The sequence below is a fragment of the Setaria italica genome, chromosome IX, assembly GCF_000263155.2.
Source record: "Setaria italica strain Yugu1 chromosome IX, Setaria_italica_v2.0, whole genome shotgun sequence".
In the NCBI taxonomy this organism is placed as follows: domain Eukaryota; kingdom Viridiplantae; phylum Streptophyta; class Magnoliopsida; order Poales; family Poaceae; genus Setaria; species Setaria italica.
In genome coordinates this window covers 43,692,009-43,753,436 of record NC_028458.1, presented here as the reverse complement: position 1 = coordinate 43,753,436, position 61,428 = coordinate 43,692,009, and the positions used below count along the sequence as shown (strand labels likewise).

The following is a 61,428-nucleotide window of genomic DNA, read 5'->3' as shown; positions in this document are numbered from 1 at the left end:
AAGCTCCCAGATCAGCTTCTAGGCTGAATCTATGAGGAGCTATGCCAAACAGTTTTCTAGGTAGAAGTGATTCTGTGAAATGATTCTATGAAATGCACAAGGGAGTTGGGAGCTGAAAAAACTAGCTTCTCCTGCTTCATTTCATGCACAGAAAACCTTTATTCATAAGTTTATCTTAGAGAATCACAGAGAGTCACTTTCAGCTACAGATTCACTTCTCTCAGAGAATCAGCTCCCGGAGAATTAGAATTAGGTGACAATGTATATGATCATTGTCTAGAATTATTCAAAATTACATTCTGGAATAATATTATCCTTCATGTAGTACGTGTGCTGTATCTTTTTGAGAAGTTATTACATCGCTAAAGCCAATGGACCGAGAATCTAGGACTTCATCACTTACCTTTTTTGTATGGGTGAAAAAGCTAGCTTATCCCCATCAGTTTGCAGTTCAACTCGTCTGTTCTAATGTTAGTAAAACATCAAGATGTTAGTAACTTCATGAAGTTTCATCCTACTAATGCAATAGTTGCAAGAATAATGCATACGATTAGATTTACAAGTCCTTGACAAAAACCTATATATGAGAACTATACTGTTGTTTGCAACAACAAAGTAATGGAATTGAAAGTTTTGATTTTTTGGCTCCCAAATTTTCTTAACATATACGTTGAATGTTAAAATAATATTTGGATTGAAAATAGGCCTGATCATGGTCGCCTGACCCACAAAAAAAATTCGGTCTGACCCAACCATTGCATCATGCAGGACCACGATTTTCAACTCGCAACAGCCTGACTCGAGCTCGGGCTCCAACATTCGACCTGAAACCTGATCCAACCGATGAACCTGACCCAACTTGAAAAAAAAACCTGACCCGATGCCCACCGGTTGGGCTCGGGTCAAAAGTTCGAACTAAATGTCTGGCTCAGATTGGGCTCAGGCCTGCAAAAAAAAAAACCTGAGGTTTTTCAGCATGATCCAAACCTTGCCAACCAGACTGATCCAAGTCTAGTTTAAAGTTTCCTAGTTCAATTTGTGTATCTAAATTTTTAATACATGACTTGTAAATTTTTCTTATAATTCTAGGTTTGATTTGAGTTTTAAATTTTTGATTTGCTACTTTTTAATTCATCCATCTTATAAAAAGTATATAGATAAGACAAAGATACCAAAGAATACTAGCTAGTAGCTACTCATGCAAGTTCCCTACATTTTATCCTCATCATGAATTATAAGACAAATTGCATTAATACATTTTTGTAATAACAATTTATCACCTTTTGCCATGAAATTAAGTAGTTGTAATATATAAATATGCCATGTGGATTAGTGTAAGATTCGAATCTCCAATCGCAAGTCAAGATGACACATACTAGCTGCTAGTAACCATGCTTGTTGGTTGCGTCATGTCAACTACGTCACCCAGTAATGAATTAACGCTGACCGGTTTGATGCATTATTTTACATCGCGATCAGCAATGTCAGGAGTTCCATATGCGTCAACGTGCCCCACGCACGCCATGAACAATGCAAGTGACCTGTTGGACGCTTCATATGTTCTGAAGCCACTGTTTTGACAGCTATATCGTTTGTCTATATTTCTATAACATTTTTCTCGATTATTGATTGGGGGGGGGGGGGGGGGGGGACATTGAAACGGAACAGTGTGATTGTGATGCACGTAGTCATGCAAACTGAGGTAGATCATTCCTGACATTGAAAGCCTCATATCAGCCCTTGCACAGAGATATACCCTACGTCGATGAGATCTAAAAATTAACGAGCTGCAAAATAAGATTACATAAACCTGTACTGGATGTTCACATCGCATTTCCGACCACTTCAGAAACAAAATATGCTCACAGAAAGCCAGGCCGGCACAGCTACACTTGAAAGAAATCAAGAGAATCGCATGTATGGATGCAGACTCCTAGCTATCGCACGTACGCCCACAGGTATAAACTCAAGTACAAATCACTAGTCACATATATAGGAGTATCTTTGTACAAGTGCACAGAACAGCACTATTTAACTTGTCCCAAGAATCGGATGCATGCATGATTATCAGTCATATCAGTAGCTAGCTAGATTGACGATGCCTGAGATCTACTTTGGTCATATCGCTAATTGCATCGTCCAAGATCTGGCAGCGCGTAAAGATTCATGGCCACATGTACTTTAAGTAATTAGCAATGCCGGCTGCAACAGAATTGTTAACGACTTGCTGTCTTACTTCCTGCACCACTGTATACACAGCATTGTTACCACTGCAAACTACTGAATGATAGCTAGCAAACGACACCTCGGTAGACAGTTACACAATTTTTTTTTAACGTATTCTCTCGGTCAATAAAAATTGCATCTGGGCAGTGGAACTAAAAGCGGCCGGGTAGTTCAAAGGGAAATCCATCGATCTGCTCCCTTTTTACCTGCTGTGGTAAGAAACAGTCTGATCACCAGATGTCACAGATCGAGTCCAGTGAGCCAATCGCGTTGGATAGTCAAGTTTGGTCTAGCACTGTGAGTAACGTAGTATCAGGATGCTGTGGCTTTAGAGTTGGAAGTTGCTCACTGTTGCTTGATGACACACAGAAGCATAGCAAGGACCAAACTACAGATCAAAGAAATTAATACAATCTTTCCAGTCTTCGTTCATGCTATGCCTTCATATCACCGATCTCATATACACATAACCAGAAGGAAAAAAAAACAAAAAAAACGAAAAACATGGAATAAATGACGAAATAATTAAGCTTTCTCTTAATATAGTTCGATATTTCCCCCCTTTTACCATGTTTACTGTTCTTTTCTGAACTCATTTATATATATGAATGTCTATGATCTTATGCCATTTGTGCTGGGTCTAGGCGTCTAGCCTTGTCCTCTTGTTAGCTGGAGTGTAAGCCTGGTTTTTGTTGTTGTTGTCCGCTTGTGATGACCCTGGTGTCTGGTTGTCGTCAGTCTTGAAGCTGAAGCATGGGCCATCCAGCACACCAGATGGGCTCTTGGGAACTGAAGGACTCGCATTGCATCCTTCGACGTTCTTCACTAACCCGACCTCTTGCATTGCTTCACAGCTTCTCCTCACATTTTCCTACAATTGTGAATTCGTATGTTTTAGAGGCAATGTAATTGTAATACATGATTAAACACTCAAAAGTAGCTAAACCTTCAAAGAGAGATGACGTATACCTTGTCAACGAGTATGTTAGAAGCTATAAGAGCGCTGCTGAAGTCAAGAACGTGACTTTCAACAGCTGCCGATAGAACCACGGCTGCAGCAATCTCAGAAGGTCTGAATTGCAGGAACTTAGTTGCTGCGAATTCTCAAATGCACACAGAGATGTTCTGATCATGTACTATTCATCTATGGAATTGACAAAGCGGCTAGATCCAATTTATTCATGAAGCAATATAATCTACCTTGCAGAGTGCCAAGGATGAGCTCAGTGCACCGAGAAGCAAACCCGCAACTCAGCGGCTTACCCTGGGTGAACTTGTCCACGAAATAGTTGATGTAAGAGAATGGGGTCACAGCTTGCATCCTCCATTTCAGAGACCTCAGAACAAAAAACTCCACATTCTTAATAGCTTCTGCACCAAACTTATACTTCTCACTGCAAACCTGTGACATAATGATAAAATTTTAGAAACACCATTCCTCAAATATTAAAGCAATTTTATGCAATGCTACTCGTGTATTTTCTCCACCTGGAAGTCTGCGCACCGAGGAACCACAGCCTCCTCCATCTTGGCTGCAATGGATAGGCAAGCAACTGAGAGTAGCTGCTGCATCCAGGGCTGGCCAACCTACACCAGCAAGAAAATCACATGCTGATTGACTATTAACTTAATAAATAAAGGAATGACCTGCATAGATTTGTAGAACCTACCGGGGGTTCATTTGTGGAGAGGAACCTATCAAGATAATTAACAGAGAGATAAAAGCACAGTGGTCCAAAATTATGATGAGCCTGAGCCTGCAGTACACATGGAAGAGACAAAGACAAGTAGTACAATTCAGTTGCTGTGCAAGACAAAAAATTAGTCAAGGGCAAACTTGGAGCTAACAGAATAAAGGCGAATTCTGCAAAACAAAAACATAAGTACTGAGATGGAACGGGTAAATGAATCATGAAGGCATCTTAGAATGGCAAACTAGTAACCCCTCAACGAATTAAACAATCCAAAAGAACACCTCAAAAAAAATTAAACAATCCAAAAGAGAAATTCTGCAGCCGATTGTTTGATAGCATTTTCTCACCTTGGTGATCCAATCAATGGCAGCAATCCTCCAAGAGGACAGCAGTCCTCCACCGTTCAACCTCTGGAGATAAGCCCCCGTTGCAACATCAACAAGTTGCTCCTTCTCCTTCTCCATGAGGGATGCTACAACCTCGTCGCTCTCCAACGGAAAGCCCTGGAAATCAAGGTCGGCCCCCAACTCCGGCATCTCCCCCTCGCCGTCATTGCACCCAAAAATGTCGTCCATGTTCTCTTCACACAGCAGGGACGACGGGGAGGCACCACCGGCGGAGACTAACTCCATGGCGAGGTTGCTCCAAGGAAATGGTGGATTTTTTTTTTGGCAATTGTTTGTCTGGGAACTGGTAGATAGGGGCTGAAGATTTCAACTTGTTGGCTATGGCATTGTTTTGGGGAGATGGAGTGATCACCAAATCGACTGCGAGAAGATGGGTGATGACGACGCTAATCTATCTCTCCATCTATCTTCCCTTCTCCCTTCTCCCTTCTCCCTCCCTCTCTATGATTTGAGGAAGATGGCTTTTGATGCTTGTTGGAGCCTTGGAGGAGGTGTGAAGATGAGAGAGGAGGCTCTGGCCATTTTATAGGGTGTGAGCATTTATGATAATTAATGTTTCTGGTTGTAAGATATTTTTTGGGAATTTTTTTATGTACTGCTTCACCCGCTTGTTAGTTGTGAGCCGGAAAATTAATACTCAAGGCAGTCCTATAATCCTGTATGTATATTCTGGAATTAAATTGCATTCTTGATGTACTGCCATTGCTTTGGGATGTGCCTGCCAGTTTTGGATGTCTATGCTTTGTAGATACTTCGACATTAGAGATGGTAGCATTTGATCAAAGTTGTACTACTAGTATAATGTGTTCTTGTTTAATAATCTTTAATCTCCACCGAGTAGAGCATCCAAAGATGATTTTGTGGTGTTCATGCTCCCCTGGATTATTTCTGTCTCGTTAGCTCATAGTTTATTGTGTTTTGGATCATCCCAATATCTGTATTTACAAAATACTATATATGCATGTGCCCACTGGATGTGCTTGTATTTGACCATCGCATTTGCCTGCAAACCATATTCCTAATGATTTTTTTATTTTTTTAACATGTTGAAAAATTACCAGACTAGGCACTCATGAATTTCCTTCCAAACAACAAGGCTCGCATCCATCTTCACGGTGGTCCCAACTCATTGCCATAAGCTTACAGAAATGAGTTAGAGCGAGCACTGATGTCAAAAGATATCTTTTTTAGATTAAGTCAAGAGATATCTCTTTGAAACAAAGAAACATGCGAGTTAAACCTTGAAGAAATGCCTATGGAGAAAGAAGAATCTTGAATGGAAGGAAGGGTGTATTTACAGAACAGCCTCCAGAGATTCTGCAATTAAAAATGACTCGGATTAACAGACTACTTCAGCACTTATTTCTATTTTTGTTTCTTGACCTGTAACAGGAGTTCTATTCGAGATGGCTGGCTAGCCTTTTCCTCGCTGGAGATTACAACCCTTGCAGCTTGCATTCACCAAAAATGTCATGCTAGATCTTGTGATCTTCCAAGGCATTTAACCTCACAGTAGTTTCGCACCATCTTTGGCTCCTGTTTTTTAAAAAACGGTATATTACTTGATCTTCTCCCATTTGCGTTTCGCTCTCTTCTACTACTGGATTATGCCATACTTACCGCAATTACTAACTTCTTGACATGAAAGAATATCAGATTCACAATCCAAATTAAATCAAAGCAACCTCGATCCATCACCTCCAAGGAAATTTCTAGGATTTTAGGGTAGTTCTGCATAAATCCAACCCAAATGAAATCCCTCCTCCTCTTTGAAATTATTGTGTTCCGTCCAACGATTTTCCCTGGCATCTTTCGCAGTCTGCTGCTTCTGCATCTACACTCCTAACAAACTCTCGTGCTGTTTGTATTGTTATATGAGCTTTGTTACAGTGCTTTTCTTTTTCATTCTTGCATCCGCAAAGGCACTAAGTTAGCCTGTCTTATACTATACCTACTTTCAAAAGTTGGCTCCAGTGACGATGGCTGTTTCCTTGCCCAAGTTGACTATGGCTCCTTCACTCCCTTGGCGCCAAAATGCCATGCCCAAAAGCTTGTCCGATCTGTGGCCTCTTCCACGTCAACCTCACTTCAGTCCACTTCCGTTAGTGGCAGGCTGTTAAACCGCGTAGAGCTTGCGCGTATTCCGTCATGCTTAGGGAAAAAGCTTTTCTTTTTTTCTTTTTGCTCAACAGGGAAAAAACTTTGAGAAACGATGAATGAGACTCGCCACGGCCTTTTTTAAGACCTTGTTTGGATACGAGTCCTCATTGTCTCGCATTTCGGCCTTCGGCACTCGGCAGGATTATTCCAGCCTCTCGAGTTTAACAGGTAACACGGAAACAAACGGGTGCGCTAAGTTTAAACTTTCTTACATGACAGTGGAAGGTAACATAATTCCATGCGTTAGTTGAGTAGCACATCACTAAGACACTATTGAGCATCCGGCAAAATGGCTATTATTCCAGAATCACTTCGGAAATGTCATGGAACTATGTTACCCTCAACTACTTGTACATTATGGCAGTCACAACGGTACAAGCAGCATGACTCGCAGTACAACCAGCCCACATCATCATATAACCAGATTTCTTCCAACTTCGGATCAGCTCATCAGCATAGCCTGTCTGATGTGTTCTCTGCCTATTTGGCTCCAGTTATGGCATGCATTATTCGCCTCAGGCGCACTAGTTCCCTTCAAACTTTGGATCAGCCATCACGAAATGATATGCTGTGACCAAAACAAATATGAAGACGCCCACAAAGTTGGTGAAGAAACCCAAGTCTTGATCGTCAAACATCTGCAGCAAAGACAACAGGCAGATTTCGTTTCAGATCTCAAGAGACAGGTGAATAAATCATTTGTGTCACCTCAAATTAACTGATGGTTGGCAGTTGGCCAGAAACAGTGTAAAGCAAAAACAATTTACAGTAAGAACTGAGGTTATAAAATTGCTTCAAGTATAGCCTGAAGGAGAAAGAGTGGAACCAAGAAGAAAATAACCTCCCAAACATGAAATTTCAAGGATTAAGCACACTGGGAACAATAGGTGGTTAATTACAGCAAAATGCTGCAAACAAAATCTCTATGAGATTATACGTAAATCTAGTTAATCCAAGCTAAACATCAGCAATTGATATTTTCACGACAGATTTCAGAGTTACCAAAAGGCTCCAAAAATTCCATTCTACCAAATGTGAGAGACAAGTTAGGATAAGCTCATTTCCTCTTCTCTTTAAGACTGCATAACAAAATATGTGTGAAATATATACACCATACACCTAAAACTGCCAAACAAAAAATGGGGAGTGTCTAAGTAATCACTTGTAATTAATTTCGCAGGAGAATTTTTTCAGTTCAGGCTCATGTCTTAATTCTTGCCATTTGCAGCTTAACAGCAAAAGGCATGTAACGTGTTTGTTACATTGATTTTGGATTGTACCAGCAAAAGCCAAAGCTGAACAAATAGCCTGATTTTAGAATTGATTAGAATCACAATCTATTCTAGGTTCTTAGCGCCAAGTAGTGACCACCCTTGCTCTTTTCCCTTTTTCCATTCAGCCCATTTCTGGGAAATAACATTTTGGAGTTGCCACTTGAAGAATCACAAACAGAACACTTTCTCTATACAAAATCAATCCAAAAACTAGGAAGCCAAATAGCTACAACTCCAGTGAATTAGCTTTTGAAAAAGCAGCTTCTCCAAAGTTAGAATCCAGAATCAGCTTTGCAAAAGCCACACCCAAATCAAATAGGCCCTAAGTAGCCTTGGAGAATACAAAGTTGCTTAAATGAGGAAGAGGAACACAGACAAAGAACTGAGAACCAGAAGTATTTGAACAAGCAGATGGGCAGAGAATTAGATCAAGGTATCTAAACACGCTATGTTAAAAGCATAAAATCGACATCGCACTTCCTATTTAGAAATACAACTTATTTTCAAAATCATAGAGATTTGTTTCTGTTGGAACTTGAGAGTTCTTCAATAAGGCTAACTACTATAATCTTAAGTTACAACAAAAGTAAAGAAATTAATGGCTGAAGGCTTATTCGATAGCAATAGTCGCACGCACCTAAGCAAGAAGTCCAAAACACCACTCAAATTTCTTTCATGAAGCAAACCCAAAATAAATACTAATTCCAGGCAAACAATCATTTAGGGTTCTGAAATTTATCATGTTGCTTATTTGATGCATCTTGAAATCACAGGAAACTTGGAGAGCGATGATAAAAATAAAGAAATGAAATAAATTTTTATCCATCATGAACGTTTCTCCGCAATACAAACAGTCACACATGGAAATATAACATATTTGTTACATCAGCAGGTCATGAATGAAGGTCAAATATCTGCCCACAGTCTTCTACCATAAATGTCAAATTATACCTATAAGAAGGAAAGCATGAAAAAAGAAGACAAAGTATCAATACAAAATTCCCATGATTTGCTTTATTCATATATCGTTGGTGACAGTGTAAATGGATGTTCACATGATGTGTTTTCCTTAAAATTTTCTTTGAAATTCCATTGTCAATTGTCGCCAGATTAATGCTCCACAGCTACTGTGCAATAATGCATAATTGCAAGATAGCAAGGTTACTGGCCCCTACACCAAAGAAGGTGCAGGGCGAACATGATGCATCTGCATATCAGAGTTTCAAATATATCATTTTTGTCCATACAATTTCCAGTTTATGTCTTATTCTGATTGGTTGAACACCATATCTGACCGCTTCAAACTATCACATTTCCTTCCTGTACAAACCTTTTCTAGTTTATGCCCTATTCTAATTGATGAAAAGACACCTGATAAGATGCAGCTAAGCCAGACTAGCAACACCATCACGCTCCATGGTTTTCTAAAAGAAAGGAGTTAACTGAAGGAGATGAGAGGTCCTTATTTATCTTAAAGCAAGAAGTAACTGCCCAGGAACAGTGACAAGAATTAACTATGGAGCAAGATACGAGGGTGATAATATGCTAATACTGGTCAGTAATGAGAATGGAAAACCTCAGCAGCTGCATAGTGGTTTTCTTAGCTATTAGAGACTTCTGATGGCTCAAAGCCTCACAACTCTGATGTTGACACAAAACATATCTGAGCTGTATCAGGAATAAGATATACATTGATTATCTGAAATAAGATATATCATGATGCTGCCACTCTATAGTATTTTTTAAGCTGCAATAGCTTCCAGCATGCATCGGATATAGACTCTTGAAGACATGACCAACATAAGCTATAGGCCTGAAACTGTATAGCCAAGCCAGCTAACAATGCTATGCTGATTCTATAAACTTGTAGTTTACAGCTATCAGAGGAAAGTAACAAAGATTGTATCCAGGGAAAGAATTGATGGAATTGAATTTTGCAAAAAAGAAAAAAGAAAGAAATTATGAACCAAAAAATTGCTTTGCATACAGGAACCACAAAACAAGACATAACTTTTGCAAGCAACAATATGCACAAATATATATAGCAAGCATTATTATTTTCTACGATGCAAATATCCCTAATGGTTTCCCTTTGCACTTATCAAAGTTTTCTGGTGTCAAATTCAACCACCTCAGTGTAATTTGCAAAAGCTAGTACAGGTGGGCATGATATTAAAAGTAAATAGGTAATTAGTGAACATTTCTCTCCCAAATTGATTATACATTTATACTCAAAATCGGCATACGAATGGATCTCACCGTCACCTATTGCATGTTGTATCCACCTAATAAACTCTGAAACATAACCAAACCCTTTATATTCTACAAAAAGCACTTTAAGGAACCACACGCACACAACACTACTAAATTGTACAATGCATTCTACAAAGAAGACACACATGTGATCTGACTCAAGAGTTGTGATTTGGAACACAGACGGACTCAAACGAAGAAATGTGAAGGAATCTACCAGAATAGGTGAAATCAAACTGCAACAAGGCATTTTGTGTGAAGAAAGAAAGAAAGACAAGAATAAAGGAAGCACAAATGGTTTCTGATAGCAAATGCTCAAGATCTATGATTGGCAAAGGGAATGAATGTGCAGATGTCTCCCTTGTACACCATCAATGTCTCCAGTTTGAGTGAGGAAGAGGAAAAAAGACAGACAACTGAAAATCAAACATAATTAAAAAAAACTAGGTGGATAGGCAATTATAAAACACTTAAACACATACAAGAATAAAATTAACAAAGAGTTTTCATTAAAAATGCAACGAAATATAGACATATTTTTACTGACCTTTAACATTTCTCTGCACTCCTCAAAAAAATCACTTGTTGATAAGGGATTTCATTAGCCATGAATGAAGGTGTATAGAAAAATAAATCAACTAACAAAGGTCTTTAATACATAGGGTAGCAATGATGAAAACAGAAACCCTTGGAGAGAAGTAATATGCTTGCATGCATCTCAAAAGTACAGTACATTGGACAAGGCAACAAGAATAATACAAATTTGAAACCATTTTAAATTTGCTTTGCTGATAACTGTTATAGTGTTATCAAGTAGAATAAATGGAAAATCAGTCTGGCATTGATGTTTTCCTTGAAACATCCATAATACACACAAAATAAACTTGTGAATATTGCATCTGCTAGTAAAAAAACTTTGGAAGACAAAGTTATGTCCATACTTTTCTACCATAAATGGCTAATAATACCAAAGAAACACAATAGATGAAAATTACGTAACAGAAGTTGTATACAATTAATCCTATTTCAGAACAAGTAATTTTATTGTTTGCTTTATTGATTCAAGTGGCGCACTGCCATGAATCTTGCTTCAATGCTTCATTCCTTGTCACTAGATTAATGTGCCATAACCACTGTGCCACCAGTAAGACTCAATTTGAAGGAAGCAAGGTACAGGGTGATTATGATTCATCATGTCAGTTGCATTAAAAAAACAAGAGAAAAAAAATCATTTATGCCCCTTTGCAGTTGACAATACAGCTAATAGCATGTAGCCAAGCCATACTAGTAAAAGCAGTCTCTCCATTATTGTGTAAAAGAGCAGAGTCAATTGAGAGGGAGATGACAGGTGCATACCTGTCGGAAAGCGTGAAGTCAACTGATAGAGAAGGTGAGTCACTAATGAGCAAGATAAGAGCAAGAGGGCAAGATTAGTGGGACGGTACGGGAGATTCAAGAGGAAGAGGCACTCTAGCTTGAGAGCAAGAGAGGCATTGGAGGAGGGGGGAAAAACCTCAGCAGCCACACGCTAGAGTTTCATGAGCTATTCATGACTTCAGTGGCTTGAATCCTCACAGCACAAATGTGTCATATAGACATACGGAGGTGTGCAAATAATGTTTTGCTTGTTTAAAACAGTCATGTCCTGACATTTCTATAAACGGTCTAGGGCATTTTGAAAGCTGTGCCGGTACCCATCATGCATCGAACATCAATTATGAGTAAGCGATTTAACTTGAGATCTTGGCGCACCTGTATAATCAAGTTTGATTAACAATGCAATGTTAATTGCAGCAAATTACACTAGCTTCATGAAGCAGGACTATCAGCAGAATAAAGCAAAGTTGTTTGAAGGGAAAGAGTCAATTGCATGGAGATTGAGTGAACAACAATTTGTGAAAGAAAAATTCGGTCATTTCACATACTAGAACTACAAAATGAGACATATAGCAAGAGATGACAAGTGCAATTTCATGGGGCAAGCGTTAGTAGTTTGCTACTATGGTTTCCACTTATTGTCGTAATCATTTGCAAGTTCTCCACTAGAGAGGCAGATGGACATTGGATTTGCATGTTCTCCACTAGTCTGGTGTCAAGCATTATTCGGTAGTGTTTAGTTCAGGTGCAGATGGACATTGGATTTGCAAGTTAAACCGAAATGTAGCACGCATATAAAACCCCCCAAATGGACTGTACTCGTAAAATGGGCAAACGAACAGATCTCATTCCTCATCAATTGCATGCAGTATCAAGAGAGGCAGAGACATTTATTTCGTCCTACCCTGTAAAATTCTACCAACAAAGGACGCGTTACCGATCGGAGCATCGCATCCTGCAAGTAGCGCACTCCAAGTAACACCACACGCACAGTCACAGTGCCAGCCGAATCGCATGCTTAACTGAACCAACAAATCACAAATGTGATCCCGTGAACATAAGCTAATACCACCAATTTGGAGCGCAGGCGCAATCGACCAGGAGGATGTGAAGAAACCTACCGGATTGGACTAGATCATACCGCAGCAACGCAGGGCCCCCAGATGAAGAAAGCAAAACAAGAAGGGAATGAATGAAGGAACCCAGAGTACTAAACGGCTTCTGCAACGGAATGCCAGAAATTCGATTGGCGGAGGGGAATGGATCAGGCGAGAACTTTGCCGACCTTTGATACGCAGATTCTCCCTTGTACGCCCCCGATCTCGCCTGGTTTCGACGCGTCGCACCTGCCTCCGGGGACGGAGAGTCGGAGACGAAGGGGGGGGTTGGTTGATCTGATGGGGCGAAAAAAACGTGACAGCGGTGGGGCTCGAGTTGCGGCCGAGAGGGTATTCCCTGGGCTTTTCAGTTGGGCTACTACTGGGCGCGTGAGGTAGCCTGGGCTGCTTCAGCCGGGCCGTGAGCCAGGTTCCAGCCAGACAGGCCAGGTCGATAGGGTGTAGAGATGTTGATCGGCAAATCTATATCCCATGATGCTGATTGGACTAGGAGGGTGTTTGGTAGGGTGGGTCGGCATTGGGCCCTCTTAACTAACCCAAACTGCTAGGCGTTTTGTAGCCTGTATAGCGGAGAGTTGCCCTCACCGCACGCAGGCGCCGGTGAAAGTTACCCCTACCCTGGCGCCTAGAAATGCACAGATCAAGAGATTTTGAATGAAATTGTCTTAATAAACAAGCAATTAGGAAGGTCAATAGTACACTTGTGAGCAAAATTTACAGAGGAACAGAATTACATCGAGTTAGCAACCTAGTTAACGTAATTAGGGGCTTCCTTGCATAATAGTTGAAGTAAAACTAAGCAGGAATATGGCACGGAGGGCAATAATCACTTGCAAATGCCGATATTGATGAAGAGAGCAAGCATAACTACAATGACAACAATTTTGAGATCAAAAAATATCCACCAAGCCATTAATCTACAATGTTAACAAGTAATGGGTCAGGATTCAGAAAAAAAATAGCAACCAAGTTATCAGAAGTGCATGAAAACCAAGTCATCATCACCTCAAAATGGTGCAGCCTATGAACAAGCACAAGAACCAGAGAAGGTTTCTATGTGCCTTAGCAGCAGGCAACGTCTCCTTGCTAACAAGTAAAAGCATCAACATGGGCAACAGAAACAAACTCAAGTTAGGAAAGTCAGATAAAACTGAACAAAAACCTCAGACATAACCTATTTAGTCAGTCATCATTGGCTAAAAATGATGCATAGCTCAGATCAAGTGTAGTACTTGCCTAACAAATAGGACAGAGGCAGGAGTTGCCTACTAGTGAAGCAGTCAGATGAACCCCTGACCGCATCACTAGGAGCTAACACCTACTAGGATCCTAAGGGGTGCGTTTGGTTGCCGGTGTGAGCATCATCAACATCATCATCACCATCCACAGAAACAACACATCTGTAAAGCAAATCAACAAAGCAGCATCATAAAAGACAAGTGGGTTCTTATTTAGGCTCAGCTTAGGTGCATATGCATGCGCCAAAGAGCTGTCTAATAGTGAGGCAATCAAGGCAAGGTATGCCTTGTTTGCCTCAGTATGTAGACAGTATCTTGCGGCATGCATGCTATCACCTTTACATCATCGCCACTTGAAATCACATAAGGCGTTAGAGAGGGTTGCTTATGTTCTACTTATAGGTCATACTTGCCAAGCTCAAGTGGATGTTAATCAAGTCACCATACAACAACTTAACCAAGGTCCACTTTGAGCTTGGGGAATACAACCCAAGCTCAGAACTTGCAACCCTTTTATCATCCGCATACATAAGTGATACATGGAAATCATAATAAAACCAACATAGAGGCCTCACCACATGGAAGTCAGATGCATCACCTTTGTCTCATCATACTTCAAACACTTGTTTTGTATCAATTGCAATCGAATTAGAAAAAATAAAAGGTCAGAAGAGGGATGTGATGGGTCTGAGCATCCCCTAAGCTCATCATCCCTAAAAATGCAAATATGATTTCACAACACCCAACATGAATGCCTAAGTACAAGTGCATCACAGGAATGAACTACTGAAATCTCCAACTATCCATACAAACATGTGAACTCAAAAGTAGCATCAGAAGAGCAGAAAGAAAAAATAGAATAGAGGCAATTAAGCTAAAAAGACACGAAACCAAGAACATCATGTATAAGAACTAGAAGACAGGTGCCACTTCATCATTGTCCTACCCTTGGGTAATCATCACATGCTAAAAGATAGGAAATCAACAGAAGCAACAAGGTAACAAGTTAAATAGCAAAACCTTTAGCAATAGGAACAAGGTAACAAGTTAAATAGCAAAACCATTAGCAACAAGAACATGATCACAAGTTAAATAGCAAAATCATTAACAACAGGAACATGATCAGAAGTTAAATACCAAAATAAAGAACATGAGGAACTTGTCAACATGGCAAATAAGGATGTAAAGAACAGCAGCAGAATAGCAACATGTCCACATGGCAAAATACTTATGTAAAGAAACTTGGCATGTAATGTAAACAGGCATACATGGCATCACATCACAAGCATCACAGGCATATAACAGTACTAGATCCACCATATTATAATACTTACTTACCATGCAGTTCCTTAGCAAATAGTTAGTACCAATGTCTTAACCTTGACATGTTGTCATAAAACTTAATTAGTAATTAGCCACCCCCATGTGAAACAAAAAACCACCACAAAAGGTCAAGTGCAAGTGAGGCTACACCCTAATAGGTCAGAACTACGTATATAGAGATCTATGCAAAAGAAGGTAGTGGTCAGGGATGGACACATGCTCAACTATTTTCCCTGAGTTAGAAGGCACCAGCACCTACCACATGGTCAGTAGTAGTGCTTGCCCAGCCAGGTCCTGAACCAGAGGGTGCAGTGGCTCGCCCGTCTTGACAAATGCATTGGCCTGGGACTTGTTGTCCAGGAGATGGCTAAAAGCAACAATGAGGGTCTCCTCAGAGAAGCTAGGGGTCAACATCACAGCATTGTAGAGGTCAGGGTGCACCTTCTTAGACCCAGTCTCCCTCAGTGCAGCTGCCACATTGTTCACAGCATCGGTCATGTTGGTAAGGACAAGTACCTCCTCCTCGAACATGGCAGCCCTCTTCCTCTTGCTCCCAACGCAGCATACAGGGGCCTTAGAACCCCCACTAGAGGCACCCAGCTTGATGACCGTCTTCTGGTTCACCTGCTGCTCAGTCGAAGTAAGGTCCACTAGCTACTGCTTGTCCACCTTCTTCTCTGCTATCTCCACAAAACCAGAGAACACCCCTAGTGTCCTGTTGCCATGCCCCCCTCCAAAGATGACCCCCATCTGCGCGTAGTGCTCAATGGGCTTGTTTAGCAGCTCAACGTCCTTAGGATGATCCTGCAAAATAGAAAGAAAAAAGAACTTGGGTCAGTACTTAGCAAAATGAAAAAATTAGACAAGTACTGAAAAAACATGCAGAATGGCCAAAGCACTCACCTTACAATGGCCCAGGTAGCTCCTGCTCAAGAGTAATGCTGCAGGTGTAAGCATCCCAAAGAGCACCATTGAGGTCCCAGAGTTTGCACACCCTGCCCCACCTCTGCCGCCACTTACGCAGGTGGTTGTACACCTGAGTGGCAGTGACATGCTCCCCAGTCCACTCCCGCAGAGCCTTGTCCACCTTATTCACATGCACCTCCTTGAAGCCCTTCTCAGGCCTCACACCAGTGGCGATCAGTCACACATGCGACGCAACACAAACCCAGACGTGGCAGTGGTCCACCTTATAGGTGGCCAAGGTGGACCACCACCAGCAGCACCCTCGTATCCCAGATCAGCACCAGCACCACCCCCAGGGCCTGAGCAACAGCACCAAGAGCAGCAAACACCACCCACACCACCAACAACACCACCCTGACCCAGTCCAGAGGCAGCACCAGTAGCACCTGGCCAGCAAGTAACTGACCAGCACTACCAAACCTAGCAGTAATAGAACCAAAGAACACGTCCTCCTCAACCATTGGCCTAGGTATCCAATAGCACAGATGGCATTTGCGACCATTAATTATATGACACATGATAAGTTAGGTCATTGCAGCCCTTTGTGACCCCAAAGAAATAAGTAGATAGGATATAAGAAAGCAGGGAAACAACACCATTTGTTGAGTAAAACAGCAGTGAAAGCAAATATTCAGGAAAAATCATGATATAAGAAACAACAAAAGCAGGAACAAAGCAAATATTATTGAGTACATTACTGGTCTTAGCAACATGCCGCATTCATCACATCACTGCCACACCATGGTTCCTTACAGTTCCACTACAGCACACACCACAATAGACCCTAGAGGACCCCTTGTTTTGCCACATGGTCAAAACCCACTCATCCCTCTTAACACCCCAGGCACGAGCTTCCTATGACATTGCAGCATGTGTGGGTGCAGGCTGTTAAACCTGAGGAGATGGTGAGAAATCCTCCCCTGGCACGACTTCATTTACCCCAAAATCCAAAATCCAGTTATGCAAAATGCAACAAGCAATTACAACTTTATCTTGGGAGGGATACGGATGGTAATGCTTAGTATCTAGCATGCGAAACCTTCCCTTAAGTGTCCCAAAAGCCCTCTCAACTGTGTTGAGGAGGGATGAGTGCCTAAGGTTAAATAGTTCCTTAGCATTGCTTGGATTTCTCCTACCCTCAAATTCAGACATGTGGTACCTAACAGCTCTATATGGTGGTAGGAAGCCGGGCCGCAGTGCGTAGCTAGCATCGGCGAGGTAAAATTTTTCTACACATGAATGCAATTAGGAGTGATCAGCAACCGCAGTATACAAGATAAAATAACAAGGTGGGCTTGCATTGTACCTTGTGGGACCCTCAACCCATCATCCCTCTTTAACCCATCAGCTAGGATCAGCGCATCATGAGCTGACCCTTCCCACCCAGCAAGGATGTAGGTGAACTGCATGTCGAAATCGACAGCAGCTAGCACATTCTGTGTTGGGCTCTGCTTACGGACTCTAAATGCAGCCTGCATCTTAAATGGAACCCTAGCTAGAATGTGGGTTCCATCAATAGCTCCAATGCAATCCTAGGATAGTTATGATGTATGCATCAGGGTACCATGAAGGTAGCAAACAAACAGAATTTAAGGACACTACAAACAATCCCAAGTACCTTAAAGTATGTGTTCCATCTCTAGCTCTCAAGAATTGTAGGGTTTGTGCCACCTTCTAGGGCCCTGATCATCTCACCCCTCAGCTCCCCAATAGCATAAAGAACCTGCACGAAGTATCTCCTGACAGACTCTATGGAACTTCTAAAGGTGTGATGAACCACCCGAAACCTTTGGTTATGTCCCACAATGTGAAGAAATATGGCTACCTGCTCCTCAACACTAGTGTGTATGTTGTCCTCTAGAAGGTGCCTTTCCCTAAATAGGTTTACCAAGGGGCTTTATGCATCCTTAGCATGCTTACAGACTCAACCTCTGTGCAGTTATAAATTTTATTTAGGTTTGCCTACCTCTCAGCATCCACCACAACCCTAGGGATCCAAACAGTGCACTCGTCCTCATATGAATCACACGTTGTCGGTGTTTAAACCCGGCAACCTACCGAGAGGGGTGCCCGAGGTAGTGTTTTGGTTAATGGGGCTTGTCGAGATCAAAAACTCGAAGGTAAACGTAGAAACACAATTTAGATAGATTTGGGTTGCTAGATTGCGTAATACCCTACATCTTGCGTGTTGGTTGGATTGAATTGCGTTGGAGGGGGTCCACGCCTCGCCTTATATTGCCGGAGGCAAGGTTACAGGTCAGTCGATTTATAAGAATACTAGTCGGATTCGACTAGATGAGTTCTACCCCTATTGCTAAGAGTACTTTTCCTAATTCTCGACTAGTTCCTGTCTTTCCATGTAGACTACGCCGTCCTGCGTCATGGTCTCCATGTCAGATGCATCTTGGTGTCCAACCCCATATTCAGGACTATCCAAACCTTCTGGTGGGTCCATAGATGTATGTACGACACACGTGGACCTCCTAAACCTAGAGTACAGGAATGCAAGGCATACAACAACAAGAGCAGCAGCTTGAGAAGCCATCCTGGCACGGTACTCGTGCAAATGCATCTACAATGTTGCATTAAAAGGAACAAATTTCAGAACTATCAGTACAGTAATGGAACGTAAGGCTTCCTATGGTGTGGTAGCTTACAATAGGATGTGCAGTACAGGGATCATAGCCACGGCTGCTACAAAATTAGCCTCCCAGTGGTCCTCCTCAACATCATCGACCAAAATAGAAACCCTTCATCTAATTGAACATACAGCACAAGGATCATAGCCAGGATGGCTAGTGAAACTTGAGCCATCCAGAGGCTCGTCCACAACATCAACGCCATGCACACAAACTCCAAATCCAGTTCAACAGATCAATCAGGGACCATAGCCTCGGCTGCTACTCCAGGTAGCCTTCCACAGGTTCATCTTGAACAACATCCAACAGTTCAAATTGAACTTAGCCAAAATCATCGCCACGGCTGCTACCAAAAGGTAGCCTCCCAGAGGCTCATAGCACATAACATAACTAGAAATATGCACAGTTTCATGCCAACAACTTCACATCCACGCATTGTCTACACAGGACATGTTAACAGTGAATTAAACTCTGACATGTCAAACAACAGGTGCAACAGATCATGAATAAGTTAATGTAGCCACTGCAAATATCAAGAAACTGACAGATCTACGAGTACACATGCTTATCCAGTGCGGATACCCAACTAAGCGCGAAAGGAAACCCCAACATGAGGTTACCCCAAGAACCCAAGGCAAGAAGCGTGTGGATTTCACACAAATTAACCAGAACAGATAGAATGACAGTACCAATAGATCATAAAAAAAGTGAAAATAACAACAAAGCATGATAGTTGTACACGAAGGCATGGATATCCAGCGAGGATACCCTATTAATCGCGCAAGAAAACCCTAGGATAAAGTACAACTTCCATGGAACCCTACCCACAGCAGATCTATTGCATTTCCATGAAATAAAACTCAACAGATCGAAGCAAAGTACCAAAGATCTATCGTAGGAGCCCACATCCCATCGCATAAAAGAGGAAATTACAACCTAAGGACATGAGGGGAGGAGGTCCAGGACATACCTGCGCAAAGACAAAGACGACTGTCATGGAGAAGAGGAGGAAGTAGCGTGTGCTGGTGGAGGACCCGAGGGAGGACTCGAACAGTAAGAACACGAGGCATATCTGCTCGGTGGAGAGGAAGAAGCAGGTTACGCCGGGGACGAAGAGGTTGCTCAGGTGCCCGGGGATGAAGAGGTAGCAGATCTGCTCGGTGACGAAGACAAAGGACGGATCCAGTGTTTGCTGCTAACGAAGACCCAGCGCTCGCTGGTGAAGATGTACCCGCACTCGCCGAGGATGAAGACCCCACACCCGTCAGTGACGGCAACCACAAACACCTCCAAATCGGGCGCCCCGCCACCAGCCGCGCCGTCGCCGTCGCCTTCGCCTTCACCCTAACTCGTCGGGTAGAGAGGAGAGGAGAGGAGGGGTCGAGTGGGAACGAGAGAGAGGAGAGCGGAGGAGTCGCGAGTGGAGGCGGCGCGTCTGGGGGAGGAGAGGGAGGCAGCCGGGAACCCCCGCTATTATACCGACGGGAGGTAACCCTAGCTGGCTCAAAAAGTAATGCAAAGGCCTGCTCGGTCTCCCGCCTTCCCTCTGCGTACATGAAAAGGCGCCCGTGCGAGCCTGCACCGTGTGAAACGGCCGAAATTGGCGTTCCACGCAGTGCAGCCTGGTGGACCTGGCCCATGACCCCCTCCAACCTACCAAACAAGGCCGGTTGCACCCTCTGAGCCTGGCAGAAGGCCCGTGCAACCTACCAAACGCCTCCTGAGGGCTTGCGAGTATATCATCCATAAGGTCAGGCTAATATTCCTTAAAAAAAGGTCAAAGCTAATGTACTCTCTACATTAAAAAAAAGAGCACTCAGGATCTCTCTTGTCTGTTAAAAACAAGGAATAGGAAATAAACAACCCTAAAAGACCCCTGTGAAAGCAGAAATCAGCACTCTTGAGTCTTCTTGGCAAGTGTCGGGGCATGTTCGGGCCTCATATAAGCCACTTGCTATTTGAGGATGATAGCACCTTTCTTTTCTTAATGTGATTGCAAGGGTGTTGATAAATCTTTAGTTTTCTTCGGTTCTTATTATCCTAATGATGCTGCAATAAGCAGAGTTACACGGCTACTCCCTCTGAAGCCTTCAAGTTTCTGCCAGAAACAGTGTGGAAACGAAAGGAAAGAGGTTCCCCTACAAGGTTACGGTTCAATAGATTCCGACATTTATTTATGAATTGCTTCGAGATTCTGACTACAACCTAAAGAGCGAGTAAATTTATTACAGATGCCTAGTCGGGGTTGGCCAAGAAAATTAAAAAAAAGCACCAGCATTCTTTGGATTGCCTTTCCTCACCGAAATTCGTTGGCGGGACTTCAAAATTCTCCCACTCTTTAACCAAGTTATGCTAGCAAGATATAGATGGCGCCTTCTAACAAAACCGAATTCTTTGTATGCTAAAGTCATAATTCATAAAGGGTTGATATTTCCTAACTTTTGAATTTTAACATGCAAGCTGTGCGAGATCAGCTTCATGTACATGTCTTCTTTAATTGTGGTGTTGTTACTTCCCTACCCCCACAAGCTACATAAGGGAGGAGATGGTAGAGAGAGGACCTGGTGCTCCCGCATCGTCCAATGCTCCTATGCTCCCAACCGATGTGCATTGTTGGATGCACATCGGACGGTGCAGCTCGGGAGCAGTGGAAGATGCGCTTTTTGCGTTTTGATCCTCATATTTTTTTGGAAATCATACCCGCTGTCCAATAGCACCCTTGAAATGCACCTTCCGATGTGCATCCAACGATGCACATCGTCTGGGAGCACGGGAACACTAGACGGTGCAGGAGCATCAAATCTTTTCTCGAAGATGGTAAGCTCATACGGTGGACTATTCTTTTTAAAAAAATTGACATATGGTGGCTCTAGCTAGAAGGGGGAAGGGCACATGCCCCCTCACCCCTCACTTTTATGTGATAACCATTTTTCCTAGCTTAAACTGCCTTCTAGGTAAGCCAAGTCTTGAAGCCATATGGATGCTCAAACCAATAGATGTGTAAGTAATGCATCATCACAACTAGAGAATCGATCTTTAGTTGCGGTTTCGACACTGGTACTGCTATGTCGGTACTAAGCGGGCCAGTACTAAACTATTTTCATCCAAAAAATAAAGAAAAAATTTGTTGAACAGCTGGGAGGCTCACACACGTGCGCAACGTCGCAAGCCACAAGTCATGCATTATGCGCGGTGCGTAGGATTCAAACCCATGACCTCAAGCCTCGCGCGGGCCTTCCTTACATCTCACCCACATAGCATATGTGATAGAGTTAGATATGCTTTTCTTTTTTGAAGTAACCCGTGGAGAGACACCACCCGGTACTAAAGGGACCCGTTACTAAAAGGTTTCTGGGAGCTACTAAAAATTTAGACCCGGTACTAATATTATCATTGGTACCGGGTCAAAATGTGACCGGTAGGATGAAAGGTCGTTTTGCAGGTTGTGGTTTAAGATTTAAGGAAAAATTAGCAAGAACTACCTGGAGGCAATGAGCTTGCGTAAAATCATTTACAGGCAGAGGTACCCGCACATGTTGACATGCACTACAACATCTTTGTTTTATCTCAATCAAACTGACTTTTACACGGCGTCTCGTCCACTCCACTCATGATCAGCACGCTTAATTCGTTTGCCATCGAAATTGTCAAGCATGGTTATCATCATGTGAAACTCAAGATCAACTTTGATACTTGATAGGATACACCAACTAGATGGCTAGGAGAGCTCAGACTTTGACTAGCGCATGTAGCTAGATTCCATACACGAAATCGTATCTCGGTGCGCGTGCGCGTCTGCAAAGTCTTTGCCTTCCCGGCGCTAGCGGCCAGAGTAGCGGGTCAACCACACTGTCGCTACGAGCAGAGTACTCTCCCGTCTTCTTCCCCGTTCCGTAGCGCGGGAAGCCGCCACCACCAACCGACACGATCGCTTCACTGACCGACGGGACCTCTCCGCCGCACCGTTCATTCGGGCCCACCGGTCATGTTCCCACTGGTCCCCCGAGTGGGTGCCACTCGTCCGCCGCGACGCCTCCAAAGTCCGAGCAGCACCTCTCGGTAGCCGGTACGTGGGGGACCACGCCCGCCGGGGCCCCACCGCCACTGGCAGTACAGGCGAAGAAACACTTCCCCCATCGGGGCCCCACTTGTCTGTGGCGCGGAGCGAGCGTGCTCCAGTCAACAGGCCCCAGCCGGCCCAGCGGTGGGGTGGGGAGGGAGTGCCGCGACTCCTAACTCCGGTGGGCGCGCTCCCACCGCCGGGCGGCTCAAAACCAGGCGGAGCGCCTCACGCGCTCAGTCGAGACGGCGGGGTGACTTCGCCGGAACCAGCCCGGTCGCGTAGCCAGGCCGTCTTCCGGCTCTCCGGTGAGCGATCCAGATCTCCACCGCTCTCTCCTCTCTGGTCCCGCCAATGGTTCAGTTATCTCGAGTGTTTTTTTGTTTTGGTTCTGTTTATCGATCGGTGGGTTGAGCCGTTGAGGATTGGGCTCCCATGGTTCCGCTATTCTGATTGGATTCCGAAGCCACCATGCTCCATAGCCGGAATGGTGCTCGTGTGTTGCAGTTTGTGGCTTCTCACCCCTTCCGGCAATTCGAGGGTTCGTTGGGTTTTGTGACTTAAGAATCGGGGAAGGAAGTGTGTCCACGATACATTATTCCGTGCATAGTGCAAATGTCGATGACGCCGTGGCCCTGTACTGTGAGGATGGCTTAGTTTTGTGTCTGGTAATTTGGGCTGATTGAAGAAAATGTCTGTAACGGTGTGATTGTTTTTCAGGACGTGCCTTGCTGGTCGGATATCGCCGGATAAGCCGGCAGTTCATTGTGAGAGGACCACCGGGCTAGAGCAATGTTCTCCTTGTTCTATGGCCTATGGAAGTATGTGTTTACCAAGGACGAGTTCCGTGTTCTTATTCTTGGTGTCGATAAGGCTGGCAAGACGGTAATTGCTCTCAGTCTTTAATTTCTCATAACAAGCATTTAATACTTCCCTGTGCAATCATGGTTCACAATGTTGATTTTACTCAAACTTATCAACTATATATCAGTTCCTATTCTGCTTATCGTGATGTTCTATGTAAGCTACATTGCATTGCAAACACTTTACCTTTGATTGAAAATGCAATGTCTAGATTCCTTTACCTATGTATTGACATGTTTCTGGAACTGGTGATGTAGACTTTGCTGGAGAAGTTGAAATCCATATATCTGAAGGGGGAAGGACTTCCACCAGATCGTGTCGTTCCCACTGTTGGACTTAACATTGGCCGCATTGAAGATGTGAATGCAAAACTTGTTTTCTGGGATCTGGGTGGTCAGGTAAGATTACTGGTGCATCATATGGAATCAATTTTCTTATTAAGCTCTCTGTTGCCGCAATGCCCTCTATTGTGGTTCATAATTGAATGTTGCCAAGCTAATCAAGTTAGCATCATGAATATACATTTTGCATGTTATTATCTCAAGTTTTTAATATCTGGGGAATGCATTTTATATTAAAGAACTAGGATGTGGTAGCTTTGATTAGTAATCTAGCATGTTTGCTGTTCTCAGCAAAAATAGAAATTAGTTATATTGAATCGCACTGAAAATTTCATTATCAAATTATTTTACATTGAAAGTGGATCTTTGTCGTGAACTGAAAATAAAGAGATGCTCTGTTGGCTCACTTACATTCAGAATGTATGGATGGTTTTCACGTCTTATATCATGTGCTATATTTGTATTTTGCTAATTTGCCTGATAAAGGAGGAAATTATGGGAGAAACATGAGATACATCCTATATTGGAGTTATATGTTATGTCGACATATATTCGATGCAGTTGTTAGGAATGGAATGGGGTGACTGTTAGAAAAGAATCACCTTTTCTTTGTTATAGGAAATGAAATTAATCTAAATTAAGCTAACTTCACCCTATACGTCACCACATGCCAGTACTATAAGATTCCATGCTCAAGTTCAGTTTCTGACACACTACCTGCTTGGCAGGTTGGCCTACGCACAATCTGGGAGAAATATTATGAAGAGGCTCATGCCATAATGTTTGTTATCGATGCTGCTACTGCATCGTCATTTGAAGATGCCAAATCTGCTCTGGGTAAGTTAATTCTTTTATCCTTTTATTTGTGAACTACCGGTTTATTGCTGAATGCTGATGCATTGCCTATTCTGGTAAGCGAAAAAAGAACTCATTCTAGAGAATCTAACCTACATTTCTTACTTCAGAGAAGGTTATTCGCCATGAGCATCTGAGAGGGGCACCGCTCTTGATAGTTGCAAACAAACAGGTGACATGTTTACTTCCACTTTCCTGCAATGTCTTGAAGCATAACCTTTCTTTATGCTATAGTTTGTGCCACAAGGCATGTATAGTTAAGGTTAAAATATTCAATGCTTACAAATTACAACAAAGTTGGCACTGTTGTCAATATGACATTCTTGTCAAGTGTACATGCTCTGAGGCACATGAACCTAAATTCTTATATATATTGCAAAGAGATTACACATCGTTGTGAGATTGAATACCAAATGCTTTGGCCTACTAATATACAGACGTGCCACATTATGCAGTCAAATACATTTTCATATTCAATTAAAACGAGAAAAAAGAGAGTTATACTGCCTCTTTTTTTTTATGGTCCAATGTATAATTTGACCACTTATTTCAGAAATATGTTCTGAAAAAAAAACGTGTGAGATCTTTGGAGTTTGAACAAAAAAATTGTGACATCTTTTTAGCAACCATGTTAAATGCATATCGGTATCCCTCTACTTTGGAATCGAGGGAATGGTAAGGATTCTCAAAGCATGTTGAAGTGTTAAGAACCAAACAACATGTAACAATGAACACTATTCAATTAAAAAATGCCTGAAAACATCACACGGCAATCTGTAATTAGATGGTCAGTGTTTCGTAAAACTGGATCCTCATCCTTCTAGCAAATTGTTTACTTATTATTTGCCTCTGTTCTCATGTTTTGATGTGCTTCTGAATTTCTTTGATCAGGATTTACCTGGGGTCATCAATGATGAAGAATTGACTAAATTTCTGAATTTTAAAGAGCTGGATGATAGGCCATATATGTTTCAGGCTGTATCCGCCTATGATGGGTGAGCACACAAACTACATTGATTCCTGTGAAAGTTCAACTCAACAAATGAAATTTTAAAGAATTGTTACATTTAGTCATGGATGCAAAAAATTTACACATTTCTCATGGAATAGCTACTTTGAGGGCCATGCTCAAGCTTACTCGTACTTAGGGTTGAAAATTATTGCTAATTACAATTTACAACTCAAATTGATAAGCTTTTGTCATGACACATTGATTACTGGGTGCAGTCTTTTACAGGTCTGTTATATCGTTGTAATGTGGCAGTGATGCTTTTCTTGCAGGAGGGGGATCAAATCTGGCATAGAGTGGCTAGTGGAACAAATGGAAAAAAGTAAACGCACAGAGACACTGCGGGCTCGTGCTGGTGTAGCTGGATCAATTTAGAATGTTTGTATGCGTCATCAAATGATTTTGTTAAAGAACAAAGCATTTGATGCGAAGGCTTCTGTTGCATCACAGCAGCAGTCATTTCCGGCATTTCGTGATTACAAGGACCATTGTTCCGGACGACCCAGAGTGCTGCAAGAAATATTTCGGTAGTTAACTCCTTATGATGTGGTATGGTGAAGGCGATTCGTTTGGTCTTTAATGAGTTGGCATTCTTCTGTACCTAAAGATGGTGAGCATACATGTCTGTATGATGCTTTTCGTATTAGGTTAGCATCAGTCTAGAGGATCAAATGAGCCATGTTCTTATGTCATGTTCGTTGTACATGATAAACACTGGAAAGGAAGAGCAAAGAAAGAATTACATGTCACTTGTGTGGAAGTAATTTCCGTGCATAGCTTTTCGACTTATAGTGAATTCAGTTTCATTTGTGTTAGACTTCGAATTACTGCATCAAGAACTTTGGAGGTGCGAATTGGAATATCATGCCCAGAGATTGTAATAGGTAATCTCGTAAACTTTGAACAATAAATGACATAAAAATGGGCTATTACTTACAAATGCTTATGCTTAACAACAACGATAAACGTGATGATTTATTCTTAACGTCAACAATTTACAAATGCTCATATAGAAAAAATGGGCTATTACTTCCAGTCAAGAAGCTTTTCAGGAAACCACACCTGCACTCTGAAGCTTATCACATTCTGTAACGAGGGGACCTCACATTCTCAGATCATGAAAAAGCCAATGGCTCCCATTCAGCGAGTAAGAGTGAGCTAATAAAGAGTCACTGGTATGGGTCCCCAATGCTGCCCTGCAAGTTTCTTTTGACCTTAAACATGTAACATAAGCATTGAGCAGTTGAAATCATAACTGGGGCCTGAAATTGCTGACACCATAACAACTACAGTTAACATTTCTTGGCAAACTTATGGCAGAGTTTTGCATAGGTTTCTCTCCCATACATGGGGACAACAAGCCTAACAAATAGATAAAAATAGAGCAAGGAATTTGTCTTCAGGTTAGGGCTGCTGATATTCCCCCTAAGCTGGGCCAAAGATGCTTTGCTTCCTTCAAAGCATGGCATGGACAACTTGCTCCTGGTTGCAAAAGAAAACAGTTTCTCTACCTGAAAAAACCACAAAGACTTAGTCCAGTTTCACAGAGGTTTTGGGGGGGGGGGGGGGGGGGGGGGGGGGGGGGGAATAATTAAAATACAGGCAATATATTATAGAACAAGCCAAGGAAAAACAACCTCTAGTTCAATTCTGGAACACACTTTTCAAGAACAGGTTCAGGGCAAATTAAACTGCATAACAGAATGCATACACTGGTAAATAAGTCTACTCCCGGATGAAGTCATTGTTTTGTTCCTTCTTATCAGTGGAAAATAGTGACAAGGAAATGAACTATGGCCTTCTGCATTCATATGGATACACTGCCATGATGACATGGGTACAGCAGAAATATTTCAAGCTCTTCTATGCTAAGCACCCAAGTCCATTTCTCTTCCATGCTATCACTAAGATTCTCTAGAACAAGTTCTGCATTTGTGTTTCAAAGTTTAGATGTCCAGGAAAGCTGAGTACTTGCATTTAGCACACAGTCTGCTATAATATTAACCCATTTCTCATGGTTGAGTACTGTCAAAATGGTACTAACATAAAGGGCAGCAGGTTGCATTATTCTCAAGGCCCTTTTTGCTTCAATACAATTTTTCATCTAGCTAATAGACTCAACCAGAAATTGTCTTCGTCCCCTGTCACCTACGCTCTTAAATATATGACGTCTAGGACAAGATGATTAGTGTAAAATGAACTAATCAACTTGTCCTAGACGTCATATATTTCAGAACGGAGGGTGTATCAAGCAATAATTTGAGAACTCATATTTAACAGATAATAGACCATTTACCTTACATGTAGACATAAATGAACTCTAAATAGAAATTAAACAATGTATCCTAACAACAGCACTATGAATGTTGTTGACAGAAACCAACGGAAAATGGAATAGATCTCATTAGTTAACACACGGACTCCTAAGAAGACTATAACTAAATGATAACAGTATCAATTATCAACTTCACACGATAGAATCATGCAATGATCAGTACCAAATCAATAATACTTATCATAATTACTAAGACTTGTGCATTTGTAACCAAGAAAGTTTTCTGTACTCAGAAAGCAGAACATAATTCACTTACTTGCTCTCAGCAACTTTTCGTATCACTGTGCCAGGATGAAACCAAAAGTGGCATAAGAAGAATAACCAGTCCAACCACACCTCCATGAAGCATTATTTCCATCAGGTATCAGCAGAAACTCCGCAATTTTGTCTGCCAAGGCAAAGAGCATGTATCTCCAACTAATGGAGATACCACAAAGTTGCCTGGTCCAACACAACCTCCAGCTAAGTAACTACAGGTACAATGGAGACTACAAGTCTACAACTACTACATAACATAATAGGGGATGTAATGATTACAGCAAAATGAACACTTGAACAGCAAGGATCAGCCCCAGAGACATCTGCTTCGACCTGGTTAATTATACAATACTTCTCTAGCTCCAACAAACCATGGCGGTTAAAGCATCCTCCCAAGATTGTCCACCCTCAAGAAGGGCAAGTTGTGCAAATTGCCCAATATATCCTCTGTTGCATCAACATCAATATGGAAGTTGCTCATATCTTCAACCCCGCCAGCACCACTAGCATTCACCCTGCCACTGCCATCTGTGGCCTGCGCCGCCTCATTTATGTTAATCCCCCTCCCCTCCTCGGCCCGTCCATCTCCACCGTCTTCATCCCCAGCCCACCCTTCCTGTCCAAGCATGGTCGAATCAATGCCACTCTCCACACCACCACCAAAAGAGCGTCTCCTGAGCCCCGCTCCGACCTTCTTGCGAGCGGTGGTCTTCTTGATCCTACCTCTAGAGGAGCCACCACGAGCACTGCCAGTCTGTGGCTGCCTACCACCACGGTTCCCTTGGCTCCTACCACCACTACCTTCGCCACTGGGAGCTGTGTTCCATGGGAACATCTTGTAGAATGGCTTCCAGTTGCCACCCATGTCAGCCGCATTGGGAAATCCAAGGGGGAAGAACCCCCAGGCGCATTGGTACATTTCAGTGCCCGGCACAATAGTCGGCGCGGTCGGGATCTCGGCGGCCACGAACCCGCGGCGGCACCCCTCGTTGGGGCACTTGAGGGCGCGCCCGACCAGGTCGCGCGGGTACTGGTGCACGTAGCAGCAGAATGGGCAAGCCGTCCAGAACTCAGGGGTGGGAGGGGCGGCAGCGGCCGCGGCGGCAGGCTGGGAGGAGAAGGTACCAGTTGCTTGATTGGCGGAAGGCGGGGGGCGGCGGGACGGATCAGAGAGGATGGCGTAGGCGTCGTTGACGAGGCGGAGCGCCACCTCGGCTCCCGGGTGCGGGTTGCGCGGGGCGAGGAGGAGCGCGAGGCGGCGGAAGGCGCGGGAGACGGCGGCCTGGTCGGGGCAGGCCCCGGGCGGGAGCTGCAGGACGGCGAGCGGGTCGGGCTGGCCCGAGGGGAGGGCCGACTGGGAGGCGAGGAGGACGTCGGCGACGGCGAGGAGCTCGTCGGCGCCCGGGAGGAGCGGGTCGGACTCGACGGCCCGCTCCGCGAAGCGCTTGCAGCCGACGAGGTCGCGCGCGGCGAGGAGCTTCTCCGCGATCTCCAGCCAGCGCTCCGCCTGCGCGCGGCCCTCGCCGGGGCCTCCCGCGCCGCCGCCGCCGCCGCCGCCGCCGCTCCCGCCGACGGAGAAGTCCATGGCGTTTGGTGGGGGTACTGGGTGGGGGCGGACCGGCGGAGGCTGCTGGTTTTGGTCTGGGGAGGGAGAGAGAACCTGGCCTTTATGGTGTGGGAGGATTACCGAGCGTTACTCGAATTAATTACTCGTCAATTTTAGGGAATCGCGTTTCATTAGTTTCCTCTGTATCCAGATAGATGCCAGATCGTTGCTAGTAGTGTGATACTACTACAGTGACAAGTCAACATCCAGGTCAGCTAGGTCAGTCACTCTGGGTACGAATGCTTCTGGGGAGGGAGAAGCTGAAATCCATCACCTGGGGTAAATAAGGTTTGATTTTGATTTCCGAATGTTTCTAGCTAGCGCCCGTTTAGATCCACCAGCTCCACCAGCTAAGTGGAGCTAAATTTTAGCTTGACGTGGATCCAAACAGGACTCAGCTAAATTTTAGCTAACTAAAAGTTCCTTTAGCTAGTTGAATCCAACTAAAGTGATAAAAGACCAAATTGCTCCTCTACCTTCCTCGGGAAAAGTATTTAAAGTGGGGGTGAGGGATAGTATAAACAAATATCTTTTCAACTACCATTTAGCTAGAGGATTCAAACACCCCCAGCTAAAGTTTAGCTAGCTAAAAGAAAACTCCTAAACTTTAGTTAGCTAAACTTTGGTGATCCAAACAAGGTCTAAATTTATGGCTACAAAATTGTCCTCGGATGCTCAATCTATGTGTTGGGGGGAATATTAACGACTTCCTTATACTCCGTAAACGACGATCATAAGGGCCCGGGCCCACCTCCAGCAACAGTAACCTCCGCCAACTTGGCCCGACCTCCGGGTCAAGGGGTCGGACGCGCCTGACCCCCCGAGGCCGCTCCTCATCCCAGCCGAGAGAGTTCCGCCTCACCCGACCCCCAGGCGAGAGGGGTCGAACGCGCCTAACCCCTCGCGGCAGGTCTCCGTCTCGCCCAACCCCGGGTGCAAGGGGTCGGACGCGCCCGACCCCTCGTCGCAAGGCTCCGCATCGCCCGACCCCGGGCGCAAAGGTTCGGACGGATCCGGACCCACAAGACAGAGCTGCGCCTCGCCCTAAGACGTGCGCGGGCCCACAGACGAGGGCGCAAATCTTGTGGGCCCCCACCGATCTCGCCATAAATGCAACCGACAGGGGCGCCCCCGCTCGGAATCCGGCTCTGACACGCAGAAAGGCATCCGCGCTCCTCGACGTGACCCGCACAAGTTTTCGGACTGTACACTGTAGCCACGACCGCACGGGGCTACAGCTGCACCGTCCTAACTCTCCCCTGTGACATTCGTCATAGGGCACTCATTGCCTATGCCGCCTAGCAAAAGAGGGAGCGCCACCCGGTTTCCCGCTCTACCGTCGGCCGCGCCTCCCGATCAGCACACGAGGCTACAGAGGTCGCCCGTCATCCACGACGTGCGCAACTACGGCGGCCAGTCATCATCATCATGCATGGCTACAGCGGTCGGTTGCCACGCACATCTCGCATACTCGGCTACAGCGGCCGACCGGTGGGTCATCGACGGGGCCCAACGACAACCATCCCTCTTCGGTGGTCATGCTAACAGGAGACAGAAACCGGAAGAGAAGGCGGTGACCCCGGGGGCTCGGTCCTTCTCCCTGCGCTGTTACTTCCCTGCTTATCTTTTTGATTCCCCTTTTGCTCCTGGCTCAATTGTAACTCCTGTGCCCTCCTTGCGCTATAAAAGGAGGACCAGGGGGTCTGAGACAAGGATGGCTCTCAAACAAACCGAACGCCCCCCAACTCACAATCCTTCCACACGAGCATCAGTACACACCCACAGAGACTTGGGACCAGCTTCCCTCTCTCGCCCGTTTGTAACCCCTACTGCAAACTCTGCACGAGTAACACGAGCAGTCTCCCACACTAGACGTAGGGCTATTCCTGCCCGAACCAGTATAACCCCGTGTCCTCTCGTGCAACCATCCGAGCCTTACGCGCATAGAAAATAAATTCACTTGCCGTAGTCTTGACCCGTGATTTTTGACAACGACACTATGTGAGTCTACTCATGAAAAATCTATGTGAGTTTGTGACACTAAGGTGTTTCCAAGCTAGCATCCAATTTTTTCACGACCGATTCACCTACTAAGGGGGTGTTTGGATTCTTAAGTTAAAGTTTAGTCCGTGTCACATCGAATCTTCGGAGGCTAATTAGGAGGACTAAATATGAGTTAATTATAAAACTAATTACACAGATGGAGACTAATTCGCGAGATGAATCTATTAAGCCTAATTAATCCATCATTAGCAATGGTTACTGTAGCAGCACATTGTCAAATCATGGACTAATTAGGCTTAATAGATTCGTCTCGCGAATTAGCCTTCATTTGTGCAATGGGTTTTATAATTAATCTATGTTTAATACTCCCTAATTAGGCCATGTTTGGCATGACTCCAACTCTAGGTGGAGCTGCTTCACTCCAGAACTCCAGCTGGAGCCAGCTCTGGGTGGAGTTGGAGCTGTCTGGTGAGGGTGTTTGGCTGGGAGGGTGTCCCTAGCTCCAGAAAAGAGGAGTTTGAGGGTAGATTGCCTTTCTTACCCTTGGTTCGACTTGAACTACTTATCACAAATATAAAATAAAAGTACATGCATTGAAGTCCAAAATAATAATAAATTACATGTTCCAAAAATTTAAAATTTTGAAATAAATTCATAGTTCTAAAATAAGGTCGTTACAATAATCATTGCACTAATTTCATGTTAGGGCAATTGATGTAGCCATACTATCACGAAAGGTGTCCATAGTCACAAAGCTTGATTCCGAAGTTGATCCATCGGAGGTATGTTGAGACACGGCATACTTGTTGTATCTTTCCGGAATAGTAGGCATGTAGGTAGGATCTTTATGAAAATTAGCAAAGTCCACATCAACGCTAGCATGTTCACGTATGAAATTGTGTAGAACCATAGTAGCAGCAACAATCTTCTTTTGTGTGACCATTGAATAACCGGGCATCTTGTAAAGGATTTGCCATTTCATTTTTAAAACTCCAAATGACCGCTCAATAACATTACGAACAGATGAGTGTATACGGTTGAACTTCTCTTTTGGAGTATTTGGTTCCATACCTCGATGCCACTCAGGTAAGTGGTACCTTTCACCCTTGTATAGAGCCAGATACCCTGAATGATTAGGATAGCCCGCATCTACAACATAGTACTTGCCTACACATATGTAAAATAAGATAAGTTTGTGCATACAAATATGAAAAGGAACATAAGGAAAAATCTTTACCTTGAGGAGGATGTGGGAAGATATTTACATCTGCTTCCAATGCATGGTACAATACACTAGTGTCATGCAAAGAACCCGGTTGACCCGCAGCCACATAGGTGAAGCGCATATCAAAATCACAAACGGCAAGCACCTTTTGAGTTGCAATTCCAGTCTTACCAATATATCTCACTTATTCTTCAGGTGATAAATACACACGAATATGGGTTCCACCAAGTGCACCAATGCAATCCTTAAAGTGTGGGTATGCTCTCTTGTCATTCCTAATCCTTTTGTGCACATTGCGAAAATTAGGATCTGTTGGTCTCAAGAAATCTTGTGCCATGGCAACCACACAATTTAGAACTTCATGAAATTTTCTACTAATGGTTTCACCTAAGTGTTTGAACTTATTTTGTCCTCTTCTATTTGACTCACACCCACCACATGTGAATAGGAAAATAGCCAACATTTCATAAGTATTCACGTGCTTCGATGGTTTTAATCCGTACCTCTCAACCAACACATCATGAAGATCCTAAAAAATAACCTCATTCATCCGAATCATTCGATGGCACTCTCCTGGAGTGTTTACCGTCTCCATCAGCCATCCCATTCCACTTTGTTGTGAAAACATAAATCTCGGCGGTGCTTTATCCATATATGAGTCATGATAACTTTGTGCTAGCTTACCACAGCTCTCAACCATTTTAAAAAAATATTCACCATCAGACTCACTAGATTCATCAGACTCACTTGAAGACATCTGTGAACATTGACATAAATGAAATGTAAGATACAATTGTCATACATAAATAAAATGCAATAAAATAAAATGTACCACACATGCGACAAAAATAAAATAGTAGCATACACAAATGACATCACTCTCACTAAGCCAATTTTTACTTTTCATATTTATCATTGTACTTCCTCCTAAGCCAATTGAACCTAATCTCATTAGTATGCAAGGTCATGAACATCTCCCTTTGCTCCTTCTTCACAAATAGCTCAGACACCATGTAATGTTCATTGCTATCATAGCCGGCCCCACAAGCAATCACAACCTCCATCACTTCATCAATAGAATATTTTCCATGTCTCTTAGAAACATATTCATTGGTTGAACTTTCCATACTTGTTACTGCTTCTTGAATTAGGAGTGCATTTCCAGACTTCGCCTTCTTGCCACTTCTATCAACAGACCTTGCCAATCTCTTGCCACTCGCAGGTGGAGGAGTAATACCAATATCCTCCTCTTGTGTATCCTGAATGAATTCATCATCTTGTGGCTCACAATTGATTTCCTCATCTTGTGTCTCATCCACATTTTCTGGTGCTTTAACATTCACAACATGAGGAGACCAATGATCAATACCAATAGTAGTGATGTCAGAAAAACACTTGGCTAATTCATCTTCATTCTCAAGACCCTTATTTTTAAACTTTCCACAACCCGGAATGTCCTGAAATAATCAAAACAACACATATTATTATAAGTATTACTAACAAAATTGACGTATGCAAAACATATATATCAAAAAAATTTAACCAACTCACAGCTCTAGCTTTTTTCCACCATTCGTCATCCATAGCAATAGTTTTCTTTATAGGATCCCAACCAGTTCATGTTTGCCTCAGCATTAGTTTCTTCCATACCTTGAAATCTTACTTTAACTTGTCCCATTTATTCTTGATCTGAGCCTTCGTAACCACTATTCCAGTCCTTTCTTTGAACCCTTTCTCAACCTCAGCATACCCAAGTGCATTCAAGTGTGTGTTTGGCCGATTTCCTTTTCCAACTTGTTCGGCAAATAACATACACAACACCCGAGTGTTCTCTGAGTTCCAATCAATTTCAAGCATCTATCCAACTCAGAAATGTCATATTAGAATGCATTAACCTACAAGTTAGTTACGGTACAAATAAAGCTCATCTGCATTGTACAAAAATGAAGCCAAGGAAGTACTGCTAAACGTGTAGCCCAGCAGTAAATAAATCGCAAAGAGCTAGATTGGATATCAGCTCGTATCAAGATAGTTGGCATTAGACAAGACTGACAGAACCTCATCCACTAATCCTTGGATTTTAACCAGCTAATGACAGTGTTCAATCAAAGGTATACATTTGTTCCAATCAAAGGAAAAAAAACAAATGGTTTACTCTGCAAGATAAGTTTGGACAGAAACACACCTAATTACATGCTCAACGATCAAATACAAGCAAGATAAGTTTGGACAGAAACACACCTAATTACACAAAGAATTGAGAAAAATACAGGTGGCACCATCTGCCGAGTACCTTGTTCAAGCAAATGGTTTACTCTTCTCCGCTTCAATCTCTTTTATTCTAGCCTCAGCTTCTCGCTTCTGCACCAATCCTTTACCCCATTGTATATGTATTTCCTGCCAATAAGTACAACGATGGTCATTGAAAGCTAAAAGCAGGAACTTGCTTTTGATTAAACATAGTTACAACTAGTATGGGAGAGGACAAATTTGTCATAACACCAACAAGAAGCTTCAAGTCTATTCTAACTATAACACTTATATGTACTAGTATATTTTCAGTTCAGTAGCCTCACTTCTGACTTTACCATAGAACCTCAACTAAAAGAGCAATAACAACGTCTGCATATTGTGTTTTCCCATTGATTTTAGTCCATGGCATGTGCATTGAACTGCCTAGAAGGAGTGACTTGCTGCAAAGATGAAGGAGCACTGTTTTTGGACAAGTGAGTAAAATGCGTTCATGTTTATGTACTTATTTTAATAAACAGATCAGAATATCTGTGATAGATAAAGAAACAAAGGCACAAACATATTTTGTTTCAGAATAAAACAGAATGTATACAAATTTCATATATGAGGTTCTCATTATGCTAAGCAATTTCTACTGGAATATAACTGAACCGCTAACAGGCTACTGCATCGAGTCATCTAATGAATTGATCTATCTAACATGATATTTTCAGCAAACTAGAACTGCTACAGGTTCAGGCTAATGCATCGATCTATCTAATGAATCGATCTATCCAACAGGGCTAATTTCAGCAATCTCGAACTACAACAGGTTGTCATTATGCATCGATATATCCAGCAGGCTAATTTCAGCTAACAAGACTCTAATGTTACAGAAGCTAGTACACAAATCAGTTGCTACAATAATGTATGGATCTATAATAGAGCATGCAACCCAATTGCACCAGCATTGAACGGCGGCCGATGGGCACAGCAGAGCATGTAACGGCGGCCGGTAGTAAAAACAAAACAAAGGAGGCACCGTACCTTGTGAACGGCGGCCGGCGGGGGGATCTCTAGACGGCTGTTGGCGGGCCCTGCGGCCGGCGGCGGGGGGCTGCGGCCGGCGGGGGATCTCCGGCGACGGGGGGTGCGGCCGGCGTCGAGGCTTCTGCGGCAGGCGGCGGATCCTGGCGACGGGGAGCTACGACCGTTGGTGGAGGGCTGCGGCTGGCGGGGGATCTTCGGCGACGGGGAGCTACGACCGTTGGTGGAGGGCTGCGGCTGGCGGGGGATCTTCGGCGACAGGGGCCTGCGGCCGGCGTCGGGGCTTCTACGCCAGGCGGCAGCCGGCGTTGGGGCTTCTGCGGCAGGTAGCGGCCGGCGGCGGGCCTCGTGCAGATCTGGCGGGAGGCGGAGCAAGGCGGCCGGGCAGGGGTAGAAGACCAGCGGCGGGGCTGGACGGTGGCCGCCGGTCTGCCTGGCGGCGGCAGAAACCCTATCGGCGGCGGTCTCGCGAGAAAAGTCGGGACGGAGGGAGGCGCAGGACGAGGAAAATGAGATGCGCGGGAAGACTCGGAGAATAGAATCGAAACGTTTTTTTCCGTAACCAGTGGCATTGGTGGGTAATTACTCACCAACTCCACGAGGAGGTTCAAAAGAGAGGGTTCTGGAGCAGCAAAAGAGGTGCTCCAAAACTCCACCTTCATTTGCACTACAACTCCATGGAGTTGGCAGCTCCATGGAGTTTTGGAGCTAGGGTGTTTGGCTGAATTTTTTAGTGGAGTTGCTAGAGTTCAGGAGTGGAGCCATGCCAAACAAGGCCTTAGTATCTAAGCATTCGATGTGATAGGGATTAAAAATAAGTAAAGGGAACCAAACACCCCCTAATTGAACTCTGAACCATCCATTTCGAACAGCCAAAATCATCTTCCGCAACTCTGGCAAGGTTATAGAGCTCGGGTTTGGAACTGGGAATTTGCGAGGGGATGTGGCAACTTTGGAGGGGATCGTGGATGACAGGCCGGCCCGATTGAGGTGACGGGATGGTGTCGCCGGCTACAGTAGGTGGAGGAGGTTGGTTGGGTGGAATCAGATCCTCTGCGGTAAGCTTATTAATGTGTGTCTACAGTCACGCATATCCATCATCCGCTCAGATCAGACGGCGACTGGCTTCCGTACTATCTACACCTTCACGCACTGGGCCTCGGCCAATAAGCACACGACCTATTTCCCTAGAAACAGTCGCAGCTGCTCATTTTTAGCGCATAGGATTACGTTTTTAGCGTGAGGGGAGAGCTGCGAGGGCGGCGATCGCCTGGTGCTTTTGGCCGTTCGCCATCGACCGAGGAACAGGTAATCTAATCTTCACTCCTCATCCGTTTCTGTACATACTCAGATTGTGTTGCCTTGCATTTTGATCAAGCCATGAATTTGGTTACCTTCCACCTCCTTCGTTAGATTAAAGGAAACATCTTCTTGCCTGCATATCTGAGATGGAGAACATAGGTGTGTAACACCATGGTTGTAACACCATTCAATTTTTGCAGAATACAATTGCCATTCAGTTTCTACATAGTGCAAAGGGCTATTCGGTTTCGTCAGTTCAACACAAAACAAACTAAGGGGGTGTTTGGGAACACACTCCTAAACTTAGTTTAGTACCTATCACATTGGATGTTTAGATACTAATTAGGAGTATTAAATATAGTCTAATTACAAAACTAATTGCACAGATGGAGTCTAATTCGCGAGACGAATCTATTAAGCCTAATTAGTCCACGATTTGATAATGTGGTGCTACATTAAACATTTGCTAATGATGGATTAATTAGGCTTAATAGATTCATCTCGTGAATTAGTACAAGGGTTCTGCAGTTAGTTTTATAATTAGCTCATGTTTAGTCCTCCTAATTAGCATTCGAACATCCGATGTGACCCTCATAAAGTTTAGTAGTGTTTGTTTCTTTAGCACCTCCTAAAATTCCTGTCACATCGAATGTTTAGATACTAATTAGGAGTATTAAACATAGACTAACTACAAAACTAATTGTACAGATGGAGACTAATTGGCGAGACGAATCTATTAAGTCTAATTAGTCCATGATTTGACAATGTGATGCTACAGTAAATATGTGCTAATGATGGATTAATTAGGCTTATAGATTCGTCTCGTGAATTAGCCTCCATCTGTGTAATTAGTTTTATAATTAGCTCCTATTTAGTCCTCCTAATTAGCCTCTGAATATTCGATGTGACATAAATTTTAGTCAGGACCAAAGATCCAAATGCCCCCTAAGTCTTCAGTAGCAGATTAGCCTTTAATGGCGCCAAGCCCCCGCCACGTCGGTATCCGCGTCAACAGCTGCGCATGGACCTTGGCGCCAGGATGGTTGGCACCGAGACGTGTAAGCTTGGCGCCAAGCTAAGGGTCCACTTTTGAAATTGGTTTCGCCATGAGCGTATTTGTGGGAATCTTTCGTAAAAAGGGTTTAAAAAAAAAGACGGTTTAAAAACAAGCTCTGCAGTCGAAGGTCATGCGCTTGGGGACTCTCCACCTCGTCCGTACTTGAGCGGCGCACGCATCAGCAAGGGAATCAAATCCTCACCGACCGGCGCTCGAGGATGGCACGGTAGCAGACAAACGGCCGGAGCAGCTGGGCGGCAACGCTGATTCAGTTGCATGGTGGTGTGGGGCTGTGGGCTGAGATGGGCCGGCCTGCGTAGATGAGTTTGTCGGGCCGCCGTCTGATCCGAAGCGGACGATCGAGATGCTTAACTGCAGACACACGTTCGTGAGCTTGACTGCAGAGGATCTCATTCCTGGTTGGGTAGGGTGAGTTACTTTGGCAGTTTAGGGATGAATTTGAGCCACAATAGTTTGAAGGTGAAAATGACTATTCGACCTTTTGAATCGAATGAAAGAATCGTGCAAGCGCAGCGGCAGCCCATAGAGGCACGCCACAAACTAGACGGGATGTGTATGTATTTTTTTTGGCACCCATCATAAGTCATAACATTTACTTTGTTCTTGCGGAGCATTTCTTTCTTCGCGTTGAACATATTTTTCTTCTGCTAGAGCACACAGTAGTTTCCGGTCATGATCTTTCTGTTCCGTGCATGATGATCGAGTGAGAAATGTTATGCTCGCACCCAAAGAAAAAAGTCCGCCAGCAAAAGAAATTGTTCGGAGACCATTATGGTGGCGGGTGGCCTTGGTCCTGTCTGGGCGTGGGCCTTGTTGCTTTGTACCGCTGGCTGGGCTGGGCCATATTCGGCCAGGGCCCGGTTCCACCTTGGACCAAAAGGCAGCAGGCAGCAACACTGCTGCAGCCAGCATTGAGCATTTGAGCCGAGTAGCCGCAGCAGACGTCTGGCGACTCCTCGAATGAACCTTCGATTTGATTTGCTGGCTCTAGGAGACTACAGGACAGTTCCTTTGGTCAATGGTCATGCAAGACCGGCTTCAAGCACAAACGGAGCCCAAGGGAATCACAAGAAGATACGGTGGAGCTAGCTGCCTAGCTGGACTACTGGAGCTTGGAGCGTGGAGCATGTGGGCACATCTCGCACACGTATCACGATCAAGGGGGTGTTTAGTTACCTTTGTTTATTTTTAGCACGTACACATCGAATGTTTAGGTACTAAACGTAGACTATTTATAAAACCCATTACATAAGTGGAGGCTAAACGGCGAGATGAATCTATTAAGCCTAATTAATCCATCATTAGCAAATGTTTACTGTAGCAACACACTGTCAAATCATGGACTAATTAGGTTTAATAGATTCATCTCGCCGTTTAACCTCCACTTATGTAATGGATTTTGTGAATAGTCTATGTTTAATACTTCTAATTAGTATCTAAACATTCGATGTGACGGGTTCTAAAAAATAAGCAGGACAAACCAAACCAGACAAGAATTCAAGAGGGGACTCTCTAACTACGAAATCAGACAAATTGAATAATGGCGCAGTCATGGAACGCGCAAGTAAACAAGTGGCGCAAATATCATCCCCAATTTCGATGAGACTGACAGCCGTACGCATGTGTGTGAGTTTATGTATTTGTAGTGTGTCTTAAAATATTGAGACGCTGATTTGATCAAGACACCCAGAAAATTAGATTTTTTTTTCTTTTTATTAGCTAAGTCTTTGCTGTCATTCATGGATCTGCTACTTATTGACAGCATGAGTCACGCTAAGTAATAATATATCTTCCTCTTCTGTTGCTGCTTACTACGGTACGGAACAGTATGGATATGTATAAATAAAGGTCCTGTTTGGATCCTGAAACTGAATTTCATTCTAATGATTATAATTTAGACATAAATTAATTAAGCTAATATAGTTGTATGTGGAATATATTTTTATATTATTGTTAACCATATGGGAGAGATACTTATGTATTGCACTTTTGCTACAGGAAAGCGAGTCGAAGAGCGTGTTATAAGTTGCATATTAGAAACATAGCATGAGGATTTACAGAATCAATTTCCATCTTCCACCCCTATGAATTTAAGATAGGCTTATACCTAAATTTTGGAAAGCTGTGAAATGACACATTTAAAAACAAATAGTCTACTCTATTGAGTAGATTACAGTTCCTTCCTGATGAACGGATCCAAACGGGCCCGACTATCCCAAGTTATTAAGCATCAACTGGACTTCTGTTTACATGTCAAACGAGTGACACGCTGCCAGGAGTACGTGGTTGACCTAGAAGCAGAGACGGATAGAGATCTCGTGCAGTGAATCTAGATCGTTCGCTAGGAAAACGGACGGCATCGGGATCTCTCCGTCCAGCAGGAACAACTACTGTACCGTGAAACCAACATGCATGAACACGCGAGATTACACGATGTAGCTGTGGCTATCGGTGGTACCGGCGGTCGCGCCGGTGCAAGACGCGACAACGGCCTCGTTGCGCTCCTCATCCTCCTCCATGGTGTCCGACATGCTTTTCCCCATCGTCTCCGGCAGGCAGGCGACGAACAGCGCGGAGCACCCGATGGCGATCCCGAACACGCCGAACGACCAGAATAAGCTCCTCTCGCGGCCCAGCGCGATGAGCACGGGCGCCGCCACGCCGCCCAGCACCATCGCCTGCCGCACCAGCCCCACCGCCGAGTTGCGCACGGACGTCGGGAACAGCTCGGTGGAGTAGACCAGCATGACGTCGATCGCCGTGCACGCCGCGAAGAAGGACAGCACCTCGGCGGACATCCTCGCCGCCGCGGCGCCCCGCGGGATGGCGGCGCACGCGAGGCTGCACGCCCCCGACGCCGCGGCCAGTGCGATCACCGAGCCCCGCCTGCCGGTCCTGCTGATGAGGACGCACGCGAGGGCGGCCGACGGCAGCTCGGCCAGCGCGTTGTACGCGACGCTCAGGTAGAGGTTGGATCCCAGGCTGCCGACGTTGAGCGGCATGCCGAAGTAGACCATCCCCACGCCGAAGCTGGCCGCCATCATCGCCGCCAGCCTCCGGAGCGCCCACCGCCGCTCCCACACGGCCCGCAGCGTGGCGAAAACGCCCCCGCCGGCGCTGTCCGCGTCCGCGGCGCACGCGTCCAGCATGCAGAAGCTGGCGGCCGTCGTGTCGCTCCTCCCGTTGAGCGAGATGATCTGCCGCAGCGCCTCGACGGCCTCCTGCTTCCGGCCGCGTACCAGCAGCCACCGCGGCGACTCCTGGACAAGGAAGTAGACCAGAATGGAGTAGCAGAGGCAAGGCACGGAGGTCCAGAGGTACATGTTCCGCCAGGACGCGTCACGGAACGCGTAGGCGAGCGCCGGGAGGGACAAGAACCCGACGGCGAAGCAGAAGAAGGACGCCACGTTCACCCTGTCGCGGCACCTCTTCCCGACGAGCTCCGTCGACAGGACCAGCGCGCACGTGCCCACCGTCGACCTGAAGAAGCCGGACACGAACCGTAGGGCGGCGTACGCCCAGACGTTGGTCGCGGAGGCGGTGAGCACGCCGGATACAGACATAGACACCAGAGACACGAGGAGCATCTTCTTGCGGCCGAGGAGGGAGTCCGCGAGCGTCGTGAGGAGGAACCCGCCGGCGAGGCAGCCGACGAAGAACGACGACGCCGGGAGGGAGACGAGCGCCGGGCCAGCGCAGTTGAGGGCCCACTCGGAGACCAACGAGGCCACGGCAGGCCGGTCCCATGCCCATGAGCCCGGCGGGAGATCGCACGGCGAGGCCGCGGCTGGGGAGCACGAGGAGTTGTTGCCGGTGGAGGCGGCGAGGCAATGCCAGTGGGGCTCGGCGTCCGTGAACGCGGAGATGAACACCTGCTGCGCGTCGAAGGCCCAGGCGAAGGCGACGAAGACGGCCTTGAGCAGCTGCAGGAAACGGGTGGCGCCGATGTACGTCTCGATCACGTCATCGATGGATGGCTGCTTCGCCGGCTCGGCCTCCTGGCTGCCTGTTAGGAGTGGGGCAGCAGCCGCGTTGGTCATCATGGACATGGCTGTGTGTGCTCGTGCGATTGTCTCTATTAAACCCTTCAAAAGGCGGAGACGGACTAGGGGTGTTTGGTGGTAGGTGGTAGAGTGTCACATCGGATGTTCGGATGTCAATTAGAAGGATTAAATATGAGCTAATTATAACTAATTGCAGAATCCCTATGCTAATTCGTGAGACGAATCTATTAAACCTAATTAATCCATCATTAGCAAATGGTTACTGTTGCACCACATTGTTAAATTATGAACTAATTAGGTTTAATAGATTTGTCTCGCGAATTAGACTCCATATGTGCAATTAGTTTTGTAATTAGTCTATATTGAGGGGGGTGTTTGGGAGACACGGGCTAAACTATAGCCCCTGTCACATTGAATGTTTGCATACTAATTAGGAGTATTAAACATAGGCTAATTACAAAACTAATTGCACAACCCCTAGGCTAAATCGCGAGACGAATCTATTAAGCTTAATTAGTCCATGATTTGACAACGTGGTGCTACAGTAATCATTCGCTAATGATGGATTAATTAGGCTTCGTCTCGCGATTTAGCCTAGGGGTTCTGCAATTAGTTTTATAATCAGCTCATGTTTAGTCCTTCTAATTAGAATCCGAATATCGATGTGACAGGGTTAAAGTTTAGCTCCTGGTATCCAAACATCCCCTTAATACTCTAATTAGCATCCAAATATCCAATGTGATAGGTACTAAACTTTAGCAGAGGTATGCAAATAGGACCTTAGTCCCAACCCATGGTATCGAGGGAGCAGTGTCCATACATACAGTCAAGTCACCGAGACATCACTCGTAGAAACTACCCTTCCAACCCATCGTTTCTTCACGTGGACCATAATAAGTACAATCACATTTCTCTCCTCCGTCTGTTGCGCTTCTATCCGCATCCTTTCCTCTCTCCGTTCACTGTCCCGGCAAGCTTTCGAGCAGAGCTCCAAGTCACGGCCGGTGGAGCCAAGAACTGACCAGCGACGGCGGCAACGGCGTGGTGCGTGGGCGACCCGTCCTCTTCCTGCCTTCCTACGCCTGATCCAGCGACCATGAGAGCATGTGTGGCCACGGGCACCACACGAAGACGGTGGAGCCGAACGCAGGCCTTCACGGCTAGCCAGTGGACTCCCGGGTGGAGCCAGGGTCCAGCGGTGGGCGTCGGGCGACGGCCTCGAGGACGATGGCGGCAACAGCGGGGCGCGCGACTGGCGGGCGCGGCGATGCGCACGCGGGCAAGGAGTCGGCGGCGACGGCGTGGACGCGCGGTCGCGCGCGGCGAGCTTCCAAGGTGCGCAGCGGCGGATGCGCGCACAGGTGACAGGTGAGGCGCGGACGGCTACCGTTGAGCGGTGGATTCCATCGAACAAGCAACGTGCATGTTCCTAATGGCCGTTGAGTTTCGATTTGCTTGCAATCTGTTCATCTTTTCACTGGAGTTGGCAAGCCGTGCGGGGAAGGTGCTCCTCCAGGGCCGGGCTCGTGCAGGCGGCGGAGCGGCGGCCCTACCGCGGTCGGGCGCAGGAGGGCCTGGCCTCCATGGCCGGCCTCGCGCGGGGCGGCGGCGCCGGGGCCTTGGCTCGGTGGCATCATGACGGGCGGCGGCGTCAGGGAGGACGGAGGGCGGGGGCTCCCCAGGCCGAGCCGCGACCCCTTCTCTTTCTGACCTCAGGCTGTAGATCTGGCGGTGTGGAACTCCGGTGGCGAGGTCCGGGCCTCCGCCGGCGACCACGCGGGGAAGAAAAGTTCCGGCGGCGCTGCGAAGTCCCGGCCGTGGGTCCCAGAAACCGCGTGAGGGGGAAACCACGCACGCCCCTACCCGGTTCTGTTCCGGCGATGTCTTCGCTCGTTGGAGATTGCGCTGACATCGTTTCGTGCATTAGAAACGATATCGTCCTTTTTTCTCTCTCTCTCAACTGTCTTGCCATGTCACCGTTTTGCTGGCATTCTAATAGCATTCTAAGAGCAACTCTCAGAGTATCTAAAAAATTCTTCCCCAAAACTATGTATTGGAATTCTCCAAAAAAAGTTTCTCCTAAAAACATATCAGTCCACAGCAGATCACTAATAAATAACCTCTAATATTTCAAAACAGGCCACGTCATCGTATTGGGCCCATCAGAAGGGACGTGCGGGCGTGTAGAAATCAGGATTGGGGCGGAACGCCAACGCTAAAATATACGCGGTGGCAGGTTGTTTTTTAACGTCGCTAAAACTCCAAGAGGCTGCTAATCTTACCCCTAATATTTTTTTTGGGAAAAAGGAGAAAAAATGAACTCCAACAGTCCACCCAAACCTTCCCCAATTTTTTAGCGACGCTAAAAAATAGTCTGCCACTGCGTATATTTTAGCGTTGGCGTTCCTCCCCCAATCCTGATTTCTGCACGCCCACGCGTCCCTTCCGATGGGCCCAATACGATGACGTGGCCTGTTTTGAAATATTGGGAGCAATTTATTAGCGATCTGTTGTGGATTGATATATTTTTGGGGGAAATTTTTTTTAGGAGAACTCCCAATACATAGTTTTGGGGAAGAATTTTTTAGGGTACTCTTGGAGTTGCTCTAATGCTATGGACACTAGATGATATGGAGGGTTGAGACTGTCCTTAGGCCAGTCTCAGTGCAAGGTTCCATTGTACTATTACCAATGCTATCATGATATCTTTTCAATGAAATGAAACTGTCACTCTTAGTGCATGAGTTATGATCAAATGTGTCTTGCGATAAACCTATAACATTCTCAGTGCAAGTTTCATTGAATTTTATGAACTTGGTAACTGTGCTAGCTGGATTTTATGAGGATGAAACTCCCCTCTCCTCTCTCCTCATAATTAGGTTGCCAAGTTTGCCAAGTCAGCAAAACCGCTGATGTGGTATAGGATTTAATGTCATGAAACCTCCCACGAAACTTCGGTGAGACTCGGCCTTAGAGGTACTGTGTTGTGTGGACAGGATCTGATTTGACGTTCAATAATCCAATCTGTGATGTTGTTCTTGTTTTGTTTTCTACGACCTTGTGTTGTATGGACAAAATCTTGTGTTGTGTGGACAAGATCTGATTTGACCTTCAATAACCCAATATGTGATGTTGTTGTTGTTTTGTTTTCTACGGCCTTAGAGGTCCTGTGTTGTATGGACAAGATCTGTTGTATGGATAAGATCTGATTTGATGTTCGATAACCCACTATGTGATATTACGTGATATTGTTCTTATTTGTTCGGCAAATTGATATCCTCCTTTCCCCTTTATTTTTTAATAGGAAATTCCCTTTTACAATTTTAGCTTATTAGAGAGAAATGTTGTAGCATATCTTATTTCATCTTTCATTTTTTCTCTCCTCACATATGGGACACATCTGTCAATGGGTAAAAAACTCTTCTTCCTTCTCCCTTTCTTCTCTCTCTGTTCTCCTCTTTGCGCTGGCACTGATTGGTGGCCTAGGGCCGGAACGGGGTGTGATGAGGTGGGCATTGGCCGGCAACTTTCTATTTTTTAGATATTATAACTTATGTATATAACTTTAACATATAACTTCGTAGTATAACTTCGTACTAACTATTTTTTATGAGATATTTTTTAGCACAACTTTGATGTGTGCAGAATTTATGTGTACAATTTCTACGTATAATTTCAAGAAAGACAACTTACAATTTTATTTTAAAAAATTTATAACTTATACACACGATTTATATGTATAACTTTTTCCTAACAACAACAACGTACGTGTTAAATTTTGTACTGCAACTTTCATCGTATATACAACTTGTACGCATAACATCTGTACAACTTTATGAGAATATTGTTAAATAATTTATGCACATAATTTATAGGAAAATAATATTTATTTGATACAAATGATATGGAAAAAATGGAAAAGAAAAAAGTACTCGCGCGCACTGCGCGGTCCGGCAGCAGCACCACCAACCAGAGCACGTGGGCAGTGGGCCCATGTGGTTCGTGATATGATGATCTATTGCTGGGTCTTTCCATCAAAACTTCTCTAATTCTAGCTCTTATTTTCCTCTTGTGTTTGCAGTTCGAGCTTTCAGAGTCATTAGATAGCAAAATGGACTTTTTTCAGGTAAATTCACACTCTGCTAATGTATAAGGACAGGGATAGTGATTGAGAATTCACCAAATCCTTAAGAGCCCCATATGTACAGAAGCATTCTTGCAGCTGGACGTGTAGATCAGATACTAATATTTTTGTTTCTGTATGGTATATTCTACTGAAAGGGCAGCAACGTAGAAAAGGCCAATCCAAAGAGTATGACTGAAGATATAAATATGAGGGTAGACCTCCATGCATACCTAGAAAGTGGTCCTATGCCTAAAACTAAAAATTAGATGTGTGGGTACATTACTTTAGGGTATCAAAATGTTACTATTTCTACTTCCTTGACTTAATTTACCAGTTTCTCAATCTGATCTGGTACTGCTTGCTATGTTCTACAGGTTTTATAAATTCATTTTTTGGTTCCTATGTTATATACGTAGCTCGAACTGAGAAAGTGAGATTTATAGGGATACAAGTTGTTACTATTGAGTTCATGTTCCTTTGTTGAATGCTAACTGACATTTATAGTGCATCAAGGTTAAATACATTTGTATAGTCTCATGTACTGTCAAACACTTAGCTATTACCATTCTATCTTATCTAATCAAACTTGCTGCAAACATAGAGGCGCATGTTATATTTATCATTTCTCATTTGCAGAGAAAAGTCCACACATTGCTGTAATTGCCACCCACATTTGTCATCATCTTTGTGCATTTGATTACATCAAAAAAAATCTTTGTGCATTTGCAGGTTTCCACCCCGGCTATGTGCACACACCAACAAAATTATGGACTTGGTGCTTTTCCCCAAAAGCATTTCTTAATGTGCACATTTATATCTTCCGATTCCTCGAAAAATAGCTGCTTGCAAACTGATAGTCATGAAGCCACTTTATGGCACTCAGGTTTTACAGCATCGCACCTTAGGGAAGGACGATAATTTTGTTTTAAAAAACTTCTTTTTGATCCCCTTATCAATCCATCTTTAGCAGTGTGTCGGTTGTGCGAAAACCATTGTCTTCTGTGATTTGGTTCGTAGTTGTAAAGCTAATGGCACTATCCATATTCCATAATTAGCAATGCTTTACAATTAGTTTCCTTGAGTATTGCTATATCTTAAGGTTTGATGAATCTGTTACTTCACATAATCGCATAGCTGATTGTTGCCTACCAATCCATACAAAACTTAAGGCTTGTATGCTTAAATGCAAATTTTGTCAATTTCCATATCCACATGATGCCATCCATCCGTGTCTTTCAACTTTAAAAAAGTATACATTCTCAAGTTGTTTTTTTGCAGATTCACTTTAAAGTTGCACATTGTTGCTGGTATATTTTCAACCTTTAAAACTATGGTTGCTATATCTGGTTTTTTCTGCTTAGTTTTTGACTAAAAAATTGTTTCTTTTGACCCAATTTTCCCTTTTAGACTATCTGGCATGTCCTAACCTATGTGCAGACAGTGCAGACAGCAGCAACGTTAGTCAAGCATTTTTTATTCTAAACAATTTCCCAATTTGGACTATTTTCACCTAGGACATACACGGTGCACTTCCTATTTCTACAACCAGACCTATGGCATTTCTGATCATAGTCTTTTTTGGGGCTACCCTGCATTTATGTGCATCATGAGATCATGTTGTCAACTATCACAATCTTACAACAATGCAACATGGATAATTGTATCTATGTATACGTTTTTCTTCTTTTTGAAAAAGTATGCAGCATGTCACATGAATCAGGCCGATTTCATTTATGTATTGGTATGCCTAAAGCTTTTCCTGCATGTTATTTCATTTCTTCAGTATATCACAATAGTTCTTTTTACTACAAGACAATTGGCATTTCTCCTTTTCCTAAACCTGAGTTGTATGTATGTGAACGTAAAACAAAATATGGAGAAGATTTGGCAGCCATTCAGAGATGTTTTTTTTTTCACATTGTTCACTGAAGGAGGAGGATGTTTTGGGAGCATTGGAGCTTTGATGAGATAGCAAGGCTTACAAGAACTCGAGAAGAGCCACTTGGGGAATGAGTCAAACAAGCCATATGCAGGGTCATCATCACATACCAAAGGCATCGCTCTGGAGAAGATGTAAGCAGATGCTGAAACTACATTCCTTTCCTTGTGTTTTGAAAATTTGCTTTCAACCCAATTGATTGAGTTGACACTAAATCCGTTTCAGTGGCATACTGGTATTGAGGGCCAAACAACAAAACTTTGCTATCCATAAGTGTGCAGCTGCTGAGCCTGTGAAGAACACAAGAAGATTGCTGCCTTGGTATGAAATGATGGCTCGACAATCAGAAAAAAAAAAGGAAAAGCATGTCCCCTGCTTTTCAGCCCTTCCTCTTCCGCTTACATCTTCCGCTTACAATGTTGTCCAAATTGTTGGTCTCACATCATAATGGATGAACAACGATATTATTAGTTTCGGCCATACGATGCGAGTATGTATAGGTTGAACAAGAAGAAATGGAAAACAAAGGAGCAGTACTATATCTAAGAGGTTTCTTGTGAACTTGGTTTACACTTGGGGCCGTGAATCTCGATTTCTATGAAACATGAATTTTCTATGGTACTACTATCTCCACACGTAATGCTATATTGCTATATTTCAAAGAACCATCTTGATGTATTTGGCTAAACTGATTATATTAGCTAAAGTACAAGAATTCAAATCAAAATGACAAGAATATACTATCATCAGCCTTCTATTCTTTTCAGTTTGTATACAATGAAGCATAAAACCGTGCAACACTACGCGCGCCCGCCAATCACTAGTTTGCTAACGTGACAGCTTGCTTCGTCTGGTAGAGACGTAGAGTCACGTTGGAATAAAAAAGAAAAAACATGACATGTGACATGGTGACATACGCGACTTTTTTATTCCAACGTGATTTGCTATGTACTCCCTCCCTTTCAAATTGTAGGTCGTTTTGATTCTTCTATGAAATGTTTGTATGCATCTAGGCATACACTATATTTAGATGTATATAAACATCTATGCATCTAAAAAAGTTAAAACGACCTCCGATTTGGGACAGAGAAAGTACTTATTTTGGCAATAGATCATGGCGCAACTAGTCTATAGCGAGTTTTGCTCCAAGGTCAAGATTATAGCTAGATTAGATTTAATTCGAATATAGGAAATATGTTGTTTTGTTCTCAAAGGTCACATGTGGAGTGAATCGATCTTGGGGCCTGCGAGGAGCAGGTGGGGCCAAAAGTGCGGGCTCGATGGCTTCGATGCGGATTGCGGAGCAAGTTGTGAAAGCGGCTAATTGGCAACTGATGCAGCTTAGTGGCAGCGGCGGATCGAAGGAAGGGGAGTTTTTCATTCTTCCTCTTTCCTCCTCCTCCTTTTCTTCCTCCTCCTTTTCATCCATGGCTGAAATTTTTAGTAGTTTTGGTGGCTCCGTAGACTATGCAGTGTAGGGGCTCCAGCCCCCAACCCCCAACCTACCCCTACTCAGCGGCTTTGGTCTGGATCTGGACGTGGCCGAAGTAGGGGTGGAACCAACATGATTCCTAGGTTACCAGGAATGCCTATAAGAATTTTGGCCGAACATAGATATAAAGCTGGAACATAGATATAAAGCTGTAAACATGTATATATCTGCTAGGTGAGCTTATTTCTTTGATTCTTGTCTCAGTCAAGCAAACTAGGAGCTCAATCCCCAAGCTGCATAGCCTCCAAGGGTCCAGCTACCCATCCGGCTTCCCTCATAATCGGCCAAGTTGGCTTAGAGCCGTTGGCAGTTTTCTGTGAGGCCAATTTCTACATTCCAATAATCCAATTGGTTCTTTCCTCATGCAATTAATGAATGAAACAATTGCAAAGTGGTGTATGTTTCAAAAGTACTATTGTAGCTATACTGAAAAATGAGGTAGAAATCAAGTAATTTGAAATCTTTGTGGGAATTAGCTATGAACGTATATGCTATCTAGTTTCTTTGTCCATGCTACTGCTAATTAGTTTTTGTTACATTTGTTGAGAGTGAATGCTTCTTGCAAGTTAAGAACACCATCAAATGCTTCCGACTTTGAAGGAATGCAAATGTAAATGTATTTTTTCTTAAAATTTTTATAGTTATGTTTTTAGTTGAGAAATGTTTAATCCTGGTTCCGTCGCTGGGTCGAAGCCTCCGTGTAGCGGTGTGCAGTGTAGCCGTGTAGGCTCATGCGCTCAGCAGGATCATCGGTCGAGACGTGACTTTCATCCGAGGAAACACCTGTCACTGGTACCAGTAACTGGGCTGGGCCTCTCCTTTACGCATGTGCTGCATGCATGGCCCGTCATCCGTCAGGCCCAGCCAGCAGCATGGCCATCCGACTAAAGAAAAGATGGTCTAAACGGGCCTTGGGGGGGTGGGGGTGGGGGTGTGTGTGTGGAGGGAATGAGACCGCAGCGCAAGACACGGCCCAAGTGCAAGGGCAGCAAAGACCAAGGTGAAGACCAAGCTCGCCCGCTCCGAGACCAGGAGGATATGACGAGCACCTGATGCTGTATAGCAGAGCAGGAAACAAGTTTCAGTGGAAAAAGCTTGGCAGCGTCAGGTTGAATGAGATAAGAGTACAAAGCAGAGTTAGGTGAAGATATTTGGTGAAAGATTCAGTAAATTTTGGGTCAGGCTGATAGCAGAATATTTGTTCGTACAAATAGGTTACGCGGGTTGCTAACTAAATTGCAGAATCATTATTATATCATATACTGAAACTGCATAAATCACAAACTAGAGCACTTTAATTTTATGCAACAATAGAGCTTTGATCAGCTAGAGCCTAACAATTGCTGCTACTTCTATTGGCTCCAAATGTAATCAGGAACTAGGGGCACCTCGTGTACGTCCAAGAGCTTTTCTTGAAACCTATACACGTTTAAGCAAGTGTGCTGTCTTCGCTCCATATTTCTTTTGGATAGTTTGCTCGCATTTGTTCGAAAACTTTCTATTTGGTTGCTCCGTTCTAAATTATACGTTATTTCAAATTTATTGGAGAGTCAAAACATCTCAAATTTGACAAATTTATACAATAAAGCACCAATATTCATGATACCAAATAAGCATAATTAGTATCTTCATGAAGTATATTTTCATAATATATCTATTCGGTAATTTTGGTACTATGTAAAATGATTTGACTCTCAAAGTTGGAATGACTTATAATTTAGAATGGAGGGAGTAGTATGCACGTACAAACACAAACACACATGAGGGTACTATGTAATACTCCCTCCGTTCCATAAAAGGTGCAATTGTAACTTTTTAAAGATAGATTAGTGTTGTTGGCAAATGACCTGAGTAGCCTTAATAGTTGTCTCAATCCCACCTTTTTTAGGCGGGCGGAACGATTTGGTTTCCACCTCCGGAATCACGGCGCGAGGCTGTTCGGTTCTTGCCGCTTAAAAAATCGGCGCCAAAAACAACAGGCGCTAAAAAAATAGTCCACCAAAACAAAAGAGGCGGCATACAGCTTCATTAACTCCGAACTGTTATTAGCCGGCGCCATTTTTTCCAAAGCCAAAATTTTACAGACGCAAATACAAAAACAATTCAGAGATGTCCCCGCTCAATTTTTCACCGGGTGCTTTATTCAATCGCGGAGAGGCAGCCATGCACTTCAATCATCTGCCTGCGTTCCACAACACCAACCAAATTACTCATGAATGAAGCCTTATTGCTCAAATACCTTCATAAGTTTTTTAACAGAACTGATATCTTTGGGTTCATCTCATTTGGGAGAAATACTATTCCAATAGTAAAATACTAGGATAGGTGAAAAGGGGATCTTTATGGTGGAGAGATATTGTAAGGTTGCTGGACAAATACAAGGGTATAGCATCAGTTACGGTGAATAATGGTAGTATATGCTTACTTTGGCAGGATATGTGGAACAATAAGGTTCCAGCACAGTCTTACCTACAGCTTTATTCTTTCACCAAGAGGCAAGAAATCTCAATTCAGAAGGCCTATGAAATTGCAGATATCCAACACTTATTTCATCTGCCCTCTCTCAACTCAAGCTTTGGACCAATTGCTTCAGCTAGCTGCGGACTTGGAAGGAGTATCTCTTAATGCTGAGCTAGACACTTGGTCATACATCTGGGGTAGCCCTTATTTTTCATCATCTAAAGCTTATCGCTCACTCTCTAGTCATAATAGACAGGTTCATCAAGTCTTTAAATGGCTTTGGAAGTTAAACATGTCAGAACAAGCACAAGGTATTCTTTTGGTTAGTCCTCAAGAATAGACTAAGTACAAGAAACATTCTCAGAAGGAAGCAGATGGTCCTGCCTTCTTATTCTTGTGTTCTGTGTCAACATAACAATGAGGAAACTTTGTTCCACCTGCTACTTGAATGCCCCTTTGCACAGGAATATTGGATATACTTAAGCCTATTTCTTCCCAATTTGTCTGAGCCTTACAACATCCTTGACGGCTTCAGAATCCAACTTCAAGTTCCATTCTTTATGGAAGTCATAATCCCCATGTGTTGGTGTATTTGGATGGTCAGAAATGACTAGATTTTTAAAGGAATTACCCCCTCAGTTGAGAGCATCTTGCATCGTTTTAAGTTTATTTGTACTCAGGTTATCCATCGAGTAAAAGATGGCTTGAAGCAGCCTATGCCTGAATGGCTAGAGCAAGCATTGTAATTTTCTTGATTTTCTTCTTCTCGTTCTTTGTCTCGTAAAATGTAATTTTTTATAGTGCCTTTTCATATTTAATATATATCCAGCAGGGGAACTCCCCTGTTTCATAAAAAAAAAATACTCATGGCCTTAGATCTAAACTTGCCACCAGAGGAGGGAGGTCGAGAGGCTATACCTGACCTAAATGGAGATGTAGACGAAGCACAAGATCCAGGAGGTGATGGTGTCCAACGAGATCACGTCCAAGGAGGAAGCAATCCAGCCGATGGTGTCGAAGGTGACGTCCGTGAAGGAGGCAATCCAGAAATTCAAGTCCACCCGGGTCAAGATCTGGGAGGAGGCAACCAAGTTGTTCATGATTTTGATCTCAACGATGAACCTGAAATTATTGAGGAATTCGAGGAAGGTAAAATTACATTGAAATTCCTGTCTCAATCATAAATCTCATCAAACTTTTCATGATACAAATGCATGGTTCAGATCTGGTATTCTAGAACTGCAAATACAAGTCATTATTTTGTTTTGCATCCCATGATAGAAATACATGTTATTACCTTTCACTGGTTTATAAATCTTCTGGTAGGGATGCTAGAACATGAAGAACAGGAAGAAGCTAACTTCAGTGTTCATCCTTTTGATATGATCGATGCACCTGTAGACATAAACGAATTCGAGGAAGGTAAATTACTTGAAACTCTATCTGTATTTCCTCTTAACAGTACTACAATATTAATTCAAGCAATGTTATGTGTCTGTGTTGTCATTTCATCTACTAGCATTCTGGTTGTGGAAATACAAGCAAGTTATTATTAGTATTTTCATCTTATCATAGAGGGACATGTTATTACTTTTCACTGGTTGACGTATCCTGTGGTAGTGTGGCAAGAAGGTGACGACCAGGGTGGAGGCAACTTTAATATTCATCCATTTGATATGAACGAAGTACCTGTAGACATAGACCAAATTAATGAAGGTAAATTACATGAAACTCATTCTGTATTTACTCTTATTACAGTAATAAAACATTGATCCTATTATTCTAACATTTTTCACTTGTTTACATGAAAGCTAACATAAATGGAGATGAAGCACATAGTTCAAAGAATCTGACTGAGATGCAAAGGCAGGACATATATGCAGCTTTGCTTGAGAGAAGTAGGCGTGGAAAACACATAGTGGCTCAGGTGCAGGCAACTCCACGGCCGCTACAAACTCATCAGTAGAAGCAACCTCCTGCATCCCGGCCGCCGCCTCCGTCTTGCCCGGAGTCGGCCGATCCTCCTCGGCCGTATCCGGCACGACCAAGACATCATCCTCGATGGCTCTGACCTCCGAGTCGTTGTGGGGCAACCCAATATAGCTGCAGAGAGCGTAACATTGCCGCATAGCCAAGTCCATCGTGGGCTCGTGGCTGCTCGGGCGCGTTTCCTGATTTCCTACCGAGGAAGCGTCACACCCATCGCCTGAAATCTTGCCACCGGCGCGCGCGTGGAACGTGCTGCTCGGGCCGTCCAGTACTGTCGGTGGCCGGCCTGCTCCTGCTCGATCGGAGCCGTCGATGTGTCACGCACGCCATGCGTGCTCCAACCGTTGCGCGGGGATGGAGGAAAGGCGAGAAAGGTGTGTGCATGCACCGGCGTTTTTCCGCTTATAACTTGGCCCTCACTTCGCACGCCATGGGATTGCTTTCTCCTCCGCGTGGATTGAGGTGTAGCCGTATAGGAAGAGAGAACCGCTTTTCTCGCTGTGAAATCATTTGCTTCAATTCGGTGTTCTGCAGCTTTTCATGTCCCGGTACTCACTCCATCCACATGCGATTCAAAATTTGTCGGGAAAACAAATCATTATACTCAAATTAGCATGTGTGCATGTACATGTGGGCATGCGACAGTCAACTAGTATCAAATATAGCTAATAAATACTCTCTTCGTCCTAAAAAAACAAGTCATTCTAAAAATTTTAGGACAGATTAACAAGATGGTAAAATGACCTTGATTGCCCCTATTTATTAGTCATATTTAGTACCAATTGGTTGCTGCATGCCCACATGCTAAATTGAGTATAATGACTTATTTTTTGAATAAATTTTGAATCGCAGAATGACTTTTTTTAGGACGGAGGGAGTAGGAGCAATCGAAGTCATTTTATTTTCTGGTTAATCTGTTCAACAATTCTGTGGGTGACTTATTTCTTTTATGGAGGGAGTAGGCGATAGATAAAATGAACAAAGTGTGTAATTATTCTTTCGGTCTCCAAATTTTGGAGAGCATGCACAAACTATGAATAGGGATGAAAGTTCATACAGAGTAATTGGTAACTAAAGTTTATATAGATTAAGTGGTAGATAAAGTTCATTACAACCGGATAGAGATAACAAAGTTTCTCTGAGTACCTAGTTAGAATTTGAACAAATGAGAGAAAACAAATAAGCAATCAATTAGCTGTGGACCTCAAATTTATCCATGAGCTTCTAACGCACTTATTTATGTTAAAGTACTAGCTCGTGATGAACTTTTATATTTATAAATAGAAAAACTACCTTCAAGGCTTAGTTTCTTGCTCATGAGTCTATGCCATTAGCATTTCAAAACTTTCCGAAGAGGATCCTAATCGAATCATGAGAAGGTCTCAACTGTCCCACATGTTTCGGGATACAAATACGAAGTTAAGTTATAATTACTGAATGGTGTAAAGCAGGGGCGGAGCTGCAAGGGGTGCTGGGGTTCCTGCAGCACCCCCTTAGCCCATGCAAATCCATGTAGTATTAATTATTTTATCCTCAATTTTGCACATAAAACATGAAGTTAGTGTAGCTGTAAGAGTCTCAGCACTCCCTCCGTTTCAATTTTTAGTCTGCCTTTTTTTAATCCGAATTAATAAGTCAAATTTCTTTAACTTTCCATCAAATTTCTAGAAAAAAATATATTAACATTTATAGTACGAAATGAGTGTACTATTAAAACAAGTTTCATGGGTTTAATAAAAATAGTTAGACGAAATGAATGCACTATTAATACTAAAGTGACCTAGTACTGAGGGAGTAGCTAATTTACAATAATGATTTTTTTCGGAAGGCAGTGCTGATATGTCCTTGCAGAATATGGATGCCTATTTGAGGACTGAAATCGTCCGAGTTCGAGAGATAGAGTACATGATAGCTATGGTTTATAGTTTTGTAAGGCGGTATTTCCGATCCCGACTAAAGGTCGTACCCTGACTAAAGCTGACGGTATTGAAACCCTAGTCTGCAAACACGTGAAACCATAAAACTCATTGTACTCACTGAGATATGCGGTGTGTGTGTTCTTGGTGTCGTGCTGTTCTTGCTTGATCTCGCTAGAAGCAGAGTTCCTACTGAACCAAATATCCGCTGACCCATATCGTCTACAGGTTGCAAAGTCCAGCCGGTGAATGTGAAGAGAGTATTTGTTCCTCCTAGCTAATTACAAGCGTGCAAGTATAAGCTTTTGTTTCTAGTAGAAATCTTCCTATAAGCGTTTCACACTTGCAAAACATCAGAACTCAGCGCAGTAGTCCCCCAACCCTACGTAGCAGACAGGGCATAGATACTGCTTCCAGCATGGTCTTGGACTTGCAAGTTGCAACCCAAGAGGAACCAAGGACAAAGATACGCGCACGACACACAACACACAAGTAGAAAACGTTGTGTCATCAATGGCCGACGACACGGCCACCGCCCCTCTCCTGACGAGCCACGAAGCCGAGCCGGCGGCGAAGGTGCCGTCTATCGATGACATCATCGAGACGCACATCGGCGGCACTGGCGCCATGCAGCTGCTCAAGGCTTTCCTGGTGGTGTTCGCCAGGGTCTTCGACGGGCAGCTTCTGTTCATCTCCGTATTCACGGAGGCCGAGCCGCGGTGGCACTGCGTCGGCTCCGGCGCCGGCAACTCGTCCGGCTCGGCGCCTGCGCAGGCCTCGCCGTGCACGCTCCCGGCAGGTACGTGGGCGTGGGACCGGCCGGCGGAGACGTCGGTGGTCTCCGAGTGGGCCCTCAACTGCGCCAGCCCGGCGGTCCTCTCCCTGCCGTCGTCGTCGTTCTTCGCCGGCTGCCTGGCCGGCGGCTTCCTGCTCACGATGCTCGCGGACTCCCTCCTCGGGCGCAAGAGGATGCTCGTCATGGCGCTGGCGTCCATGTCGGTCGCCGGCGCGCTCACCGCCTTCGCGCCGGACGTCTGGGCGTACGCCGCGCTGCGGTTCGCCTCCGGGTTCGCCAGGTCGATGGTGGGCACGTGCGCTCTTGTCCTCTCCACGGAGCTCGTCGGGAATCGGTGGCGCAACACGGTGAACTTCGCGGCCTTCTCCTGCTTCACCCTCGGGTTCCTGTCCCTCCCGGCGGTGGCCTACGCGTTCCGCGGGGCCTCGTGGCGGAGCATGTACCTCTGGACGTCCCTGCCCTGTCTCTTCTACGCCGTCCTGCTCCACTTTCTCGCCCAGGAGTCGCCACGGTGGCTGCTGGTGCGCGGCCGGACGCAGGAGGCCGTCGAGACGCTGCGACAGATCGCCGCGCACAACGGCAGGGGCACGGCGACCGCGACCAGCTTCTCCAAGCTGAACGCAAGCGCTGCCATGCTTGAGAACTCCGGGATGACGAGCGCTGGCGGTGGCGTGTTCGCCACGCTGCGGGCCATGCTGGAGCGGCGGTGGGCGATCCGGAGGCTGGCGACGGTCATGGCGGCCGGATTCGGCGTGGGCCTCGTCTACTTCGGCATGCTGCTCAACGTCGGCAGCCTGGGCTCGGACCTGTACCTGAGCGTCACGTACAACGCGCTGGCCGAGCTGCCGTCGGCCGCCCTCTCGTGGCTCGTGATCGCCAGGGCCAGCCGGCGGGGCTCGGTGGCCGCGCTCGCCGCGGTGGCGGGGGGCGTGCAGCCTCGCGTGCGTCGCCATCCCGCGGGGCGCCGCGGCGGCGCGGATGGCCGCGGAGCTGGTGTCCTTCTTCGCGACGAGCACGGCGTACAACGTCATCCTGATCTACGCCATCGAGCTGTTCCCGACGTCCCTGCGCAACTCCGCGCTGGGGCTGGTGCGGCAGGCCATGGTGCTGGGCGGCGTGGTGGCGCCCGTCCTCGTCGCGCTCGGCCGCAAGAGGAGCTTCTGGTCGTTCGGCGTGTTCGGCCTCGCCATCGGGTGCTCAGGGCTCTTCGCTGCCTGCCTGCCGGAGACGAGGGGGAGGAGCTTGTCTGACACCATGGAGGAGGAGGAGGAGCGCAAAGACGCCGCCGTTGCCAATAGTAGTGATAATGATCTACGTACGTAAGTTCACGTAAAATTGGTTCAGTTTACGTTTTTTTTCTTTTTTGATGAAGCTAGCAATGCAGCTGTCGATTGTGTAGCGTGCACTCGCTCTATGTATCATCTTAGTAGCTAGCAAGCAACCCTATACGTACGTTTTCGCGCGTAGCTTTGTTACAGTTTATTATTTAGAATGATTGGAAAAAATGAAAGCCATCCATCCTGAGAAATCTAACGATCCTGAGAAATCTAACGGTGAAAACAGAGGAAATACCTTGAAGTATCTGAAGAGAAGTATCAAATTATTTTTTTAATTATTTTTTCCCTATCAAACAGGAAAAACAAAGGAAGTACACTAACGAGTACCGATGGGTACTTTTAAACTACCGTAAAAGAGCTCATTTCTTTTTAAGATTTAGTTGTTTATTGATTGTATTGGACAAGTTCACAATCCAGACTAATTTTATTTGATGGAAATAGAAGAGAAACATGGGAAATAGAGCAAAGTATGACATAGAGCCTGAACAAATATACTTGATCATGTAATAAAAAAAAGATAAAGGGAAGATCATCAGGTATCTACTTAGTGTACCTAATTATGACGGTCTCATAATCCTGCAGGATATGTACAACTCTAAACTGAAAGTAAAGACGTGTGACTATGTGAGAAGATATCAATCTTTAATTCCTAACTCAGACAGGATCAAACCACAATCAAGTGCATGTCTTTCGGGTTGATCACACATGCTCATGTTGTCTACGTCACTATGTATGTCGGGGATGGATCCCAGTGGCCGCAACGAATGAAGAAGATGGACTCCTACTAGGATTCCTTCTTGTAACTGACTAGTAATCCCGCCCCTCGAAGTATATAAAAGAAGGCCGCGTCCTTAAATCGGCATAGAACCACAGTAGAGGACGAAATCCTTAATACCAAACAACACCTAAGCGCAGGGCGTAATATAGAACACCCCAAACAGGACGTAGGGTATTACGCTACTCTGATGGTCTGAACCTGTATAAATCTGTGTCTTGTGTCCTTGCTTTTATCTTCGAGTTCCAGGTCCAACGATCCCCCACCAACCAATTTACTATCTCGGGATATCCCTCGGTAGGTTGCCGGGTATAAACCATCGAATCTGACGCGCTAGGTAGGGGTGACCGTCGGGATCATCAGGCGAGCTTGAAGAACCTCATCATCAAGATCAATCTAATTGAAAAGAAGCAAGTCGCCGAGTTGGAGTTCCGAGCAGATAAATCTACATTGAGACAGAATCGATGCGCTCCGCATTCCAGTCGAAACCGAGTCGGTTTCCGCTGTAGGCTGCTCCATGCGGCTCATCGATCAAGGCAGAGGCACATCTGATTCGAGTTGGGAGATCAAGCAGATCGAGGGACCCACACCATAATTCCTAAGATGACAAAGATCTGATACAGTCATCTGCAAATTGAGGCAAATAATCAACTCCAACTACTCTCTGTGAAAAGCAATTTTGAGGGATTTGTGCTACATGCATATGGAAGGCTACCACAAGACCTTAAAATCATAGCCTAACGTACATAGAAGATGTACGCGAGCACTGCTACCCCGACGTCCGACCGCATCAAGTTGCCGACGACCACTTTGACTACTCGTCTCGACTAGAAAACTAGTCGAGGACGGTCTACTACGACTACTCGTCTTGACTAGAAAACTAGTCGAAGGCAGGTTCCATGTGATCAACAACTAGTCAGAATCGACTTCGACTAGTTGGCTTCATTAACAATCGACACAGCTTCGTCGACAATCGTCCACAAATATAGCTAAGTCACTTTTTTAATTATTTCATATAATTTTTTCAGCTTGTTTTCCGCATGTAGGGCAACACGCCGAGTACTTATTTATGTACACCTCTCGACGAAAATTACCCTCCAGAGCTACACTTTGCCAATTATTCCTGGGGCACGTTAACCGATAGCCATGGGCTTGGTACACCGAATTTCGGAGGCTATAGCCACGTGTTTTGTGCACTGAGTTCCGGAAGCTCCGCCAATAGGCTTGGTACATCAAATTTCAGAGGCTATGGCCACGGGTTTGGTGCATTGAGTGCTAGAGGCTCACAACGGCTACACCCTAAGGAGGCACAAATCCTACGCGTTGCAACACACACTCTCCTCGCCAAAAGGCAGAAAAGTCTCACTGACTACTTTACGTGCAATCGCGCTCTCTTTTTATCGTAATATTGACTAATTATTTTAAATGTCTTCTCTTAGCGGTCACTGATCTCCTCGAGCAGAACACGCCTTAATTCATGAAAGCCTCGGATCTTCTGTTTCCTAAATGCTAGGATGCGAGACAAAGATTTTTGTAGCAGCAGTGCTAGTACGCGTACACGAGACAAAGATCTTACATGCAGTGGTAATGTCTAAACAGGGACTGGGAGCCTAAACGTAACAGGCTAACTACTCGGAAAAAATATGGCCGAAATAAGAGCATGACACACAACATTTACATTACATTCATCACTGAATAAATTT

General features: G+C 44.5%; 4 protein-coding genes and 2 pseudogenes across 4 annotated transcripts; 2 read left to right on the top strand and 4 right to left on the bottom strand.

The window, feature by feature from the left end:
- Positions 1-2,866: 2,866 nt before the first annotated feature.
- LOC101783127 (cyclin-D2-2) lies at positions 2,867-4,552 on the bottom strand. Its single transcript, XM_022829775.1, has 6 exons — positions 4,268-4,552; positions 3,897-3,983; positions 3,715-3,813; positions 3,490-3,628; positions 3,196-3,320; positions 2,867-3,097 (listed from the first exon to the last, which is right to left on the bottom strand). The coding sequence occupies exons 1-6, from the start codon at positions 4,550-4,552 to the stop codon at positions 2,867-2,869; spliced, it is 966 nt and encodes a 321-aa protein (XP_022685510.1).
- An 18,268-nt stretch (positions 4,553-22,820) lies between these two features.
- LOC101769200 (ADP-ribosylation factor-related protein 1) lies at positions 22,821-26,591 on the top strand. Its single transcript, XM_004984081.4, has 7 exons — positions 22,821-23,043; positions 23,456-23,620; positions 23,857-23,997; positions 24,669-24,777; positions 24,906-24,967; positions 25,687-25,790; positions 26,077-26,591. Exons 2-7 carry the CDS (start codon positions 23,528-23,530, stop codon positions 26,177-26,179), a joined length of 612 nt encoding a protein of 203 aa, XP_004984138.1. The 5' UTR covers positions 22,821-23,043; positions 23,456-23,527; the 3' UTR covers positions 26,180-26,591.
- Positions 26,592-26,759: 168 nt separating this feature from the next.
- Positions 26,760-30,050, bottom strand: LOC101768788. The gene is made up of 2 exons (XM_004984080.3): positions 28,396-30,050; positions 26,760-27,315 (listed from the first exon to the last, which is right to left on the bottom strand). Exon 1 carries the CDS (start codon positions 29,980-29,982, stop codon positions 28,777-28,779), a length of 1,206 nt encoding a protein of 401 aa, XP_004984137.1. The 5' UTR covers positions 29,983-30,050; the 3' UTR covers positions 26,760-27,315; positions 28,396-28,776.
- Positions 30,051-34,039: 3,989 nt separating this feature from the next.
- Positions 34,040-35,089, bottom strand: LOC105913524 (annotated as a pseudogene).
- A 5,994-nt stretch (positions 35,090-41,083) lies between these two features.
- Positions 41,084-42,931, bottom strand: LOC101782704 (organic cation/carnitine transporter 2). Its single transcript, XM_022823579.1, has one exon. The coding sequence runs from the start codon at positions 42,929-42,931 to the stop codon at positions 41,318-41,320; it is 1,614 nt and encodes a 537-aa protein (XP_022679314.1). The 3' UTR covers positions 41,084-41,317.
- Positions 42,932-57,330: 14,399 nt separating this feature from the next.
- On the top strand, positions 57,331-58,936 carry LOC101781900 (annotated as a pseudogene).
- The last annotated feature ends 2,492 nt before the right edge of the window (positions 58,937-61,428 follow it).

Coding starts and splice junctions, on each gene's coding strand:
- LOC101783127 (XM_022829775.1), bottom strand. CDS start 4,552: ATGGAGTTAGTCTCCGCCGGTGGTGCCTCCCCGTCGTCCCTGCTGTGT. Junction 3,814..3,896: donor TCTCCACAAATGAACCCCCG/GTAGGTTCTACA, acceptor TTGCTGGTGTAG/GTTGGCCAGCCCTGGATGCA. Junction 3,321..3,489: donor CGTGGACAAGTTCACCCAGG/GTAAGCCGCTGA, acceptor GAGAATTCGCAG/CAACTAAGTTCCTGCAATTC.
- LOC101769200 (XM_004984081.4), top strand. CDS start 23,528: ATGTTCTCCTTGTTCTATGGCCTATGGAAGTATGTGTTTACCAAGGAC. Junction 24,778..24,905: donor AGATGCCAAATCTGCTCTGG/GTAAGTTAATTC, acceptor TTCTTACTTCAG/AGAAGGTTATTCGCCATGAG. Junction 24,968..25,686: donor TGATAGTTGCAAACAAACAG/GTGACATGTTTA, acceptor TTCTTTGATCAG/GATTTACCTGGGGTCATCAA.
- LOC101768788 (XM_004984080.3), bottom strand. CDS start 29,982: ATGGACTTCTCCGTCGGCGGGAGCGGCGGCGGCGGCGGCGGCGGCGGC.
- LOC101782704 (XM_022823579.1), bottom strand. CDS start 42,931: ATGACCAACGCGGCTGCTGCCCCACTCCTAACAGGCAGCCAGGAGGCC.